This window comes from Oryx dammah, unplaced genomic scaffold (genome assembly GCF_014754425.2).
Source record: "Oryx dammah isolate SB20612 unplaced genomic scaffold, SCBI_Odam_1.1 HiC_scaffold_4, whole genome shotgun sequence".
Classification (NCBI taxonomy): Eukaryota; Metazoa; Chordata; class Mammalia; order Artiodactyla; family Bovidae; genus Oryx; species Oryx dammah.
The window spans coordinates 5,971,258-6,043,346 of NW_024070188.1; the positions used below are offsets into that span (position 1 = coordinate 5,971,258).

The following is a 72,089-nucleotide window of genomic DNA, read 5'->3' on the forward strand; positions in this document are numbered from 1 at the left end:
CTCTCATGGAACTTTAGAAAAAAGAAGATACACCACAAATACTTTTTCAAAAAGTATATGGTACTGTATACACATATAGTATAAATGGTCTAAAAAAATATTACAGAGTAATGGGATAAAGAGTGCAATCTCAGACTTGGAGAGACTAACCTACCCTAGACACAAGGCCAGGGAGTAGCACTGTTTTGACTTCCATTCCATGCCAACTACTTCATCATCTCTTTATATTTTAGTGTTTACTTGCTTCTACATCTCATTTAGCACTGGACAGGATAAGGTAAAGAGGAGAAGGTGCAGAGAACTCCCCAGTGTGGCTCAAACACCAGACCCACAGAGAAGCAACTTAAGACTATATCACCATCTTTGCCTCTACTCCTCATATCTTCTCCCTACTATTCAAACAAATTTGCCTCACTCTGAGCCTCAAACCAGTTTTTCAGAATTCTGGGTGCTGGTAAGGCAGAAAGATAATAATGATATCCAGATCATAACAGAAGTTATGAAGAATAGTGTGATACCACAAAACTATGCATAACTGCCAACAGGAAAAATTAATTAAGAAGAATGTAAAGTGTTAGTCACTCAGTTACATCCAACTCTTTGCAACCCCATGAACTGTGACCCACCAGGCTTCTCTGTACATGAAATTTTCCAGGCAAGAATACTGGAGTAGGTAGCCATTCCCTTCTCCAGGGGATATTCCCAGGACTAGCATTGAACCTGGGTCTCCTGCACTGCAAGCAGATTCTTTACCAACTGAGCCAGAAGGGAAGCCCATCTTTAGAGTCTAAACATGAAGACTCCATTAATTTTCTTTGAAGACTCCAATTTTCTTTGGGATACTGAAGAAAACAGCATATTTGAAATGGATATTTTATCTGACAGACATTTAATATTTTAGGTGATTTTTTTCAAAATAACTATCATTAACTAGGTAGTTCACAGTATACATCATGGCTTCACATAATAGAATACAGTAATTCATTTACACACATGTAAAATAAATATTATAAAACAGAGAATATAAAAAGTAAAGCCTGTAAGTATCAAAATGAGTCTTTTTGAACAAAGAGCAGCCTTTGCACGCAAATTTTTGTTTTGAAATTTCATTCCTCACTATAAAGAATTCAGTGAAGGAAAAACTGACCAAAGGTATAGAGTAGGAAATGTATAAGATGAGTCTGGACATTTTGTCATAACAGATAGAAAGGAAATGATCAAAAACTCTGAAAAGGGGGACTACTAATCAAAAAGGCTCAGAAACCAACCCAAAGAGAGGCACCAACCAGTCAAATATAGAACAATGTAAAGAGTCGGACACTGAACTGAACTGAAGCATCAATAAAGATACTTACTGTAGTAGACTAAGAGACATCACGCATTGTGCTTAGGCACTCAGTCGTGTCTGGCTCTGTGACCCCATGGACTGTTTAGCACTCCAGGTTTCTCTGTCCATGGAATTCTCCAGGCAAGAATACTGGAGTGTGTAGCCACTCCCTTCTCCAGGGGATCTTTGAAATCCAAGGATCAAACCCAGGCCTCCTGCACTGCAGGCATATTCTTTACCATCTGAGCTACCAGGGAAGCCCTAAAAGACATCAAATATATTTAAATCATGACTTCATCATGATTTTTAAAAATACTTGGTCACTACTACAGAAATAAGCATGGATGAAACTATATAATACCTAGCTTTTGCCTCAAAATAATATGACAAAGGAAGCTGGTGAAGGTAAAAACAAAATAACATTGGCATGAGTTGGTAACTGTTGAAACTGAGTAATGGTACATGGATATACACTATGATACACTATCTACTTTGATATATGTCTTAAATTTTCCAAAATAATCAGTTAAAAGAATTCCATTTTTACCTTAAAAGTACTGTAGATAGTAAAGAATGCTTGAAAGCAGAAAAAAAATAGCATGAATGACAAGAATTCTGGTTACGATGCTATAAGACATACTACTACTACTACCACGTTGCTTCAGTCGTGTCCGACTCTATGCGACCCCATAGACGGCAGCCCACCAGGCTCCCCCATCCCTGGGATTCTCCAGGCAAAAATACTGGAGTGGGTTGCCATTTCCTTCTTCATATAAGACATAAACCAGAGTTAAATCTTTAAATAATCAGAAAGGCAAGGTTATTCAAAACATCAAAATAGGCAGATGCAGACTGAACAATGCAGAGACACTGAGCAGAATTCAAAATAATCAAAACTATATTTTAAAATATTCTTTCTGAAAATTCAGAATTTGTAAATCACTTTTTTACCTAATGGTTTAATGGCTGACTCCAACAAAACTAACATTCTAGTATGCTGCTGCTGCTGCTAAGTCACTTCAGTCATGTCTGACTCTTTGCGACCCCATAGACAGCAGCCCACCAGGCTCCCCCATCCCTGGGATTCTCCAGGCAAGAACACTGGAGTGGGTTGCCATTTCCTTCTCCAATTCATGAAAGTGAAAAGTGAAAGTGAAGTCGCTCAGTCATGTCGACTCCCAGCGACCTCATGGACTGCAGCCTACCAGGCTCCTCTGTCCATGGGATTTTCCAGACAAGAGTACTGGAGCGGGTTGCCATTGCCTTCTCCAAACATTCTAGTACAGTGAGTGCTAAGTAAAATTACAAAGCAGATGAAGTTTGTCTTCAGTTCTACCTACCACTTCTACTGCCTTCCATTTACCCTTTAAAGATATCCAGGATCTTCTTCCTCTTTTTTTTAATTAATTAATTTATTTTAATTGGAGGCTAATTACTTTACAATATTGTAGTGGTTCTGCCATACACTGACATGAATCAGCCATGGGTATACATGTGTCCCCCATCCTGAACCCGCTCCCAACTACCTCCCCATCCCATCCCTCAGGGTTGTCCCAGTGCCCTGTTTCATGCATTATAAAAACCTTCTTTGAGAGAAGGATGTAATAAGCACATTCACACCAAACTGTAAAAGACTCAAATGATTTACCACTGACTCCTGAGTGCCTATCTCACTCATACACTTAAGTAGCTAAGCAAGCATATCTCTTACATTCATAAGAACCACAAGATTATCACTAAGACATAAGACAGTAGATTAACCTGAAAAAAGAAAATCAGGAAAAAATTGGGAAAATTTTATTTTACTATAAATTCACCTTTCTTACACAATGCATAATGCATATTTTAACGATTACATATTAAACAATACAACATTGTGACGGAAGAGGCAGTTTTAATAAGAATATATTACAACTCACTTTTTATATAGCAAACAACTTAATGTAAGAAAAAAACTTGATGTAATAACTTTGATTTTGAAGAGCGACACTCCTTCAATCCCCTAAGTAAAATCTAAATTAAAGTACTTAATATTCCTAAGCTAAGCTTCCAGTAAATCAATCAGTGAAAGGTAAATACAATTTACTGATAAATGTCCAATATCTTCCTTCACTCTTTTATTGATATTTTATTGATAAAAGGGAATCAAATGTGACAGCTTAGTTGTACTATGCATACTCTTACTATACAATCCAGTAATGCACTACTTGATATTTACCCAAGGAGCTGAAAACTTAAATCCACACTAAAAACCTGTGCAGAGATGTTTACAGTAACTTTTCTGTAATTGCCCAAACTTGAAAGCAACCAAGATGTACTTCAGTTGGTGAATGGACAGATAAACTGTGGTCTATTCAGACAGAGGAATATAATTAAGCACTAAAATAAAATGAGCTATCAAGCCAAAAAAAAAAAGAACGAAATCTAAATGGGTAATATTAAGTGAAAGAAGCCAATCTGAATAGGTTTTGTATGATCTTAACTTATATGATATTCTGGAAGAGGCAAATGTATGGAGACAGGAAAAAGGTCAGCAATTGAGGGGAGGGAGGGAAGAACAGACAGAACATGAGGATTGTACTAGTTGCTTTATTTTTTAAATGAAATACGTGTATACATATGAAATGAAATAAATGTAATATTTTGGAAAGTATTATTAACCGCTGATACTGGAGTTCCATTTAGAAAACTGTCTTCATTTAGGAAAATGCTTTGATAAGCTTCCATGCGTGTGGAAGGAAGGTGAGGCCTTGAGAGTGAAGTGTTGAATGAGACTGCAGTACAAGGAGAGACTATTATCTCCAACTACTTTAATAAACTTTTCTTTTTTTTATCCTAATGAAAATATCTATATAACTACCAGGAAAGCCACGGTAAAAATCATGTACATTCAAGTGTTATAAAAGATGATCTGGATCATTCAGCATCAGTGTCCCACTCATTGTGGGTGCTCAATAAATGCTGAATTCGGATTTCCCTGGTGGCACAGGGGTAAGAACCCACCTGCTAATGCAGGGAACATGGTTCAATTCCTGGTCTGGGAAGATTCCACATGCAGCAGAGCAACAAAGCCTGTGCACCGCAACTACTGAAGCCTGCATGCTCTAGGGCTCTCGAGCAACAACTAATGAGCACCTGTGCCACAGCTACTGAAGCCCACACACCTAGAGCCTGTGCTCCACAGCAAGAGAAGCCACAGCCATGAGAAGCCCATGCACCACAACCAGAGAGTAGCTCCTGCTCTCCGCAACTAGAGAAAGCCCACGTGCAATAGTGAAGACCCAGCACAGCCAAAAATCCCCAGGTCTCCTGCACTGTAGGCAGATTCTTTACCATCTAACCCACCAGGGAAGTCCCAAAAATAATAAATAAATTATGGCAGTGTATTGTTGTTATTGTTGTTGTTCAGTCGCTAAGTCGCGTCTGACTGTTTGTGATCCCATGAATGGCAGCACACCAGGTTTCCCTGTTCTTCGTTATCTCCCAGAGTTTGCTCAAACTCATGCCCACTGATTTGCTATCTAACCATCTCATCCTCTGCTGCCCCGTTTTCCTCTTGACCTCAATCTTTCCCAGCATCAGGGTCTTTTTCAAAGAGTCAGCTCTTTGCATCAGGTGGTCAAAGTATTGGAGCTTCAGCTTCAGCATCAGTCCTTCCAAAGAATATTCAGGGTTGATTTCCTTTAGGATTGACTGGTTTGATCTTGCTGTCCAAGGGACTCTCAAAAGTCTTCTCCAACACCACAGTTCAAAAGCATCAGTTCTTCAGTGCTCAGCCTGCTTTCTGGTCCAATTCTCACATCTATACATGACTACTGGAAAAACCATAGCTTTGACTATTCAGACCTTTGTCAGCAAAGTTATATTTCTGTTTAATATGCTTTCTAGGTTTCTCATAGTTTTTCTTCCAAGGAGCAACCATCTTTTAATTTCATGGCTACACTCACTGACTACAGTGATTTTGAAGCCCAAGAAAATAAAATCTATCACTGTTTCTACTTTTTCCCCATCTATTTGCCATGAAGTGATGGCACCAGATGCCATGATCTTAGTTTTTTGAATGTTGAGTTTTAAGCCAGCTTTAGCAGTGTGTACATGTCAAAAATTTTTTTCTAATAAATATTTAATTCATGAATAAATTAATTACTGAAGGAACACATAATTTCATTTTCCTTGGGTTTTTTTTTTGGTTTTTGTTAGTCTAGAAGTGGAATTTATATATGTATTGCTTTACGCTTTTTTTTGTTGTGCTTTTCTGAAGACACAAATATCACACTATTTTATCAAGTGTTTGATGGAGTGGGGAGCCTGTCAATCTGAATTGGAATATTTGGAGTAATGGAAATCTTATGGTATGAAACCTTTTGAAGAGTTAATGGACTTTTGCTTCAGGAAGGAAAATAAGCACTTGTCAACTTAGCTCGGATCAAGCATTTCAAGAGTAATGTTCATAGAATGTTTGGTGAGAAAAAAAAAAAAAAGGAAACAACAGAACAGAATAGTTCTTACAAAAACTATCTCCCTACAACAAGAAATAAACACAATAGACTATAAAGTAAGTTAGAGGTGTACATAAGATGCATGCAATGCAATTTTAGTCCTCAACACTGTCTCTTCGCTTTTCATTAATAAAATAAGCTTGATTATTGAAAGTACTCACCCCTTTGATTTTTAAATATTGTGTTCAGAGAGAAGATCATGCTACAGAAGTACCAAAATATGAAGGCATAGAATAAAAGGTAAATGAGGAATTTGAGATGTAAGTAGGGCAGGTGTCTTGGCCAATTTCACAGAGCTAATCAGGAGCAGGGCCAGAAGAAAGAATGCAACAGAACCAAGAATTCCACTCTTTCTTTCCTAGGATCTAAATAATCGAAATAATGTAATACTAACAGGTCAACTTTTAGACTTAACTCAGGAATCTCACGATTTTAGAAACAAGAATTTTAGTTTGGGACTTAACTGGCAGGCCAACAGTTAAGACTCCACACTTTCACTGCAGGGGGCACAGGCTCAATACCTGGTTGGGGACCTAAGATTCCACATGCTTCACGGTGCAGCCAAAAAGTTAAAAAATAAAAATAAAAAAGATTTTACTTTGTTCAAAAAAAAAAGTCTCCTGCATAACACTGCCTAAAATTTCTTGAATAGGAAACAGAGCCTTTAATTAACAAAGAAGAAAAGATTAAAAGGCCAGAACGAATACATCATGTGAATGTTCTCACATGAAAATGAAAAATGAAATCTCTTAATAGAGATAAATGAAATGTACTGGAAGCTGTGTACATGAAGGGTAAGAGTGAGTTCTCTGAAGGAGGAAAGGTTGTTAAAAGGTGACAATGCAGGGACTTCTCAATTTCGCCCTACACTAAAATCTGTATAGAATACTGATTAGAAGTGTAAACTTGAGTGAGAATTTCACACAAATGATACATAGACATATGACCAAGGCCAGTCATTTCCTGAACCTCAGTCTTCTCATTGTTAAAGTAAGGACAGCAATATCTATTTTAAATGGTTGTATGGGGATGAAAAGAGTTGGTACATGGAAAGAATCTGGCACAATGCCTGGCATACAATAAACAATTAATACATGTTTGTCATTAATATCAATTCACATACCTCTTGAGCACATTGACTTGTTGGGAGTAAATATGTTCAAGTCTCATTCATTAGTGTTCAGCAAAAACTATGTTTCAGCAGTGGTATTGTAGGCCTTTCAAATTAGATCATAGTGTATTTTGATTCCAATAAAAAAACATAGTCCCTCAAAGTAAACCTGGACTTCCCTGATGGCTCAGATGGTAAAGAATCCGCCTGCCAATGCAGAAGACACAAGAGACATGGGTTAAATCCCTGGATTGGGAAGATCCCCTAGAGAAGGAAATGGCAAGCCATTCCAGTAGCGGCCACAAAGAGTAGGACACGGCTGAGCGACTAACACATAGAAAGTAAGGCTGCCTTATTCTTCTTAAAAATTTGTTTCAGTATCCCTGGAGAAGGAAATGGCAACCCACTCCAATATTCTTGCCTGGAGAATCCCATGGACAGAGGAGCCTGGCAGGCCACAGTCCACAGAATCACAAGAGTCAGACACGACTTATTGACTAAACCACCACCATGAACCACGTGATGTAATGGATGTGTTAATTAATTGGATTGTGGTCATCATTTCACTATACTACATTACATACCTTTAGAAAACTCATATTGTACAACCTGTATGTGTGTGTGCTAAGTCACTTCAGTCATGTCACTCTTTGCAACCCTATGGACTATAGCCTACCAAGCTCCTCTGTCCGTAGAATTGTCTAGGCAAGAATACTGGAGTGGGTTTTCATGCCCTCCTCTGGGGGATGTTCCTGGCCCAGGGATCAAACCCACATCTCTTTTGTCCCCTGCATTGCCAGGCAGGTTATTTACCACTAGTGCCACCTGGGAAGCCCATGGTACAATCTAAATAAACACAATTTTTATTTGTCAATCATACTTCAGTAAAGTTGAAAAAATACTTTTAGATTAAAACTTTCAATCACTAAAAAAGAATCTGTTTTATGTTGCTAAATTCGACTTTTCTTATCTTTGTACTTCACCCAGATATACTTCTGTTTAACTTTTATGATTACAAAATAAAAAGCATACAAATGAATGCTTTAATTAAATACCTTGGTTTGAGAGCAAATTCAATGTTAAGTCCCTATCAATAATTATTTTAGAGTTCTGTCTGCTGGTCAAATGTACCCATATTTGATGTGATATTGGTTAATAAAAAAATTCTTGAGTGGCAAAATCTCTATGAAGAGAAGTCACAATTTATATTTTAAACACTTTTTAGCATAACAATTATAAGAATATTTCTAGATATCTGGACCAGCAACATCATATCTTAGGGAACTAGTTAGAAATGTACATTTCAGATCCCACCTGAAGCTAATAAATCAGAAATTGAGAAGACCAAGACCAACAATTATGTTTTAATAAGCCCTCCAAGTGATTCTGATGCATGCTGAAATTTGAAAATCACTAGTCTAAACTCTATAGTCAATATGGCTGCATGCTTTAGATACCCCAAGCTGAAGATTCTTAACAGCTCAGAGGCTGCACTTGCAGATGATAGAGAACACAGAATTCTCCCCCTCCCCGCCCACTGGAGTATAATTGCTTTACAATGCTGTGTTAGTTTCTGCTGTACCACAAAGTGAATCAGCTATATGTATACATATATCTCCTCCCTCTTAAATCTCCCTCCCACTGCCCCCATCTCACTCCTCTAGAGAACCTAGAATTCTTGACCCATGCCTTGTGATTACAAGGGGAAGCTCCCTACTCCACCAGCAATTACCAAAAGCCCATGAAGTATAAAAGGGAAGGATGTGGCAAAACTTTAAGTCTTAAAATCTCAGATCAAAATTAGACAGTGGAAAGTCTTGAATTTTAGTCCCTATAGGAAGGATATCCTTGGAAGCATCTTCCCAGGTGGCACAGTGGTAAAGAATCCGCCTACCAACGCAGGAGATGCAAAAGACATGAGCTCGATCCCTGGATCAGGAAGATCTCCCAGGATAGGAAATGGCAACCTGCTCCAGTGTTCTTTCTTGGAAAATCCCACGGACAGAGGAGCGTGGTGGGCTACAGTCCATGGGGTCGAAGAGTCAGATATGACTGAGCAACGAAGCAGGCATGCCAGGTAGCCCTAACCAGGGTCAATCCAGCTACAATTAGAGTAAGGAACTCCTTTGTTTGCACCATGCCCTGCAGTGAAACTGAATAATATTGGCCAGTGAGAGCAACAACACAGTGGCCTGCAGGGGAGACTTGACTTGAAAGATCCTTTCAATATTTCAACTCCCTTTTAAGAGAAAAATCAAAATACTTTAAAGGCTTAAAGCATTTTGATGAATTTAGATTCTGGGCTTCTAAACTATCAGATTGGAAACTGTAGGCCTCAAAGTTATCTCAAAGGATTATCAGTCTGTAAGCACACTAGTGCTTTTCTGGTGGCTCAGTGGTAAAGAATCCACTTGCAAAGAGTTGGAAAGAGCCCCTGGAGAAGGAAATGGCAACCCGCTCCAGTATTTCTGCCTGGGAAATCCCATGGAGAGAGGAGCCAAGTGGGCTACAGTCCATGAGGCCACAGAAGAGCTGGACACAACTTAGCGACTCAACACCAACCACAAGCACAGTAGGCACTATAAGTAGACAATAAATAACAAAGCAGTCAACATCCATTCATCACTCAGCCTGTGCCAGAAACTTACATGTGTTCACTCACTCAAGCTGCCCAACAGCCCAATGTGGTGGGTACTTTAACGGAGACTTAGAAAGTAATTTACCCAAGGTCACATGCCTAGCCGGTAATGCTATTGAGAGCAGTCTGATTAGAGAATAAATACTCTTAACACTACCATTTGGGCTCAGAATGGACAAGCTATATCTGAGAAACTGAGTCGCTACACAAGAGAAATTTTTACATGGGGTACTAAGGAACAACAGAAGACAGGACATATTCTAAGAGGCAGAAGAACCAGGCACAATAAATTTGATCAAGTATCAAAGTCTTAGTTTGACAAATTTTTACACATTCTGCATAGGTGTCATTCTATCTGCCCCAGCCTAGCTATCTGCAATTGTGTCTGTGGCCTTTGAGAAAGAAGACTTTGGTGAAAGCTGAATAGTCATTTTATAAAATCTAGTAAAATTTAGTACTGCTAAGGATACCGCTAATGGAGAGTAACACTAGAAGCAAATGGATGAGGGCATTTTTCTTGGCTTCCCTTTCCCTTCCCTTCCCCCAACCTGACCTACTTGTAAAAGCAGTATATTAAGTATAGCCAGGCTTCTTGGGAACTAGAAACTGGAAAATCCAGAGCATAGATCCAGTGACTTCCCTGGAAGTCCAGTGGTTGACACTCTGTGCTTTCACTGCAGGGAGTGCAGGTTTGATCCCTGGTTGGGAAACTAGGATCCCACATGTAGCACAGAACAGCAGAAAAATAATAATAAAAGAGCATAGATCCTTCTTGCTGTCTCTCAGGAACTGCCTAGCCACGAATCTTTTTTTTTTTTCCCCCTGCCATGGCTGAGTATACTGATTTTGATATCTATTATAAAATTGAGCTTGAACCTTTAACCCTTACTATCTAAAAGACCATAGACAAACAGTTTAACCTCTTCAGGCTTCTGTTCTTTTATTTATAAAAGGGAATAATAATTAGTACCTATTTCAAATGTAATGATATGTTACCCTGTAGACAGAATAAGGATGTACTCATTGTACCAGCAAAGCAGGGTTGTCAAGATTAAATGATAAAACATTTTAATGGGTATGAAAAAGCATCAAAATAGTCATTAAAGAAGTAATTTTTGCAACTAATTGTTATTATTTGAAATTATACTTGCTATGTGCTCACACTAGGAAAGTGATGACAAAGCACCATGATCTTTTCAGTGCTTATTGCAATTGTAAGTCTCAATATGGGCTGTGTTCATAAGCATGGATATGAGGGTCAAAATAGACAGAATGTGCTTGAAGCAGTATGTGCCCAGAGTGAGCTCTCAGTAAATGCTGTTATCATAACTTGCATACTAGCTTTCACTCATACTGCCTGCAGCCTCATAACTTTGACTCATAAAGCCACCTCTAACCTTCCTCTACAAAACCTTTCAACTCAAGTGCACCATAACTGAACACAAAATTCTATGTCTTTTAGTTCAAATTCTCAAGGGGAAAAAAAAAAGTGGATTGGACCCAAGCAATCCAGGCTGAAGTGGAGGTTGATGGAGCAGAGTTGAATTATAGTTATAGACCTCCTAAGCCTCTTCCTTTTTTTCTTTCAACACAGGCTATAATTATAGTTTGAGAAGTCAGTTTTCGCTAGTTTCTGCTGTGGTTAGGAAGCAACCCTCAAATCTTGTTGTTTACAAGAATGATGGTTTATCTCTGGCTAACATCACATCATAAACTGGCTGCAGATTGACTGTGGTTCTGTCCCACACATAGTTCTAGGAGCCAAGCAGAAGGAACAGCCCCATCCATGATGAACACTTCTTGTGAAAAAAGAACGATTGACAGGAAGTAACGGTTCTCCTTAGATAATATATATCTACCAGTCATGTTCACATTAGCTGAAGAAGAGCACAGGGGCAAGCCAGGGCTGAGAAAGCTAGTCCTCCTACAGGAAAAGCCGTGAATAGTTGAGAAAAATAATACAACCTAGCAATATGAAGGATCAAGTCTTTTAAAATGTTATCTGTGAAAATCTTGTGAAAACAGTAATATTTAAGTACAAAACTTACTAAGTAACATACATTTTGGGGAACTGCCACTTTAAAATATTACACTGAGTTCTCTCAAGCCACTGGACAATCTGAAGAAGTTTCTAGTCAGCATGATGGGATAGATACTCATGTTTTTCACACATAAACCAGTTAATATCAAAGTGTTTGAGAGACAACAAAGCTATAAACATATGCATGAGGCTAAATTTTAATAGACTGTACATACCTTTCCATATGTGATGCATACATACCTCCTTAAGAGAGCCATTTTTAATTTTTTTAATAAATGAAGAAATTTCATGAACTATTTCCTGCAGCATTAACTTTAAGCACTTGAAGCTTATTAGGATTTTTGGCTTCATTAAAATGTGAATTTAGGAGATTATTATGGTTAAATTAGTTTTAAATACTATGGGGAGCATCAATACTTAGGTGTCATAAAAATTTAGTAATCATATGTCACATACTTCCAGAACAGTACAAGGATACTGTAGATGATACTATATAATGAAACTATTCTTTTCCAAATTGACCAATTAGCAGCAAAAGGCATGATTGCATATTTCATGCTATATGAATAAACATGTTGACTCTAAATTTAAACTTTCAAGGAAGAGTTCAATCACTGTCTTCTCTATAGAAATCAAAGTTTTTCATTATTCTCCCTACTCTGTCTGTCTCTGACTTGTACAGTCAGCTGCTCCTTGGGTCAAGGGGCCATTATGGCTCTAGCTTCCAAGAGACCTACAGCAAATCCAGGGTAGGAGTCACACAAAGTAGTGACTGAAGTTTTACAGAGACAAATCAGTATTTTTATCCTACTTCAGTCAAGTATTTATTTGATAATGAAAGTAAAAGAAACTATCTCTCTGAGAAGTCATATTGCTTTATTTTCTACACATCTTTATTCTTAAGTTAAAGCCAATGATGTAAGATATAAAAAGATTATTTTATGCTAAAATTTTATTACAAGCATTAAGTTTTTTGAGTATTATGGATCTTCCTTAAAGCCAAGGCAATTTTATCTATCAGGCACAATAACTACAGTGTTTAAGGCCTAAGTTTGTGTGAATGTGTGTGTATTCAGTTGCATCCAACTCTTTGCGACCCCATGCACTGTAGCTCACCAGGCTCCTTTGTCCATTGCATTCTCCAGACAAGAATGCTGGAATGGGCTGCCATTTCCTCCTCCAGGGGATCTTTCCAGCCCAGGGATTGAACTTGCATCTCCTGAGTCTCCTGCATCGCAAGCAGATTATTTTACCGCTGAGCCATTGGAGAAGCCCCAGGCCTAAGTTTACTTAACAAAAAACTTTTTTTTAAACTTTCTTACCCCAAACTTTCTTTTCTCAGCCCCTTCAAACAGACACACACATACACACACAGAGCCAGTTTTGAAAACAAAAAATCCAATTATCTAAAGCAAAAAAGTATAATAATTATAATCAGGGATTTTTTTTAAGGTTAGAATCATCTAATACATACTGTGGCCTTAAAAATGTCATTAGTATACAACAAAAGGATGTTTAATTTTAATGTAAATTTCTTGGTAAATCTTCCAAGAATAAAATACTATAAAATGCAATCTAAGTCACCTAATGAATCAATTACTAAATAGGTTGACAGCTGCATTCAAGTTAAAAGCCAGGGAACATCTCCCCAAACCTATGGCTTTGCTTTTGGATAGCTCATCTAAACTCTCTCTCTCTCCTACCAGAAATAAAACAGCTGAACCCATCCTCTATTTCTAGTTTGTGACTGTGAAGCCATGACTTCTGCATTAACAAATCTAGTCTTCAGTTCTCTATAGCATGGTGGGTAAGGGGTAGCATGGAAATGGCAGTAGAGAAGTGGGATTGCTTGATCAAATAATAGGTCTATTTTTAATTTTTTGAGCAACTCCCCTAATAGTTGTATGCATCTACAGTCCCACCAACAGTGTGTTCTAATTTTAATATACAGTATGTTTAGAAGATAAATGAGTTCTGAGGATGTACTATACAACATGACTACAGCTTTTAAAAACATATAGTTATGTTAAATATGACCTCTTCCCATTATCATTTAACAATCTGTATTTAACTTTATTAATTTTTTCTTTATATCATCTGATTCATATACATTACTTTACCCCTGAAATCCCCCCTAATTTGCCTCATATCTAATCTCCTTTCTATGATAGAAGAGAAAAACAAGGTAACTTTTTTTTTTCTTAAAATCCTATCGTTTCTAACCATCAAATGATATCTCTGGTTTCTCTAACACAGTATATTAAATTCATTTTTGGTGCTTTGAATATCAAAGACATTAGTTCCTTTTCATGAAATGACATCTTAACATAACCATTTTCTTTCAAACTTGCAACATATTATCTCCTTCCTGGGAGTGACTGCCCATCATCTTTAAAGCAACCATATTATTCAAATATTGTTTACTTTGGTAAATTCAATGTTTTTAAATTAAACTCTGTTTTTTGTTTTATACACCAGAAAGTGATTCCTGAGCTTTCATTAAAAAAGGATAGATGGGTATTTCAACATACAGTAGTGGATTTCTAAAGTCTACATTTTATATAAAAAAAAATTAAATTTCCTTTGAAAACTGAGACTAGGAGTAGTTAACTTTTCCTGAGAAAAATTAATATTTTATTTCTAACAGACTTTGAAGATCACTGTGTATCAGGCTCTTGTATGGTTTCCCTTAGCACACAAGCTCAAAATGTTAGTTTTCCTATAAAAGTTATAAATATTTTTATTACAAATTTATGAATGTTGAAAATATAACTGTATGAACATTGAGCATCATGTTGAAGAGCCTGCTAATACATACAAAGTAACACAGAAAGTTGAGCTGCAAAGAAGTTTCCTGACTTGTATCTCCAGAGAAATGACACCCCGTAAGTAAAATGTCCCTCTCCTGAACCTGTTGATGTGAATGTTCGCCCTTCCATGTCTTTTCTCCCAGAACAATAAGAATAATGCTATTCTCCATCTACAAGAAAATGGAGCACATAACTTACATAGTTTTTCCTAAGTGGTGATAGGCCTTTTCATTTGCCCATTCCTGAGCTGTCTAATGTGGTAGCCATTATACAACTGTGGCTATTGCACACTTGCAATCAGGCTAGCCTAAGTCAAAATATGCTGTTAGTGTTAAATACACACTGATTTCAAAGAATCAGCATGAAAAACAGATTCAAAGGATACTGATTACATGTTAAAATGGTAATGTTGGATATATTAGGTTAGATAATTATTAAAATTAATTTCACTTGGGTTCTCTTTATTTTTTTAACTTTGTGATTATTTCAAAATTTATTTTTTTTATTTTATTATTTTTTTAATTTATTTTTTATTTTACTTTACAATTCTGTATTGGTTTTGCCATACATTGACAATGGGTTCTCTTTAAACTTTTTTTAATGTGACTACTAGAAAATTTTAAATTATGTTTGTGGCTTACACTCTATTTCTATGTACACTGTTCAGTACTGGTCTGGTCTCTCTTCCCTGGGTCCTAAATGGTACATAATTATAGGTATAAAGAATGTGACTTAAGTTAGGGGTATCACATGTTACAATGACAGAAAATAAAATGAACAGGCCAACAAAAGGACTAAATATGTGATGTCAAAATCTATAACTGGCTGTTGACTAGACATACCATGGCGACTGTTTCCCAATATGTACAAAGATCGAATCACATTGTATACCTGAAACTAATATAATGTTATATGCCAACTACAACTTAATTTAAAAATCTATAACTAAAAGAATTAATCATTTATACTTCTAAGAAATCTGAGAAGTACCAATCAGTCTAACTGTAAGAAGAGCAGCAAGAAGTCAGTCCTGCCAACTCAGATTCTATTGGTCTGATCATTTGGGAGAATCCTGGTACATGCAGTGCCTGAATTCTCATATGCTTATATCAATACATGTAAATGATGCTGATGACAATGACTATCACTTACTGAACACTTGATTTACATCAGTCACGTAAATAAATATTCCTCATGTAATCTTTATACTAATCCTTAAGGTATATTAGGGGGTAAACTAACTGCTGAAACAAACATCCTCCAAGTGTCAGCAACTTACTAAAATAAATGTTATTTCTTGCTTACATCTCATGGGGTGGCAAAGGAATGGCAGCAGGCTCTGTTCCAAGCTTCTTCTGTCTTAAAGTTCTTGTTTCTCTTTGGTCTCTAGGGTCCTTTCCAATCAGCAGATGAAGAAAATGTAAGAAAAGCACACTTGAGGGATTTTTATAGGTCAAGCAGGAAGTGGTGCATTTTATTTCCAACCAGCATTCCACTGCAAGAATTCAGACCTGGACATACCAGTCTGCAAGAGAGGTCGAAAGTGTTTATTATGCCCAAGAATAAAAGTAAAACATTAGCAGTCTCTGCAGCAGGTACATATTATTATCTCTGTTTTACAGATGAGGCAACTCAGTCTCAGAAACATTCAAATAAATTCCCTAAAGTCACAGATCTAGGAAAAATTCAACCACAGGTCTGTAGGACCACAAAGCCCATGTTCTTTCCAGGTAACACTGCAGAACTCACCAGGAACTGTCACCATCTCAGTATACTTACTTCAGCGGGAGGATTAAGCAAATGGTCAGGAGCTGACAGAGGACTGAACTGTCTATCCTCTCTTACCATTACAAGAGGGTAACATTGAGAAAACCTGTTTAGACAGTCAAGACTTCACTTTGCATCATTAAAGAATACATCTATATGACAAGAATCCTCAACAAATGAAAAATATAGAACCAATGAGGTGGATTATTTTATTGACAAAATACCATAGCCAAATACATAAATACCTGTGAAATCCCATAATGATTATAGTCTGACAGGATGAGTATGAGAAGACCAAAGAATATTTGTATTTTGAAGGCTAGAAAAATCTCCTATTTATCCAGAATCCAAAACCACTCAGAACACCTGAATAATCAGATTTATTTTGCAGTGCTATTGCATAATGATTCTTGCTTGCATTTGTGAGTCTAAGCTACCCCAAGATTTTGAAGTATCTTCTGAATCATCAAAGAGAGATTTTATTATATTGCATGCATGCTAAGTCACTTCAGTCATGTCCGACTCTTTGATACTCTATGAACTGTAGCCTATCAGGTTCCTCTGTCCATAGGACTCTCCAGGCAAGAATACTGGAGTAGGTTGCCATGCCCTCCTCCAGGGGATTTTCCCAGCCCAGGGATAGAACCCACGTCTCCTGTGTCTCCTGCATTGTAGACGGATTCTTTACCACTGAGCCACCAGGGAAGCCCTTTATTATATTAATCTTATCATTAGTATAAAATAATTCATTTGAGGTTGATAATTTATGTAGACTATTTGTAGTAAATCATCCACATTGTTCAAATATTCAGAAACGTTCCATTCCTTCCTATTTCTGAATGAACAAAAACTGACTGCATTTAGGGAAAAGACAGAACATGAAGTGATTAAGAGGAAAGGGGATTATTTTTTTCATAAGCAGATGACTAGTGAGCTGGCTATGAAGTGCAGATAAAAGTGCAAGGTATATACAGATAGCAGTACAATAATTTGGCTATAAATGAGATAGAAATCAAAACACATCAAAAGATTACAGACAAAAAGTGTTAGAACTACATAAGAAACCAGGAGGTTCAAAGATTTGAAACTTGAAGTTTATATGAAAGATCATATTGGGATCTAAATTACTCATACATATGATCAAATTTCTTTTAGTGGCCATTGAATTATGCAATTGGTTTGGGTGGGAAAGTCTAGAAGCAAACAGATAGGAAAGTTATTTAAAAGGATAGCAACTGTGATAGTGAAAAAAAGAGCCAATGATGTTAGTCATTTGCTATTTTGTTTCTTTATTTCTGTATTCATCACATCTTAGGATCACTTCTGTATCATGTTAGTCAGTATTCCTGATTCCACTAAATCTTATGGACATGTTTCTGAGATAATATGTTTTCTTTTTCAGTTCATTTGTCATTTTCAGAAGGTTACTTATCTAACCTTCACCCTCCTTGGGACAATCTTTCACTGTTCTCACAACATACAATATATTCTAAGATTAATGTGATTTTACCATGTTTCTACAAGTCTGGAGCAAAAAAAAAAATTATGTGTCTTAACTCTGTACTTATGCGGACATGACTTGAGTTAAAACTTTTTCTCTTTCTGGGTGAATGGCATTTTCAGATAAGCAATTTTCCCCTGTGCTTTGCTTAGTACCATGTAAGTTTTACTGCATCAGAGTTTTATTCTATTCCTTACTACCTTATTCAGAGGTTATCCTCAAAGCCAAAGCTGTCTCAGCTTGAAAAGTAATGCAGGACTGTACAAGACCATTGGAAGTTGTGTGTCAAGCAGCGTGCAGCACCCTTTCAGATATCCCCATAGTCATCCTGTGAATCCAGTCATCTGATCTGTCAACTGGAACCTTATCCTCTCTTTGAGAAAGGCTCTCACGAGAAATTCCAAAGCTGTACAAGTCTTCTCTGAATTCTCCTCTATTATTCACTATTATCAGTTTAAAGTCTTAGTTTTAGGATAATATAAAACTCAGCCAACCTACTTATGCATTTAAAAAGGCAAGGGAGATCTTATGATAAGGACACAGGAATATTTTATAGAGCTCCAGGGTGTGAATGAAGCCAGGTCTAAAAAAAATTCTATAAACATAAATTGGAACTTCATTTGGAGTCTTAATCTCATCTCTGTCCCTCTCTGAATGCTTTTATTTCCTCTCTCTTTTCCTTTCTTTTCTCTATCCACTGACACATTGATATTGTCTGCTTCTCTACTAGAAACTGCATATGAAAAATGGCAAATCTATCTCTCAAGTACATATATGTCGTGGTTCACCATCTGAGTGGCTGAATTTTAAAAATTTCATGTAAATATAGATTTCTATGAATAAAAAAAAAAAAAAAACTCTAACCAGCCCATCGTGAAACAAGTTCCTGTTCTGGGTCTAATCAAACACAAAGTTAAGAGGTGTGCTATTCAAGATGGTTGCTAGAGGCTCAGCATTGACTCTAGAGAACTAGGTCACTGTGAGCTGAACTTGCCTATTCTGGGTCTAATCAAGTTGTATAAAGTACAAACTCAAGAGATGTGTTATTCAAGATGGTTGCTAGAGGCTCAGCATTGACTCTAAAGGAGAAGTACATCATTGTGAGCTAAACTAATATACATACTCTATCATCCTCATTCATTTTCCCAGTTCTGACTGAAAATCTTTATTAGCTTTGGTTCATCCTCCTATTTACTATATAGTTCTTTTGCCATGAACTATTCCATTTTTCTTTCAAAATTACTCCTTTATCTATCCCAACTCCATTCCTACTGACTTTATCATTTTCCAAAATGACAGTTCAAAAAAAGGATATTTATTGTAAAATTTGGGCTTCTCTGATAGCTCAGTTGGTAAAGAATCCGCCTGCAATGCAGGAGACCCCGGTTCAATTATTGAGTAGGGAAGATCTCCTGGAGAAGGGATAGGTTACCCACTCTAGTATTCTTGGGCTTCCCTGGTGGCTCAGCTGGTAAAGAATCTGCCTGCAATGCGGGAGACCTGGGTTCGATCCCTAGGTTGGGAAGATCCCCTGGAGGAGGGAAAGGCTACTCACTCCAGTATTCTGGCCTGGAAAATTCCATGGACTACTATACATGGGATCACAAATAGCAGCAAGTCTTGTCTGACTCTTTGTGACCCCACAGACTGTAGCCTGTGAGACTCCTCTGTCCATGGAATTCTCCAGGCAAGAATACTGAAGTGGGTTGCCATTCCCTTTTCCAGGGGATTTCAGAACTGGCCTTCTTATAAGAAGAGAAATACCAGGGATCCTTGTGCACATAAGAAAGGTCACATGAGGTCACAGTGAGAAGGTTGTCTGCAAACCAAGGATACACCAAGCCTTCATCTTGGATTTCTTAGCCTCCAGAGAAAACACATTTCTAAGCCACTGACTCCATGGTATTTTATTATGGCAGCTATGAATGATCCAAGGTTTACCTCTGTGAAATTATTCGTTTTTCTTTCATTTTTTTCTGGTAAGAGCTCACTAAACATTAAGATTATTAGGTTTTTATACAAATATTTTTTCCCAATTTATTTGCCCCTCACCTTTTTGTTTCGTTTCACATACTGACATTATTTTAGTGTAATCAAACTTTTCAGACCTTTCCTTATGGTTGCTGCATCTGAAATCATGCCTAGAAAGTCCTTCTCATTCCTATATTTATATTTACCCACTCTCTCTTCTCATTTTTTGTCTCATCTGAGTTTTATTTTTAGTGCATGTTAAGATACAGATCAATACTTTTTTCACATAGCCAACCAACTATCCCTGTACCATTTTCCCAGGTATTTGAAACTTTTATCATGCCCTAAATATTTATATGCACTTAAAATTCCTATTGCTTTTTACCTATGATGTTCAGTCATTCAATGGTTCACCTTGAAGATTATATTTTTCCACATTTATCATTAAACAAAAAGAATTCTCCATAAGATTCAAGAAACATTATTTTTGGTGACAAATTATTTTAAAAACATGGTAGAAAGGTTTTTAAAATTAAAATACTAACATATAACTGCTTTTATCTAACAATAAACATCAAAATAAATATATACAAAACTATCCATGAACCAATGAAGGGGCTGCGGGTACTGCCTGATTTAGTTGAATCATCTTACTCATCAAAAATAAAAGAATAATGATAGAGAAGAAACTACCTGAGGATTGTCGGTTGGCTTTTTCAGGCTCCTTTCAAGAGAATAGTTGTCTTTAAAAAAAAAATTATCGAAAAAAAATATTTTTCCTCTGGGACAGGAGGGCTATTTTTATACATCATTACTTATTGGTAGGAAGAAAATCTACTTAATGTGGGTCACTGGGTTAAAGATTGTGATATTTTTCAAGCAAAGGGTAAAGATAAGAACTAAGTAGTGTAAAGTTTTGCCATGTCGATGTTGAATGTGCTTTGATACCACTTGAGTTTGTCTTGTCCTTATTCAAGGCCAGAACCATTCCAGGAATTTTAGAGAAAATTCGAGAGATTTGAAAAGCATGTCAAAGCTTTAGCTATTATCATTATCCATTATTTTCTGCTTTCCATATGGCAATTACTTTATGATCACATTGCAAACGTGGAATGTATTATCAACACGGCTTTAGAGGCGATGAAACCGAGATTCTAGGAATCATAAACTTCCATTCTCAAACTGGTAAAGGTCAATCCAACACAAATTTCTGGCGCTCTGGGGTGCCGTGGGGTCCACTGCGCAAGAGGAATAGTAAAGTTAGACAAAAGTAAAGACAAAATTGGGATAATCGGAGACCCGCAGCAGATTAAGAATACAAAGAGCCCTTCCGGCCTCTGAGGAAACTTCCGAGGGACGCACGGCGCGTCGCCGGCCGAGGCGGACGGACGGCGTGGAAAGGGGAGCTCACTGAGAGGGTGGCCGCATAGAAACCTCCCTCAGGTTTTCCAAGGCCACAAGGTCGCAAGTTAAAAACCACAGCGCCGCGCTCAGCCAACAACTCGTAAAGGAGACGCAGCAAAATGCCCCGCACAGCGTCGCTCCCGCCCTCCACAGCGGCTCCCGGACCGCCAAGCCCATCCCGAGAGCCTTTGCGCCGCGCCGCGCCAGCCTTGAGGCCTTGGACCCCTTCGGCCGCCGTCGGCTCTGAGTTGCTACGGACAACCAAGCCGCCATCGCTATGTCGTTGCAACAGACCCCCCAGTCGCGGGTGTTCGTGGAACTGCTTCCCTGGGCTGACCGAGGCCGGGAGAACTATCTGCTCTCGGGTGGAGAGACGCTGCCCGGCCTCCGCCGCCCTCTCTCCTCAGCGCCGGCCCAAACTGCCTCCCGCGAGGTGCATGTCAGCGGCACCGCGGAGGTGTCTGCGAGCCCCGACCGGGCGCAGGTGGTCGTGCGGGTGAGCAGCACCAAGGAGGCGGCGGCCGAGGCCAAGAAGAGCGTTTGCCGCCGCCTGGACTACATCACGCAGAGCCTCCGGCAGCAGGGCGTGCAGGTGAGGGCTCCGCCGGCCGGGAGCTTCCAGCCCGACCGCGAAAAGGCGGCGGCGGAGGGTAGGGGCGGGGAGGGTTTTGAGCGTCTAGGACACCTTTGTGTCATCGGCGGCGTGAGGGGCCGCGAGGACCTGGCTGAGTGTATCTCTGGTCCATCCTGCTCAGTTCAATTCAGTCGCTCAGTCGTGTCCGACCCTGCGACCCCATGAACTGCGACGCCAGGCCTCCCCGTCCATCACCAACTCCCGGAGTTGACTCAAACTCGTGTCCATCGAGTCGGTGATGCCATCCAACCATCTCATCCTCTGTCGTCCCCTTCTCCCCCCGCCTTCAATCCTTCCCAGCCTATCCTTCTAGGGGAAAGTAATTATCAGCCGCAGTGACTTGTAAAACAAAAGAATTAAAATGGAGTGGGGTTTTATTTGGTATCACTTGTTGCAGTAATTTGTTTTTAACCTTGAAATGACGAACTGTTCAGCTTGAAACAATAAGATGTAAATGCTTGCCTAAGTAGTGTGCTAGACACGGAATCTTTTTTTGTTTTTATTCTGCACCCCTCCTCCCAGCCTGGGAAAGCTTTACATGAAGTGATTCTTTGGTATTTTTCGCAAAAAGTAATGTGGGGCTGAGGCGAGATAGGGGGAATATTGTACCCATTTTCGTTTTATAAAGACTCAAAATTTTCTCCGAATTGTTTAGTTTTAGCTTAAAGAAGAAAATTAAGCCAGTGTATTGTACATGCCACCTATATGAAATACCTCTTCTTACCAGAGATGTTCCTGAAACAAATCCCTAAATAAATCTTGCCCTAAGCCCACTTAAAAAAAAAAAAAAAGGAATGAGTCTTATTTAATTCGTACAATACCCCTGTTAAGCAGGTTTTAATATCCCCACTTTCCAGATTTAAGGAGGTTAAATAATGCTCTGAACACCCAGGGTTATATTTGAACTCCTGTATTCTCAAAACCAAAATCTAGGTTTCTTTCAACTAGCCTAGGCTCCAGATAATTAGAATGAAAGAAAATAAAAAAGCACAGACTTCATAGGCTGTCTAAGATCCCTCATATTACAGAATAGCCTGAAGGCCTGAGCTGTGATTTGTGTCCCCCCAACACTGAATTCTTAAAAGTGCTCTTGTTAGAAATGACACACCCTGAAAAAGCAAGTCTTTATTTTAAGGAGTTTTATTTGTACTTATAAACATAGATTGCATGTATAAGCATAGATTTATTTTAAAAGTCATATTGAAAAGATGTCTCTAAATGATTTTACAGTTTAGAAGGATCTGCTGCTAACTATAAATTATGTGAATAAAATGAATTTAATATATAGAAACATATTCTCCCCAAAACTGCTGCCAGTGCTGCAGACATATTTGAATAATATAACTAATTCTTAAGTTTTTGCTTAAAATGTATACGGAGCTCACATGGCTGCAACTTCGAATATGTAAAACAGGATCAATCACTACATCCAACTTAAAGTGATTACATTAAAGACTTAATGTTCAAGACATGCAAAAGTCAGTAATCTCCAGATTATCTCTGCTGATGGAGGAAAGCAGTGGTAAATAATTTGTTCAGTAGAAAGTGCAAATAAAATCATTTATATTACATTTCAGGGTGAATTTAATGATTCTTCACAGAATCTTTATTCATTTTAAACTTTAAAATCTGTGTTTATAAACATCACTCCCCTGATTAAAAGGCCCCTCATATTCCAAACTCTTTCACTTAATAGAGCTTAGTTCTGTCATTTCCTGTCATCTCCTCCCCTCATAGACTGACTTCCCTCTTTTTTCCTTTAAAAACCAGCCCAAGTTCACTTCTTGAGCACTTTTTCATACCATACCCCATTCACAACCGTTAATAAAATGTATCACTTTATATTATATTACTACTCTCCTTGTCTCTCCTCCATATTCTAAACCTCTCCAGAGTGGAGACCCTGGTGGTGCAGAGGTTAAAGCGTCTGCCTGCAATGTGGGAGACCTGGGTTCCATCCCTGGGTCAGGAAGATACCCTGGAGAAGGAAATGGCAACCCACTCCAGTATTCTTGCCTGGAGAATCCCACGGACCGAGGAGACTGGTGGGCTAGTCCACGGGTCGCAAAGAGTCGGACACGACTGAGCGACTTCACTTCACTTCTTGCTTTGTATTGATGGGTTATGTTTCATACTCCTCACGTAATGTGTACTTAGAAAATGGTTAATAAACTATTCAGCTATCATATAGATCATATATAATTTTATGGTTATATATAGTTTCACCTGTGAAGGCATGACCTCATTTTGAGTGTTTTCATGGAAAAATGTTTTAAAGTTCCAAGCAGTATTTACTCATTCAACCATAAAATACTTAAACTTTCCTGATTACTGCATTTTAAATAAAACACTTATTAAACATTCCTTATCATTGTTCCTATTTTTCTGTTATTTTTCCTTTTGAAATTTATGAGAACTTTAAAAATTAAGATTATCAATAACTATCTCTCATATATTGCAAAAATTTTCCCAATTTTGTATTTGCCATGTAACCTTGTTTGCAGTATTAAACATTAAAAATTTTAAAGATTTATTTAAATTCTCTTAATAGTACAATTTTTCACGATATTTTTGAGTCTTCTAGTAAATCACTTAAACTCTTCAAAGTTTTATTTTCTCCATAAGGAAAGCTTCTCATAAGGAGATTAAAGCTAAATGATAAGAGTTTTTTAAATCCCCAAATTTGTAATAACTAATGTAATCTGTTTTTATTGTTTTCTTGTTCTGCTTCATATGTTGGTTAAAGTACTACTGTTTTTATTGTTTTTCACTTCAAATAAACATTTCTCCTGCAAAAAAAATGTTTTCTGACTTTGGTGTAATGCTTATTGGGTCCTTCGAAAGCCTGAGGCTACATAACTATTAACTAATATTTCCTGGACTTTTTAGGGACCCTTTATAGTACATTAAACATTTACTACATTTGGAATTTATTTTGGTATAAGGAAAAGGGTTTTGTTTTCTCCTAAATGGGTAAGTTACTGTACTTAAAGCCCTTAAAAATAAAAGTGCCCTTAAAAATAAAAATTACTGCTTTATTTGATCTTATGGTTGATTCAATAATAAAACAAATAACTCAATTAAAAAGCACAAAATACCTGAACATATACTTCACCAAAGAATATATACAGATGGCAAGTAAACACATGAAAAGATCCTCCACATTATTTGTCATTAAAGAAATGCAAATTAAAACCACAATTTGATACCATTATGCATGTATTAGATTGACTAAAATCCAATATCATTGATGATAGCAAATGCTGGCAAAGATGTGGAACAACAGAAATTTTCATTCATTGCTGGTGAGACTGCAAAGTGGTATGGCCACTTTGAAAGACAGTCTTACAGCTTCTTACAAAGTTATACTTATTATAGGAATCATTAACCTGCGTAAGAATCAAAGACTTATGTTCACATATAAATTTGTACAAGAATATTTATAGCAGGTATATTCATAACTCACTGAAACTTTAGAACTTGGAACAGCCAAGATGTTTTCAATAGCGGAATGAGTAACTTACATCCATGCACTGGAAAATTACTCAGCAATAAAGAGGTGCAAGGTAGTCACAGAACAACATGGGCAAAGCTTAAATATTATAAGTGAAAAAAACAGATTCAAAAGGTTTACATTCTATGATCCTTTCATGTGACATTCTGGAAAAGGGAAAACTATCGGGACATAAATTGGTGGACAGGTTGTTTGATGGCAAAGTGGTTAACTATAAAGGAGGTGCACAGAGAAGCTTCTCAAGGGGAAAGATTATTCTGTGTGGTACTGGAGTGGTGAATACATTTGTCAAAACCCATAAAACTAAATCACAAAAAGGGAACACTAATAATGCAAGTTTGAAAAAAAAACCAGAGATCAATTCCAGGACAGAACCCAGACTGTGACAAATGAACCTGTAACTCTGTTGCAAATGAATGACATAATTGCACTGAACATGGGGACAGAAGATGAGCGGAGTATCCTAAGTTTTGGAAAATTATATTTTACTAGAAACTAATGATAAAGATGAAAGATATATAAACTCTGTATTCTAGTTAGTAAATGTTTTTTCCAAGGTTTACAGTTCTGAAACTACTTAATATGTATGCTGCTATTAAGTCGCTTCAGTCGTGTCCGACTCTGTGTGACCCCATAGATGGCAGCCCGCTAGGCTCCCCTGTTCCTGGGATTCTCCAGGCAAGAATACTGGAGTGGGTTGCCATTAGTAGGCTTGAAAAATAGGTGGTTGGTGGCTGAGGGACTGGAGAGGAAATTACAGATAAGAAAGGAAGGTTAGAATGAACTCTGTGGTTCTTAATTAGAAACATCAGTATGAACTCATGTTTAGCTTAGTATATATCAGATGGATAGATGCAGAAACAATTGTGAATATATGTGTATATGTCACAAAGAGTCGGACAAGACTGAGAGACTGAACTTCACTGAAATGTACCATAGTAATAAAAAAATGATAACATCAGAAAAATCTGAAACTGAGGTATATGGAACTCTATACTATCCTGGCAACTTTTCTGTAGATTTTAAATTTTTCTAAAGTAGAAGTTATTAAAAGGTTACAGAACAGCATGTAGAGTACAATTTCATTTATAAAAAATTCTATACATAGATCTACAAATTTTTATGTGCATGGATAGATGATTTAATGTTTACTGAAATATTAACATAAGGGATTTGGACACTGTTCTTTCTCTAGTATTAGATATTCATTAACTAGTGTATATTATTTTTATAAAAACTATAATGTGAAGTGAAACAATAAAAGATACTTTCTTTTCTGCTACCTTTCCTAAAATTATTTCTCTAATTTTTCTGTCAGAAGTCTTATGTATATTTATCAAGTAAAGTGGGGGAAAACTGAAAAAAGACATCTAAGAAAATAGAAGATATGTTTACATGTCATAGAATACTAAATGACAAATGTTTCATGTATCAAGTTTCATGTTTTTAACTTTAAGCAACATATGCAGCATTGGTTTAGTTTATCAATACTGTAATTTTCTACAATGAGTAATTATTACCATAAGATGGTAATAAATATTATCACAAAAATGAATTAATATTTTCATTGAAACTGACATCAGAGCTATAATTGGAACTTAAGTTCAGATTTTCAGGTTAAAGCTTTTTAGAATTTTCTAGGTCTATAAATGGCTTGAAATTAGTGTATATCTTAAAATTCATGTGCATCTAAATCCTTTACCAAATAACAATTAAATGATTGAGCAGCAGCATCTTTATTTAGCATATATTTTTAAAGATACAAACATTTATAAAATATAAGTTCTGCCTATCCCCAAGAGTGGGAGTAAGTCAAGAATTCATTTCACTAAATTTTAAAACCCTTTTGAAACATAAATAAGAAGTTCAACTTTTTTATCAGAATTATATACCCTGTACTTATCCAGAGAGTCAAAAAGCATTAATGTTACTTTTCTAAGAACAGGCTGGCTTAGGTCCAATATTTCTGGAAATGTTTATATCATAATGGTATTGCATCTCTGTTTGCTGAGTACCTTCTGTGTCAAGCATTTTATTCACAGCTTTTCATTAAATCCTCAAATCAGTTCAATGTGATCTTGGAGGGAACAGCAGTGAGTGGCAGCTTGAAGCAAGATCTTCGTTTCCTGCCTGGGAATCAAACCTGTGCTGACTGGGTGAAAACCAGGAATCCTAACCACTAGACCACTAGGGGCTACTGACTAGAAGCAGAGCCCTGGCCCTTGACCTCTTTGAAAAAAGAATTTTAAGAGACCAAGGTTGTAAAACAGGCAAAGATTATTAGAAGCACCATACGTGTGAAAGAGCACCAAGAAAAGCAGTTTATTTAGGACAGAAGTAAAGCAGAGCTACACGCTCGAAGAGTCAGGGCATCTTTGCTAAGGAGGAGCGCTAAAGGTGTGGTTGCTGCTGCTAAGTCGCTTCAGTCGTGTCCGGCTCTGCGACCCCACAGACGGCAGCCCACCAGGCTCCGCCATCCCTGGGATTCTCCAGGCAAGAACACTAGAGTGGGTTGCCATTTCCTTCTCCAAAGCAGGAAAGTGAAAAGTGAAAGGGAAGTCGCTCAGTCGTGTCCGACGCTTAGCGACCCCATGGACTGCAGCCCACCAGACTCCTCCGTCCATGGGATTTTCCAGGCAAGAGTACTGGAGTGGGGTGCCATTGCCTTCTCCGAAGGTGTGGTTTGAATTGCTTAAATAGGGGCCTTCTTCCAGGTCTTTGTTTTCCTCTAGCCAATTACCCTGCTTATTGCCCATATCTGATCTGACTCAGGACCCTGTCCAATGTGCGCACGAATCTTTTGGCTAAGATGGATTCCAGCACAAAGGTCTCTGAGGGGTTGGCAAAACATATTATGGGTTGGCACCCCCTTCTTTTTTGACCCCCTAGGAACTTTTCTGCACATGTACAGCCAGGGAGGTCTCCTTTTCCTGAAGAATGAAAGATGTGGTCATCTTTTTACTCCAGGTGGCTCAGATGGTAAAGCGTCTGTCTGCCGTGTGGGAGACCCAGGTTCGATCCCTGGGCTGGAAAGATCCGCTGGAGAAGGAAATGGCCACCCACTCCAGTAATCTTGCCTGGAAAATTCCATGGACTGAGGAGCCTGGTGGGCTACAGTCCATGGGGTCGCAGAGAGTCGGACACGACTGAGCGACTTCACTTTCACTTTCAGGGCTTAGTTTCTGTCTGCTCCTGCCATTATCTTTTTCCCCGAAATATGGGGGAAGGGGAGACAAGCTCCAGTCGCTCAGCCTGGGGCCCATCTACCTACTACCTCACATGCGGTGTGACACAATTTTATAAGTGTGGAAACTATGTCTCAGAAAGTTGAGTAACTTGCCCAAAGTTGCATACTATATGTGTTCAGTAAATTAGTATTATTTGTAAACAAATTATAACATTAAATTATAATAAATTGTTAATTTAATAACTTAAATTATTAATAAATTATTAAATTATAATATTAAATGTTTAAATTATTAAACATTTTATAAACTCTAACATCCCTACAACATTCAGAATGTTTTATGTACAAATAATGCTTCAGATATATATCACCCTAAGTTCATACTTAACTGAATGTAAAAATTACAACTGGAATGACAATTATGAAATATCAGCAAATATTTGTAGGTTTCTGAATTTATGTTTTTTTAGGAAAATTTTAAAGCATTAGGCAAGCCAGTTCTTTTCACATATTTTGTTATTCTGATTTTCATAAGTACAGGTTTATACTTTATGTTTTAGATTAATTGCATTTAGTAGCCAAACATTCAGTAATCATATTCTTGTACTTTCTGTTTCAGTCAGAAAATGTAACTGTGACAAAGGATTTTAAAAGGCTAGAAAATGCTTATCACATGGAAGCAGAGGTATGTATTATCTTCACAAATAACTGGAAACAGCATGACTTTGTGGGGACAATTTGCATTTAATTTTATTCTTGAAAGTCAAGTACAGGAAAAATACTTCTCATGGTGTTGATAAAAGATCATTTTCCTCAAAATCATTTTTGGTGTTACCATATCTGGGTGAGATTTAAGAGAAATTGTTTTGAAACAGAATAAAAATAGCAAGAGTGAAGTAGCATTTAATTGCCACCTGAACAAAATTTTTGTAATGCTATCATGTAGTCAACAGGAAGAAACACTACAGAGGAAAAATTTCTTCTCCTCAGATAAAGAGCAAATTAATAGTCATAGCATAAAGGATTGAAAGACTTCAACATTCTTTTGTTTCACAAGACAATTTTATTTTGTGTTAAGATTTATTTAAAAATAAAAACGACTCAACCTTTGCACAAATTGAAACAATTGTGTATTTTTTTATACACAATTAATGAAAACCTAGATAGTATATTCAAAAGCAGAGACATTACTTTGCCAACTAAGGTCCGTCTAGTTAGTCAAGGCTATGGTTTTTCCTGTGGTCACGTATGGATGTGAGAGTTGGACTGTGAAGAAGGCTGAGCGCTGAAGAATTGATGCTTTTGTTTTTTTGTTTGTTTGTTTGTTTTTATATTTATTTTTTATTTTACTTTACAATTCTGTATTGGTTTTGTCATACATTGACATGAATCCACCAAGGGTGTACATGCGTTCCCAAACATGAAACCCCTCCCACCCCCCTCCCCACAACATCTCTCTGGGTCATCCCCGTGTACCAGCCCCAAGCATGCCGTATCCTGCATCGGACATAGACTGGCAATTCGATTCTTACATGATATTATACATGTTTCAATGCCATTCTCCCAAATCATCTCACCCTCTCCCTCTGAGTCCAAAAGTACACTATACACATCTGTGTCTTTTTTGCTGTCCTGCATACAGGGTCATCATTGCCATCTTTCTAAATTCCAAATATATGTGTTAGTACAGTGTATTGGTGTTTTTCTTTCTGGCTTACTTCACTCTGTATAATCAGCTCCAGTTTCGTCCATCTTATCAGAACTGATTCAAATGTATTCTTTTTAACGGCTGAGTAATACTCCATTGTGTATATGTACCACAGCTTTCTTATCCATTCATCTGCTGATGGACATCTAGGTTGTTTCCATGTCCTGGCTATTATAAACAGTGCTGCGATGAACATTGGGGTGCACGTGTCTCTTTCAATTCTGGTTTCCTCAGTGTGTATGCCCAGCAGTGGGATTGCTGGGTCATAAGGCAGTTCTATTTGCAATTTTTTAAGGAATCTCCACACTGTTCTCCATAGTGGCTGTACTAGTTTGCATTCCCACCAACAGTGTAGGAGGGTTCCCTTCTCTCCACATCCTCTCCAGCATTTATTGCTTGCAGATTTTTGGATCGCAGACATTCTGACTGGTGTGAAGTGGTACCTCATTGTGGTTTTGATTTGCATTTCTCTGATAATGAGTGATGTTGAGCATCTTTTCATGTGTTTGTTAGCCATCTGTATGTCTTCTTTGGAGAAATGTCTATTTAGTTCTTTGGCCCATTTTTTGATTGGGTCATTTATTTTTCTGGAATTGAGCTGCATAAGTTGCTTGTATATTTTTGAGATTAGTTGTTTGTCAGTTGCTTCATTTGCTATTATTTTCTCCCATTCCGAAGGCTGTCTTTTCACTTTGCTTATATTTTCCTTTGTTGTGCAGAAGCTTTTAATTTTAATTAGGTCCCATTTGTTTATTTTTGCTTTTATTTCCAGAATTCTGGGAGGTGGATCATAGAGGATCCTGCTGTGGTTTATGTCGGAGAGTGTTTTGCCTATGTTCTCCTCTAGGAGTTTTATAGTGTCTCGTCTTACATTTAGATCTTTAATCCATTTTGAGTTTATCTTTGTGTACGGTGTTAGAAAGTGATCTAGTTTCATTCTTTTACAAGTGGTTGACCAGTTTTCCCAGCACCACTTGTTAAAGAGATTATCTTTACTCCATTGTATATTCTTGCCTCCTTTGTCAAAGATAAGGTATCCATATGTGTGTGGATTTATCTCTGGGCTTTCTATTTTGTTCCATTGATCTATATTTCTGTCTTTGTGCCAATACCATACTGTCTTGATGACTGTGGCTTTGTAGTAGAGCCTGAAGTCAGGCAAGTTGATTCCTCCAGTTCCATTCTTCTTTCTCAAGATTGCTTTGGCTATTCAAGGTTTTTTGTATTTCCATACAAATCTTGAAATTATTTGTTCTAGTTCTGTGAAAAATATCGCTGGTATCTTGATAGGGATTGCATTGAATTTGTAAATTGTTTTGGGTAGTATACTGATTTTCACTATATTGATTCTTCCGATCCATGAACATGGTATATTTCTCCATCTATTAGTGTCCTCTTTGATTTCTTTCATCAGTGTTTTATAGTTTTCTATATATAGGTCTTTAGTTTCTTTAGGTAGATATATTCCTAAGTATTTTATTCTTTTTGTTGCAATGGTGAATGGAATTGTTTCCTTAATTTCTTTTTCTACTTTCTCATTATTAGTGTATAGGAATGCAAGGGATTTCTGTGTGTTGATTTTATATCCTGCAACTTTACTATATTCATTAATTAGCTCTAGTAATTTTCTAGTAGAGTCTTTAGGGTTTTCTATGTAGAGGATCATGTCATCTGCAAACAGTGAGAGTTTTACTTCTTCTTTTCCAACTTGGATTCCTTTTATTTCTTTTTCTGCTCTGATTGCTGTGGCTAAAACTTCCAGAACTATGTTGAATAGTAGTGGTGAAAGTGGGCACCCTTGTCTTGTTCCTGACTTTAGGGGAAATGCTTTGAATTTTTCACCATTGAGGATAATGTTTGCTGTGGGTTTGTCATATATAGCTTTTATTATGTTGAGGTATGTTCCTTCTATTCCTGCTTTCTGGAGAGTTTTTATCATAAATGGATGTTGAATCTTGTCAAAGGCCTTCTCTGCATCTATTGAGATAATCATATGGCTTTTATTTTTCAATTTGTTAATGTGGTGAATTACATTGATTGATTTGCGGATATTGAAGAATCCTTGCATCCCTGGGATAAAGCCCACTTAGTCATGGTGTATGATCTTTTTAATGTGTTGTTGAATTCTAATTGCTAGAATTTTGTTGAGGATTTTTGCATCTATGTTCATCAGTGATATTGGCCTATAGTTTTCTTTTTTTGTAGTATATTTGTCAGGTTTTGGTATCAGGGTGATGGTGGCCTCATAGAATGAGTTTGGAAGTTTACCTTCCTCTGCAATTTCTGGAAGAGTTTGAGTAGGATAGGTGTTAGCTCTTCTCGAAATTTTTGGTAGAATTCAGCTGTGAAGCCATCTGGACCTGGGCTTTTGTTTGCTGGAAGATTTCTGATTACAGTTTCAATTTCCGTGCTTTTGATTGGTCTGTTGAATTGATGCTTTTGAACTGTGGTGTTGGAGAAGACTCTTGAGAGTCCCTTGGACTGCAAGGAGATCCAACCAGTCCATTCTGAAGATCAACCCTGGGATTTCTTTGGAAGGAATGATGCTAAAGCTGAAGCTCCAGTACTTTGGCCACTTCATGCAAAGAGTTGACTCATTGGAAAAGACTCTGATGCTGGGAGGGATTGAGGGCAGGAGGAGAAGGGGACGACCCAGGATGAGATGGCTGGATGGCATCACGGACTCGATGGACGTGAGTCTGAGTGAACTCTGGGAGATGGTGATGGACAGCGAGGCCTGGCGTGCTGCGATTCATGGGGTCAGAAAGAGTCGGACACGACTGAGTGACTGAACTGAACTGAATGAAAACATTTAGTTCCTAGATCTGTTGAGCTTTTTACTTATCTTCAAAGATTTTATGATCAGGACTTTATGAAGTCAGAGTATGTTATAAGTAGTTACAGCCAGGTTAGAAGACTGCTGTCTCTTTGATTCCAAACTTGGAGTATGTGCTTAGTCACACCGCTTCCTTGCCACAGGAAACAAACAAGAGTGGATTAGAATGGACTCTTGTTAATCCAATCAGAGAACCTTTGCCTTTCGGTTCAGTTCAGTCGCTCAGTCATGTCCCACTCTTTCCGACCCCATGAATCGCAGCATGCCAGGCCTCCCTGTCCATCACCATCTCCCAGAGTTCACTCAGACTCACGTCCATCCAGTCCGTGATGCCATCCAGCCATCTCATCCTCTGTCATCCCCTTCTCCCCCTGCCCCCAATCCCTCCCAGCATCAGTCTTTTCCAATGAGTCAACTCTTCGCATGAGGTGGCCAAAGTACTGGAGTTTCAGCTTTAGCATCATTCCTTCCAGAGAAACCCCAGAGCTGATCTCCTTCAGAATGGACTGGTTGGATCTCCTTGCAGTCCAAGGGACTCTCAAGAGTCTTCTCCAACACCACAGTTCAAAAGCATCAATTCTTCGCCACTCAGCTTTCTTCACAGTCCAACTCTCACATCCATACATGACCCCTGGAAAAACCATAGCCTTGACTAGACGGACCTTAGTCGGCAAAGTAATGTCTCTGCTTTTGAATATACTATCTAGGTTGGTTATAACTTTTCTTCCAAGGAGTAAGCGTCTTTTAATTTCATGGCTGCAATCACCATCTGCAGTGATTTTGAAGCCCCAAAAAATAAAGTCTGACACTATTTCCACTGTTTCCCCATCTATTTCCCATGAAGTGATGGGATCAGAGGCCATGATCTTTGTTTTCTGAATGTTAAGCTTTAGGCCAACTTTTTCACTCTCCACTTTTACTTTTATCAAGAGGCTTTTTAGTTCCTCTTCACTCTCTGCCATAAGGGTCTTATCATCTGCATATCTGAGGTTATTGATATTTCTCCCGGCAGTCTTGATTCCAGCTTGTGCTTCTTCCAGTCCAGCGTTTCTCATGATGTACTCTGCATATAACTTAAATAAGCAGGGGAACAATATACAGCCTTGATGTACTCCTTTTCCTATTTGGAAACAGTCTGTTGTTCCATGTCCAATTCTAACTGTTGCTTCCTGACCTGCGTACAGATTTCTCAAGAGGCAGGTCAGGTGGTCTGGTATTCCCATCTCTTTCAGAATTTTCTACAGTTTATTGTGATCCACACAGTCAAAGGCTTTGGCATAGTCAATAAAGCAGAAATAGATGTTTTTCTGGAACTCTCTTGCTTTCTCCATGATCCAGTGGATGTTGGCAATTTGATCTCTGGTTCCTCTGCCTTAAGAAATCACCTAGTCCTACCTTCAGGCAGATAATACATTATTTTTCCTAAATTTAACGGTGTGGCTAAGATAGCTTAGGCTCAGACTTTTTAAAGATCATATTACAAGAATTAGAATGGAAATTAGAATCCTGGCTTCTTACCTCTTGAGTTAGTAATTATCATAATACACTGTTGTCCCTATATTTACTTGAATAAATTTGTAATTTTTTCACTTAAAATTTAACTATCTGAAGGAATTTTAAAAATACTTTAATGATTTTGGGCTTCCCTGTTGCTTCAGCAATAAAGAATCCACCTGCAATGCAGGAGATGTCATAGGCACCTCACGTTCAATTCCTGGCTCAGGAAGATCCCCTGGAGAAGGAAATGGTGACCCACTCCAGTATTCTTGCCTGGGAAATCCAGTGGACAGAGGAGCCTGACAGGCTACAGTCCACGGCGTTGCAGAGAGTCCGGACATGACTTAGTGACTAAACAACAATGATGATGATTTTAGGGATCCACCTAGGAAATGTTGAAGTAAAACCTTGGCTTTGCAATTCCTTTATCTGTCTTTCCACTTCTTATGTTGTTTTCTTGTTACAGTTTCAGTGTTGGAGAGATTTTAAAAACCTAGGACACAATAAGCATTCAATAAAGGTCTATTAAAAAGTCTATAGGAAAAGTAATATAAACAGTCCTCCCTCTCCTTGTCCTTCCACGTTTCCATGTGTCATCTGTTTTCCATACATTATCTCATCTAGTCTTTTCTCAACTCTTCATTTTTGTTGTGAAATATTTTATATGTGGTTTGGTTTTAGTGGTTTTAGTTGCTAAGTCATGTCCAACTCTTGTCACCCCGTGGACTGTGGCCTGCGAGGCTCCTCTGTCCATGGGATTTTCCAGGCAAGAATACTGGAGTGGGTTGCCATTTCCTTGTCCAATGTATAAGTCATATTTATACTTGATTTATGCATTTAAATCATATTTTTCCTATCTTATATTTCCCCTATATTCAGCAAAAATATTGTTCAAAATCAAAGGCCAGTTATAGACTTTTTTCAGAAAGCTGAAAGAATTTATTACCATAGACCTTCAATCCAAGGAATGTTAAACAGAGTTGGGTAGGTGGAAGGAAATGGTACTAGAAAGGAATAGGAATCTACAGAGAGGAATGAAGAACACTGAAAATGGTAACTACATAGGTAGATTTGATATTTTTCTTATATCTCTATAACTCTACACCTATATAAAAATAATTGTTTAAACAAAAATGATAATGATGAACTTTAGGGATTATAACATATATAAAACATACAACAGCAATAGCATGAAGGGAGAAATAGAAGTACAATATTTAAAGTTTCTTATGTGTGAAATGATGTATCTCCTGAAGGTAGACTGAGATAAATTAAACATATATATATACTGTAAACTCTAAAGCAGACACTAAAGTAACAGGTTACAGTAAAGAAACCAATGAAAGATATCAAATAGAATAAAAAATATACTCAGTCTCTTCCCCAAAAGGCAGAAAATGGGGAGAGGGGAACAAAGAAAATATGAGACAAATAGAAAATCAATAGCAAGATCAGAAGTTTAAATATAACCATATCAATAATCACATTAAATACAAATAATTTAAGGGGCTTTCCCCATGGCTCAGTAAAGAACCTGCTTGGCAATGCAGGAGACATAAGAGGCACAGGTTCAAGCCCTGGGTCAGGAAGATCCCCCTGGAGGAGAGCATGGCAAGCCACTCCAGTATTCTTGCCTGGAGTATGGACAGAGAAGTCTGGCAGGCTACAGTCCACAGCGTTGCAAAGAGTCGGACACAACTGAAGCAACTTAGCATGCACGCATGCTGATGTATAAGTGAGATAAATGACAGTAATGATACAAGAGATGGGGTGGAATACTTAGGATTATTTTGTTATTATAGTTATACCGCCCATAAAGTGGTATAGTGTTATTTAAAGTGGACTTGGATTCATTGTTAATATGTATTATGTACTTTAGGGAAACCACTAATAAAAGCTTAAAAAATATAACTGATATGCTAAGAAAGGAGAAAAAGAAGAAACCATGAAATGCTCAATTAAAATCACAAAAGGCAGAAGACAGAACTTAGAAAAAAGAACGAAGGAAACAAATAGAAAACAGTAAAGAATATGATAGATATTACTCTAGCTCTATCAGTAATGCTTTGAGCATCAGTGGCCTAAATGCAACAATTAAAAGACAGTTTGTCACAGTGGGTCAAAAACACCATCAAACTATATGTTATCTATGAGAAATCTGTCTTAAATATAAAGACATATATAGATATCCATGGGGAAAAATTAATCATGCTAACACTAATCAAAAGAAAGCAAGCGTCACTATCATAATTTTATACAGAGCAGACTTCATAATAGGGAGTTATCAAGGATACAGAAGGGTATTATGTAATGATACAGGGCAGTTTTCCAAGAAACATAACAATCCATGGGGACTTCCCTGGTGGTCCAGTGGTTAAGACCCTGTGCTTCGAGTGCAGGGTTCAATCCCTGGTCAGGGAACTAAGATCCCACATGCCACACAGTGGCACAGCCAAAAAATAATAACTGTCTTTAATATGCAGTCTCCTGAGTATCAAACTACATCAGGCAAAAACTAATAGAACCTCTAGGAGGAATAGATGCATCCACCATCATAGTTGGAGTCTCCAACTTCCTTTATCAAAAAGGGACAGATTCAGGGACTTTCCTCGTGGTCCAGTGGTTACGAGTCTACCTGGCAGTGCAGGGGACATGGGTTCAGTCCCTGGTCAGGGAACTAAGATCCCACAGGCCATGGAGCAACTAAGCCTGTGGGCCGCAAGTAGACAGACTATACACCACACAAAAAATCCCACATGATGCAGTGAAGACCCTATGATGCAACTGAGACCTGATGCAGCCAAATAAATAATGTTTTTTTTTTAAAAAAGGAAAGTCACTTTAAAAAGAAGGGGCAGATTCCACAGGCATAAAATCAGTAAGGACCTAGTTAAATTCAATAATACCATCAATTGACTGGATATAATGGACATCTACGCGGCTTCTCAGGTGGTTCAGTGGTAAAGATCCACCTGCCAAGCAGGTGACATGGGTTCCATCAACCCCTGGGTCAAGAAGATCTCCTGGAGAAGGAAATGGCAACCCACTCCGATGTTCTTGTCTAGAAAATCCCATGGACAGAGGAGCCATGGGTTCACAAAGAGTCGGACACAACGACTAAAAACAACAACAAAATGGAAATCTATAAATTACTTCCCCCAAAACAGAATTCTTCTCAAGCTCTAATGGAATATTCACCAAGATAGCACACGTTTGGAATTTGGGTCTTTCAAGAACAAGCCACCCATTCTTAATACTTGGCTCTGCAGTAAACCTTTCTCTGCTCCCCTTACCCCTAAAATACATTCTAGGCCAAAACTTATACCTTAACAAATTTAAAAGGATAGATAATATAATGTTTGCTCTCTGATCACAGTGGAATTAAACTAGAAATCAGTAATGGAAACATTATTGGAAAATCCCGATATGTGGAGATTAAACAACATACTTCTAAATGACATGTGGATCAATGAAGAAATCCCAAGAGAAATTTTAAAATGTTTAGAACTAAATGAAAATGAAAATACAATCTATCAAAAACTATGAGATGCAGCGAAAGCAGGGCTTAGAGAGAAATTTTAGCATTGAATGCATATAGTAAAAAGAAGAAAAATCTGAAATAAATAATCTAAGCTTCTGCCTTAAGAAACTAGAAAAAAGAGCAAATTAATCCAAAGTAAGTATTGAAACCAGACAGAACATCAGTCTTCCGTGGATAACATTTATGATGAAAGGCAACTGTTCTATATTGTATAAGATGACTGTGCTACTCCAGCCTGTACTTAAGTATCTGTACATTATTGTTTTACATATTTTACATAAAGTATTATATATTTTACATAAAGTACTTCAGTACCTGTACTTCATTGTTTTACATATTGAGCTTGTGTAGTTTCCTTAGGAAAAAGGTTTAGTTTGCTTCCGTAGAATGTTTAAAGACTACAGTTTTCAAGTATTGCTGAACGTATAAGAACTGCTTCCACATAGTTAAAGGCAGATGGCATAATGAAATAGATGAGCTTCTGCATATAGATCTGAAAATAATTATCGGATGAAGAAGCATACCTCACTGACAGCAGTGAAGCATGAAGTAATTACCGCTAATCAGGAAGCTGGCTAATGTCTAAAGAGTCATGAAACATTTATCAGGCTAAGAATTTAGCCAAATAATAAAATTGAAGGGGAAGCCCCCCAATTCTGTTTCATAAAAAAGTCCCTGACTGATTTAAAATGAATTTTAAAATGTTCAAGTCAACAATAAACAAATTAAAAAATTCATAAGCAAAGATAAATTCAATAACAAAATTTGGTTATAAGTACCAAGTAGGCCTTTCTTATCTGTTACATACTATAAAATGACCTCACTGTAATCTGTCTTTACTTTTTCTTAACTCACATGTAGAAAAAAATTTGAAATCAGAAATGAAAATAATTTCAACTGTTATCTCATTTACAGGTCTGCATTACATTTACTGAATTTGGAAAAATGCAAAATATCTGTAACTTTCTTGTTGAAAAGCTAGATAGCTCTGTTGTCATCAGCCAACCCCAGTTCTATCACATGCCAGGTTCTGTTGATAACCTTCGGTAAGTTAAGCACATCTTTCAATGAATTAACTAATTAAACAAAACTGTTCCATCCTACAGTTTGTTGAATGTCTTACTAATCATTTCTGCATTTAATTCCTAAGACGACAAGCCTGTCTTGCTGCTGTAGAAAACGCATGGCGCAAAGCTCAAGAAGTCTGTAACCTTGTCGGCCAAACTCTAGGAAAACCTTTAATAATCAAAGAAGAAGAAACGAAAGAATGGGAAGGCCAAAGAGATGATCCCCAGCCATCCAGACTTTCCAGTTCATTAACCGTACAACAAAAAATCAAAAGTGCAACAATACATGCTGCTTCCAAAGTATTCATAACTTTTGAAGTAAAGGGGAGAGAGAAGAAAAAAAAACACATCTGAAATTCTGACCAAAATATACTGTGTTTGTATCTTTTTTTGTCTACTTTTATACTTTTTATAATGTTTGCTTTTGTCCTAAATATATATATATATATTGTATAGTATATAATAAAGTGTTTTACCCCCAAGCCTGTCAATCCTTGAATATAGTTCCACAGAATACTTACGTTTACTTTCTGTTTTCGCAAACATATTACAGGAAATACTCTGGAAACAAATGTGTTATATACACTTGTATACAGACAGTTCATATAAGTGCATGTGTAAATAATTTTATATTTCTACTCTGGAAAGAAATGGTGACACAGTTATTAACATGATTCTTAACATGCATTCTTAGAAAGTACAATGGGCTTCTCTGGTAGCTCAGTAAAGAATCCACCTACAATTTGGGAGACCTGGGTTCAATATCTGGGTTGGGAAGATCCCCTGGAGAAGGGTATGGCAACCCGCTCCAGTATTCTTGCCTGGAGAATCCCATGGACAGAGGAGCCTGGTGGGCTACAGTCCATGGGGTCACAAAGAGTCAGACACAACTGAGTGACTAACACTTTCACTTTCACACTTGCACAACATTCATTCTTAGAATAATGAGCAATACATAACTTTTGATAAAAGGATACTGATGTATACTAAGAAAATATTCTGATGCCAGAAATAAAAGGTAATATATGGACCAGACTGTCTTCACCAGGACTCCTTTGATTATACCAGCTTTCTCCAGTACAAATATAATGTAATTCATGTATATAATTTAAGATTTCTTAGTAGGTATATTTTTTAAAAAGTAAAAAACAGTTGAAACTAATACTTTATTTAACCTAGCATATCCAAAATATCATTTCAGCATGTAACTATTTTCTAAATAATTAATGGGTATTTTATATTCTTTTTTCATCATGTTTTCAAAATCCAGTGTGTATTTTATATTACAGCACATCTCAATTCATATGCTAAATTTTCATCACAAATACTTGATCTGTATATAATTTTCTTAAAATATAGGCAGAAAAAAATAGGTTCACATACCCATGTTGTTCCAGACATGCTTAAAGATCTAGTAACTGAATCAAGTGTCAGTTTTTAAATTTAAAAAAAAAAAAACTTTTTTAATTTTAACATTCAGTTCCTTAGTTTCACTAGCCACATTTCAGGCACTTGAAAGCCATAAGTAGGTAATGGCTACCATGTTGGACAGCGCAGAGCCGTACACTGAGATGATCCTTTCAGGCTATCACCAAGTACATCACTGCTATTGCAATATACACTGTCTAAAGTGTATCCACAGAAAACAAGGCTGTCATGTTGCACAGGCTTACCATTCCCCACCACACAGCTAGGCCCTTGGGTTTTTTTTTTTTTTTCCTGATATTTCTTGACACTCATATGCCAATATTTCTCTCATAACATATTCCAGTATGCAGTTTCCATCCCCACACACTTTCTTAAGTGGCACTAAAAACCACTTCTCCATCTCTTCTGTGGTATCCTTGAAGTGAAATGAAGTCGCTCAGTCGTGTCCGACTCTTTGCGATCCGGTGGACTGTAGCCACCAGGCTCCTCCGTCCATGGGATTCTCCAGGCAAGAGTACTGGAGTGGGGTGCCATTTCCTTCTCCAGGGGATCTTCCTGACCCAGGGATCGAACCCAGGTCTCCCTCATCGTAGGCAGACGCTTTAACCTCTGAGCCACCAGGGAGGTGGGAGGGAATATGGAAGCTAAGAAGAAGAACTTTAGACTCTGACGCTGCTATTTTAAAATCCTGATTTTACCACTTGAGTGTAAGCTTCTTTAGAGTGGAGATCTTCTCTTTCTCGTTCACAACTGCATTCTCAGTCTCAGCATAGTGACAGGGCCAACACCAAGCAGATTCTCAAATATCTGCTGAGCATATAAACCGGTTATGAAAACTAGGCAAGTCACTTTAATTAAGCTTCTCTTTCTTCACCAGTGAAACGAGGCTAATATCTATCCTGCAGTGTTACTATAAGAATTAAAGTTGGTAAATGTAAGATAATAAAGAATAATGCCTAGTACATAACAGTCATTTGGTAAATGGTAGCCACTCTATCAACTGCATTCTTTGATTATTGTCAACCCAAGTAAAATCTGCCTTCTCCAAGTCTTCCATTAAGATGAATTTTTAAATAGTCATATTAAAAATAAATATCAGAAAATCAGTTAAATGTATGTTGAATTATTTCCAAAAAAAGTTAAGATTATATCTTAGCATTCATTTATCCACTTGAGTAAAAAAGTACAATTGAGCCTATATCAAGAAAAAAAATTGTTCATACTCAGTAAAATTTAATCACAGGGAGTGATTTTTCTTAGCCATCGCTGCATGATATTTTTGGTTCCATCATATTTGGTAAAGAAGGTTTTCAACTTAGCAAGAAATATCAATACCTAAAAACAAATTTTAAGTTAGCATGCACTTTTTAGGATTCACAGGCATTTTTACAGACATTGCTTAAAAAAAAAATCCTATAAAATGGGCAGTCTTACAATTGTATAGAGTATGTAAGAGCAGAAATCCTTCAATGATTGGACTGGTTTATGTATGACCTGTACACTTTAAAAGTATCAAGTTTAGTTGTCAGTTAATAGCAATTTTATTAAGGTGGCAGATACTGGAGTCTCACAATGAATTACTTAGGGTATCTATGCCACAAAGCCTGCTAGAATAACCTATACTGAACTTAATTCTTTAGTTCCTTTTAAAGAAAATCTTTCAAGAAAGCAAAAACTTATAATTGCTATTTTCTGAAAGAAAATTTCTAATTAGAATATTTGAAACAGACCTGATGCTGAAGCTGAAACTCCAATACTTTGGCCACCTGATGCGAAGAGCTGACTCATTTGAAAAGACCCTGATGCTGGGGAAGATTGAGGGCAGGAGGAGAAGGGGATGACACAGGATGAGAAGGATGGCATCACTGACTCGATGGACATGAGTTTGAGTAAGCTCCGGAAGTTGGTGATGGACAGGGAAGCCCAGTGTGCTGCAGTCCATGGGGTCGAAAAGAGTCGGACACGACTGAGTGACTGAACTGAAGTGAAACAGACCCACCCACTATGTTCCAAGCTCCTTTTTAGAAGGAAATACTATTAAAATAAGGTTTCTGAATATGACTGATAAATAGGATTCCATTCAGCTGCATACTAAAAATTACATTTTTAAAAATTTAATTGAAAGATAATCGCTTTACAGTACTGCGTTGGTTTCTGCCATACATCAACATGAATCAGCCATAGGTATATATATGTCCCCTCCTCCTGACTCTCCCTCCTTCCTCCCTCCCCACCCCACCCCTCAAAGTTGTTACAGAGCCCTGGTTGTAGTTCCCCAAGTCATACAGCAAATTCCCAGTGACTAAGATTACATTTTTTGGTGGTAGCAATTCACCTTACTTTTATCAGTATTCTTATTTGACAATTCTTATTGAACTTGAGTTCAATGTAAATAACTAAGACCTGCAAAAATATTTTTAACCTAAGATTCTGTACCTCATATTCCATAAGTATTGCTATGTCCTCTTTGGAAGTGTAGGTTTAGGATATCACAATTATGTCACACTTGATAAGAATTTGATAGTGAGGAATTCTCACTAGCCTATAAAAAATGAATTATTAGGTCAAAAGTGGGAGTTAACACATTATCTACGGTACAGAATTATTTGGGAGACAAATGCTTCATTATTCATTCCATAAAACTACATAAATTAGTTTAATCAAAATAATAACAACCATTTATTATTTTTTCATATTATATTTGCAGCCAAATAGTTTCTGATAGCTGTAATCTGTTGTAACCTAAATCTCTTAATCATATTTGGTTATGTTAAAAGACTAGAACTCACAGTGGCTAATGCAAGTCCCAAAGAAAGGCAATGCCAAAGAATGCTCAAACTACCGCACAATTGCACTCATCTCACACGCTAGTAAAGATATGCTCAAAATTCTCCAAGCCAGGCTTCAGCAGTACATGAACCATGAACTTCCAGATGTTCAAGCTGGTTTTAGAAAAGGCAGAGGAACCAGAGATCAAATTGCCAACATCCGCTGGATCATGGAAAAAGCAAGAGAGTTCCAGAAAAACATCTATTTCTGCTTTATTGACTATGCCAAAGCCTTTGACTGTGTGGATCACAAGAAACTGTGGAAAATTCTGAAAGAGATGGGAATACCAGACCACCTAACCTGCCTCTTGAGAAACCTATATGCAGGTCAGGAAGCAACAGTTAGAAGTGGACATGGAACAACAGACTGGTTCCAAATAGGAAAAGGAGTGCATCAAGGCTGTATCTTGTCACCCTGCTTATTTAACTTGTATGCAGAGTATATCATGAGAAATGCTGGGCTGGAAGAAGCACAAGCTGGAATCAAGACTGCCGGGAGAAATGTCAATAACCTCAGATATGCGGATGACCACCCTTATGGCAGAAAGTGAAGAGGGACTAAAAAGCCTCTTGATGAAAGTGAAAGAGGAGAGTGAAAAAGTTGGCTTAAAGCTCAACATTCAGAAAACGAAGATCATGGCATCCGGTCCCATCACTTCATGGGAAATAGATGGGGAAACAGTGGAAATAGTGTCAGACTTTATTTTGGGGGGCTCCAAAATCACTGCAGATGGTGACTGCAGCCATGAAATTAAAAGACGCTTACTCCTTGGAAGAAAAGTTATGACCAACCTAGATAGCATATTCAAAAGCAGAGACATTACTTTGCCAACAAAAATATATATATTAGTTGCTCAGTCATGTCCGACTTTTTGCAACCCCATGGACTGTAGCCCGCCAGGCTCCTCTGTCCATGGGATTCTCTAGGCAAAAATACTGGAGTGGGTTGCCATTTCCTCCTCCAGGGGACCTTCTCAACTGTACATAAAGGAGACTTCATTAATTGCATTAGAGGATACCCCAGGTTAACTGTCATAGAAAACTGACAAAGGTCCGTCTAGTCAAGGCTATGGTTTTTCCAGTGGTCATGTATGGATGTGAGAAATGGACTGTGAAGAAGGCTGAGTGCCAAAGAATTGATGCTTTTGAACTGTGGTGTTTGAGAAGACTCTTGAGAGTCCCTTGGACTACAAGGAGATCCAACCAGTCCATTCTAAAGGAGATCAGCCCTGGGATTTCTTTGGAAGGAATGATGCTAAAGCTGAAACTCAAGTACTTTGGCCACCTCATGCGAAGAGTTGACTCATTGGAAAAGACTCTGATGCTGGGAGGGATTGGGGGCAGGAGGAAAGGGGGACGACAGAGGATGAGATGGCTGGATGGCATCACAGACTCGATGGACGTGAGTTTGAGTGAACTCTGGGAGATGGTGATGGACAGGAGGCCTGGCATGCTGCGATTCATGGGGTCGGAAAGAGTCGGACACGACTAAGCGACTGAACTGAACTGAATGCAAGTCAAACATTTTTCTCAGGGTGAGATAATAGACACTTTTCAAGAGGGATTATTTGTAGTATTTTATTAAAAGAAAAATATTGTTTTATAACCTGTTAAGGAATTCCCTGGTAGCTCAGCTGGTAAAGAATCTTCTGCAATGCAAGAAGACCCCGGTTTGATTCCTGGGTCAGGAAGATCCCCTGGAGAAGGAATAGGCTACCCACTCCAGTATATCCTGGCTTCTCTGGTGGCTCAGACAGTAAAGAATCCACATGCAGTGTGGGAGACCTGAGTTCGATCCCTGAGTTGGGAAGATCCCCTGGAGCGGGGCATGGTGACCCACTGCAGTATTCTGGCCTGGAAATTTCCCATGGACAGAGGAGCCTGGTAGACTGCAGTCCATGAAGTCCCGAAGAGTCAGACAGGACCGAGCACAGCACAGCACATAACCTACTAAGCAGGAGGGCATTGTGTTTGAGTCACTCTCTGGAGCTCTGGCTTCAACCTCCCAACCAACAAGTAGCCCCAGATAGCCAGGTCACTTGTGGATGATCACCAGTCCCACCTCAACATGAACAGATGCTAGTTCTGGACTTCAAATGTAAGGTGGTTCTGTTATAACAGTGAAAAGGCAGAAAAGATGAATCAAAAACATATTTGCTACACAGAGTTTAAGACCTATCAGGGCTTCATAATGCTTGGTGCAATTAATAAGACAAATTAGTGAACCAAAAGCTAACATTAGTTTCCACACTAAGAGATTAAAAGCCTAGGTGGCAGAAGAAAGTACAAATCTACCTGAAACAAGGTAGTGATCCCCAAATTAAAAATAAATCCTCCAAATATCATATTACGATCTGGTGGTGGGGCAGGGGTATGCATATATGTGTGTCCCCATTTTTTTTAACTATAGAGATTCTGTGCTCCTTCCCTTCTACAAATGATTTTGAACCGAAGAGTCAAAAACAAGTAAATAGTTCCAATACTTCACAACATAAAAATTTACACTGATCACATTGAAAGTGAAAGTGAAGTCTCTCAGTCATGTCCGACTCTTTGTCTCTCTGTCCATGGGATTTTCCAGCTAAGAGTACTGGAGAGGGTTGCCATTTCCTTCTCCAGGGGATCTTCCCAACCCAGGGATCGAACCCAGGTTTCCCGCATTGCAGACAGGCACATCTGAGCCACCAGGGAAGCCCAATTAATTACATCCTAATTTTTCATCTGTCTCCACTCAAGACTATGAACTCCTCAGAAGTAGGGTTATGTCTTAAACATCTCTTTTCCTAGTACCTGGCTAATAAAAGGCTGAGAGGAGGAAAAGCTGTCCGTTATTCTGCTTTATCCCCAAATGAGAAAGATAGTGTTTATAGCAGAGTACCTGAATGTTGGTACATGTGGAAGTGGGGACGGGAAGTGCAGGGCACTGATTCCAGAATCAAATACAAATACGATCTTCTGTAATAGGCTTTGAACGTTAGATTAACAGTAATGGGAACAAATTCAATTTAAACATGTTTATTAAAAGTTGTAAGTTAACTGAATTTCTTACATGCAGTTTTACAGTGGCTGCAGTCAGAATTTCAAAAGCAACTTCCCCTGGCCTTGTCTTATGGCCTGTTTTTTGGTTTTGTTTTGTTTTGTTTTGTTTTTTTCTGTTGTTTTTTGTGGGCTTTTTTTGTGTGGCTTTAGTTCACTGTTTTTATTTACCTAACCACCCCCCCAGACAAGCAACACTAGCAGAAATGTAAAGCAAAGATGCCTGTCGGTGACCATCCTGTTCAATTTTCCTCTGTGGAGGGCCTTCTCAGTGAGCAGTGAACACATGGAGTTCCTTCTGTGTTTGCACATTTTCCCTCTAATAGTCATGCTTTATTTCTCTAAAGTTTAGCTTTCTCAGGAAAGAGGTCTATGGCTACATTTTGTCATTAAACTGGTCTCCTAAATTGTTCCAGAAACTATATTCATTGTAAGCTTACTGGGTCACCTCTAAGTGGGGACCTTGGCCCTACCCAACTGTCACCACCAAGAGTAATGATAGCAATACTTGGCCACACATTGCTCACACACAAGCCATGACAAACTCTCAGGGAAAGTTGCTTTGAAATTCTGACTGCACCCAATATAAAACTGCATCTAAGAAATTCAGTTAATTTACAACTTCTGATAAACAGATTTATCTTAAATTGAATGTTTCCTTATTATTAATTTTACTTTCAAAACTTCTTCTAGAAGTTTGTATTTGTACTTGATAGCAATAATGAATTTGTACCTCATACAAAAACAATTTTATGCTTTTTTCTTTTACTGAATCAGTCATATTTATTACAATTCCACTTAACATTATTGTAATGATCCAGATAAATCAAGTTTAGCCCGAAGTAAGAAAATAGCATCAAAAGAAAATTTTTCTTAGTTTATGCTAAACTAATTATAAAAGGTCTAAAATATTACATTTTGTATTAGAGTAGGAGATGAGGTATAATTAACTTAAAGTTGAAAGTCAGTCAATAAACTACAAAATTATTTTAATACACCAAATATTTCCCTAGCTCAATACCTGCAAGGAAAGCACAGATTTTTTTCTTCATTGTATCTGTTCCTAAAATGATAAAAATGCAGTAATACAGATTGATGTGTTCTACAGAGACTCTAATTATGAATATATAGCTGAAACCTTTGAAATTTTTATTTGCAAACCACAGAGGTCAGCATATATTTGAGAAATAACTATATTTGTTTCATTCTGTAGGAATGTTGAGAATTCATAGTATCCCCAAATATTACTACTGTTAAACGTTACATTCATTTAAAATATTCAATTGTTTAGTACTTCGTTAGAGTAAGAAATAGAAAATTGATGATCTCACTAACATTAAACCCAACACTTTAGAAATGTTTCATCCCAGATGAAACATTTCATTGTCCAATATGAACTAATGATTTTTCATATTATTTGGTGACAATCCTGGAAACATAACCCTGCAATAACCACACGAATGAATAACTATGAGAACACCTACAGCTCTGAGATTGAAGAGAGAGTCTAGCTCTTAGCCCTCCTACAACAGCCCTGATGGCAGGAAAATGAGAAGCCGTAGCAGCATCCATAGGCCCCCCCAGCTACTGCTTCACGTGTTCATTAAGGGAACATGGGAGTTCCCTTATCCTTTGTTATTCTTGGAAAGCAACAGGCATGATCAGGGCTGTGACATCACTCCCTCCCAGAAGTATATATGGAGGCAGTTCTTTCAGTGTTTACTTTGCAGTTTGCTGTTGGCTACCTGCCAGAGCTTCAAAAGAAAAATTTAAAGTCTGAACATAAGGAATTTTTTCAAGTCATAATCAGGAAAGTACATAGTTGTAATGCTACACTTGCAAGCAATATCATTTAAGAAGAAGGGGTAAAAGCTAAAATTAAAAGCCTTGGCATTAATAAAACATATAAGAAATCAAGTTCAGGCAATATTTGGGGCTTCCCAGGTGAAAGTAAAAGTGTAAGTTGCATCCAACTGTTTGCGACCCCATGAACTGTATCCCTTCAAGGCCCCTCTGTCCATGGAATTCTCCAGGCAAGAATACTGGAGAGGGTTGCTATTTCCTTCTCCAGGAGATCGTCAATACATAAGGATTAAACCTAGGTCTCCTGCACTACAGGCAAATCCTTTACCATCTGAACCACCAAGGGGCAGTCTCGTAATCGAAATTTTGCTTGGATTTTTTTCTTTAAAAAAAAAGAATTCTGAATACTCCCCTTCCTACCTTGTCTCACATACAAATTGATATTTCCTATGAATGCTCTCTCTGTCTAGTCATATATGATCAAAACAAACAGCCCAAAATTGTGCACATAAGTGCCTTTGACTAAGTTCACGATATTGCAAATAAGGCCAAGACATCTTTTAATTTCTGCCACTGAGAAGATGAATTATCATGGTTGCTTTGGGAAAAAAGTAGATAATTGTTTTAAAAACTGTTTATTATCAAGTCTTAATAACAGTTATATTAGGGTATTTTTTTGCTACCTGCACCGTGATTCTTTTTTCATACTCTGTCCTAAATATATCCTCCTTTTCAACCACGCCTAAACTAACCTGGGACAAATGTTGAAATAAATGTCAAGTTGCTTAATTATCTTTTAAAGATTTTTAAATTTCTTTTTCATTAAAAAAAAAGTCAGCATGAAAATGTCAAAAATAAACTATTTTTATTTTCAAAGTTTTAAATGAATACTGGATAATCTTCTTACATTTGTAGAATCCCTTAAGCCATCTGTTTACTAGATGTCTATTGTTAGTTATATCCCTATGCCAATAATTATTTTTAGAACACTTTTGATCCTTAAGAGGTCTTGATACTTTTAAATTTCTCGAAGTACACTATTATCTGAAAAATCATATAGTGGTTTAGTCACTAAGTCATATTCAACTCTTATGACCCCATGGACTGTAGCCCACCAGGCCCCTCTGTCCATTGGATTCTCCAGGCAAGAATACTGGAGTGGGTTGCCATTTTTTTCTACAGGGGATCTTCCTGACCTATGGATCAAACTCAGGTCCCCTGCATTGCAGGCAGATTCTTTACTGACTGAGCCACTGGGGAAGCCATATAAACGTTTGTATATATAGATCTAGATACATAGACACATAAATTATCAAAATAAAAGGGATGACTCCTTTGCCACTTTCCCACTATGACTAACACTATAGTTTAAAGAAAATGAATCTGCCTCTTCTTTTTAAACAGGAAGTAATTATCCCTGTTCTTAGCTCCCTGGCCTTGAAAATATTTATGCAGGAATAACAGCAGATGGTAAACAGTCTGCCTGTGATGCAGGAGACCCAGGTTTAATCCCTGGGTCGGGAAGATCCTCTGGAGAAGGAAATGGCTACTCACTACAGAATTTTTGCCTGGAGAATTCCATGGACAGAGGAGCCTGGTAGGCTACAGTCTGTAGGGTCACAAAGAGTAGGACAAGACTGAGTAACTAACACTTTGACTTTACTTTTTTGACATGAAATTAATAAGTTTTAAATAGATTACTAGAAGCTGGAGAATCTTCTAGATGGTCAGAAAAGACCATTCCTATCTTCCTTTATTTTCTACACCGTATCTTAGTTCAAAATATATTTTGGAAAGTGTATGTACAAACCAAGAATCAGATTAAGCAAAATTTGAAAGATTTATAAATGCTCCCACCTGTCTTCAATAGCTAGTGCTTCCTGTGAGCCATCCATTTTTCACTCTCTGGGATTACCATCTAAAATACCATTCCAGGACTTCCCTGGGGACAAAGTAGATAGGAATCAACCAGACATTGCAGAGGAAACAGGTTTAATCCCTGGTCCTGGAAGATTCCACATGCCACAAAGCAGCTAAACCTGGGAGCCACAACTACTGCGTCTGCATGCTGCAACTTCTGAAGCCTGTGTGCCTAAAGCCCGTGCTCCTGAACAAGAGAAGCCCCGCTCACCACAACTAGAGAAGCCTACACGAGCAATGAAGACCCTGTGCTACCAAAAAATAAAATGAAATAAAAACAAAACTATTCTGACAGTCAGAAAGCCTTGAAAAGAAATAAAATGGTTTTAAAACAACAAATGGCATTATGCACATTCAGTTCAGTTCAGTTCAGTTCAGTTCAGTTCAGTCGCTCAGTCGTGTCCGACTCTCTGCAACCCCATGAATCGCAGCACGCCAGGCCTCCCTGTCCATCACCAACTCCCGGAGTTCACTCAGGCTCATGTCCATCGAGTTGGTGATGCCATCCAGCCATCTCATCCTCGGTTGTCCCTTTTCCTCCTGCCCCCAATCACTCCCAGCATCAGAGTCTTTTCCAATGAGTCAACTCTTCACATGAGGTGGCCAAAGTACTGGAGTTTCAGCTTCAGCATCATTTCTTCCAAAGAAATCCCAGGGCTGATCTCCTTTAGAATGGACAGGTTGGATCTCCTTGCAGTCCAAGGGACTCTCAAGAGTCTTCTCCAACACCAGAGCTCAAAAGCATCAATTCTTCAGCGCTCAGCTTTCTTCACAGTCCAACTCTTACATCCATAAATGACCACTGGAAAAACCATAGTCTTGACCAGATGGATCTTTGTTGCAAAATAATGTCTCTGCTTTTCAATATGCTATCTAGGTTGGTCATAACTTTTTCTCCAAGGAGTAAGAGTCTTTTAATTTCATGGCTGCAATCACCATATGCAGTGATTTTGGAGCCCCCAAAAATAAGGTCTGACACTGTTTCCACTGTTTCCCCATCTATTTCCCATGAAGTAATGGGACCAGATGCCATGATCTTCGTTTTCTGAATGTTGAGTTTTCAGCAATATGTGAACCGTGAACTTCCAGATGTTCAAGCTGGTTTTAGAAAAGGCAGAGGAACCAGAGATCAAATTGCCAACATCCGCTGGATCATGGAAAAAACAAGAGAGTTCCAGAAAAACATCTATTTCTGCTTTATTGACTATGCCAAAGCCTTTGACTGTGTGGATCACAATAAAGTGTGGAAAATTTTGAAAGAGATGGGAATACCAGACCACCTGACCTGCCTCTTGAGAAACCTATATGCAGGTCAGGAAACAACAGTTAGAACTGGACATGGACAACAGACTGGTTCCAAATAGGAAAAGGAGTATGTCAAGGCTATATATTGTCACCCTGCTTATTTAACTTCTATGCAGAGTACATCATGAGAAATGCTGGGCTGAAAGAAGCATAAGCTGGAATCAAGATTGGCGGGAAAAATATCAATCACCTCAGATATGCAGATGACACCACCCTTATGGCAGAAAGTGAAGAACTAAAGAGCCTCTTGATGAAAGTGAAAGAGGAGAGTGAAAAAGTTGGCTTAAAGCTCAACATTCAGAAACCGAAGATATGCAGCAAATGATGCTGCTAGTTACCTATGTCTAGCTATCATCTCTGAGAAAGGAACTTGACTTTTATCCAACCATGTTGAGTTTATCAGTATAAAAGTAAGAGAAAATAGACCTCTTCCATGAAACAAGAGTATTAAAATACATAAACACTCACACACACACACTCCAAATGATGACCAGTAAATTTTCTGTTGTATGAGAAGTAAACGGTCAGAACTTCACATTATTTTATCTTAAGAATGTAATTTTTTAATCAGAAAAGTATAATCTAGCTACATACAATTTTTCTGCATTTTTATTACAGTTTTATTATTGATTAGATCCAATTTCTCTTTTCCACAAAGGATCTTTTTCTCATTTTTTTAAATGTTTAAAAGGAATATACTTCAGGTAAAATTTATCGGTTAAGAAGAACTTTTATGAGCACGCTATTTTTAAAAAAGTGACATATACTTTATGAGGCAATTAATCACTGCTGGAATACTATGGAGTTTTTCACCCTGTAGGTTCAAAATTGACCTAATAGTAAAAAAGAATTCTGAAGTCTCATATACCAATATTCAGCATCGATATGTGATTTTATAATAATATTTTACTATAGTTCTCTGATGTCCCAATAGTTCACAAAACTGCAAAAAAAAAAAAAGAAAAAGAAAGAAACAAACAAAAAAAAAATCTTCATGATAAAAATCCAGATTTAGCAAGCCCAAAAAACTGTTATACAGGGTCTATCTGAAAGAATAACTCAGTAATTTCCTTTTCCCAAAGGATAAGGAGAGTATACACCAATAAAAAGGTGAAAGTAAACTACCCTGGAATATAGGGAATGCTGAATATTCTTTTTTTTCCTGAATAACCTGGTTTCTTTTCCGTATATATACAGAAATGATACATGAAAGAAAGTGAAAAAAAAACAGACTAAGATCATGTTTCCATTACCCTCATAGTCTTGCTTCATTTTCCTTAAGGTAAAGCTGAAAAGTAAATACTTTTCAGAAATTACATTTTGTCTTCTAAGGTCCCCTTGATGGCTCATCAGGTAAAGAATCTGCCTCCAATACAGGAGACGCAGGTGATGCTGGTTCAATCCCTGGGTTGGGAAGATCCCCTGGAGGAGGAAATGGCAACCCACTCCAGTATTTTTGCCTGGAGAATTCCATGGACAGAGGAACCTGGCGGGCCACAGTCCATGGGGTTGCAAAGAGTTGGACATGACTGAAGCGACTGATGCTTCATTGGAAGGACTTATGCTGAAGCTTAAACTCCAATACTTGGCCACCTCATGCAAAGAGTTGACTCACTGGAAAAGACCCTGATGCTGGGAGGGATTGGGGGCAGGAGGAGAAGGGGACGACAGAGGATGAGATGGCTGGATGGCATCACCGACTCTATGCACATGAGTTTGAGTGAACTCTGGGAGTTGGTGATGGACAGGGAGGCCTGGCGTGCTGCCATTCATGGGGTCACAAAGAGTCGGACACGATTGAGCGACTGGACTGAATGGAAGTGACTGAGCATACACATTTGCTTCTTCAGTCTGATCCTGATTAGTTTCTGTCTTGGGCTTCCCTGGTAGCTCAGACAGTAGACTCTGCCTGTAATTCAGGAGATCTTGGTTCGATCCCTGGGTCAGGAAGATCCCCTGGAAGAGGGAATGGCTACCCACTCCAGTACTCTTACCTGAGGAATTCCACAGACAGAAGAGCCTAGGGGGCTACAGTCCATGGGATCGCAAAGAGTCGGACACAACTAAGCGACTAACACTTTTACTTCAAGTGACTTTATTTTTTTCTAAAATTGTTTCAAGCCCCCATTTGCCCATCATTGCTCTAGCTAGTTTTTAAAAAGATTTTAAGAAGAGTGCTCGCTTATTCTTAAAGTTAATTGCAATTTTAAAGTATCTGAATCTATCAAATATTATTGAAAAATATTGTGCTAATCTCAATAAGTTGATATAGTATTATAATTTATTAAGCCACCCTCTTCTGTCCTCCCAAGAAAAAGATAAGGGGAGATTTTATTTCAGAATTTCCACTACAAAAGGAGGTGAATACTGATCTTATATAAGTTTTTTTTTCAAATATTTATAGAAGGATGACTATTTCATTGTGCTGTTGTTTAGTCATTAAGTTGTGTCATACTCTTTTGCAATCCCATGGACTGTAGCCCACCAAGCTCCTCTGTTCGTGGGACTTCCCAGGCAAGAATACTAGAGTGGGCTGCCATTTCCTTCTCCAAGGTATCTTTTGGACCCAGGGATCAAACCTGTGTCTCCTGCATTGGCAGGTGGATTCTTTACCACTGAGCCACCAAGGAAGCCTATATCACTGTATTAGGGGATTTCTATTCCTGGAGTTTACTTTTTAATATAAATGGTAAAATGTGCACATGCTGTTTAATAGCTTTTATTTGTCAAAATCTTCTAAATTGATTGGGCTAACCATCTTCTGCCTCCACAATCCCAAAATATTATTTTAAATAACGTGTAAAGTTCTCCTCAGAAGGATGGTAACTACTTTTTTTAGGGATGAAAGAAAATAAAAGAATTATAATACAGTACAACCCTTTGATTCCTCGAAGACTCTAAGCAGAACCACTGCCATACCTGAGTCAGTGGTTTCTAGTGGAGGTCAGCCTACAGTACACTATCTTCAGGAATCTGCAGAGTGAGAAGTCTTCCAAGCTGCCTCTCTATGCAGTATATCAGGCAATATGTTCATTCATCTTCAATGTGCAACTGCTTTAGCAAGATTTATATACGAAACAGGGACTCCCAGGTGGCTCAGTGGGTAAAGAATCCGCCTGCAATGCAGGAGACCAGGGTTTTGATCCCTGGGTCAAGAAGATTCCCTGGAGGAGGACATGGGAATCCACTCCAGTATTCTTGCCTGGAGAATCTCATAGACAGAAGGGCCGGGCGGGCTACAGTCCATGGGGTCTCAGAGTCCAACAGGACTGAGCAACTTTCACTTTCTCTTCTGGGTTAAAACAATAACAGGTTTGAAGTTGGCACTGAGAATGTTTATTTTGTATGTGTGTCCAACGCACATATTAATAAAATAAAATACTGAGACAGCCTAATTAAATTGGATCTTAAATTGGACCTAATTAAATTGCTGAATTGGGCTATTCTCGGTCTGGTATAAAGGGGATCTTTCTGGTATAAAGAAAGCTGGGCGCTGAAGAATCGATGCTTTTGAACTGTGGTGTTGGATAAGACTCTTGAGAGTCCCTTGGACTGCAAGGAGATCCAACCAGTCCATCCTAAAGGAGATCAGTCCTGAATATTCACTGGAAGGACTGATGCTGAAGCTGAAACTCCAAAACTTTGGCCACCTGATGCGAAGAGCAGCCTCATTTGAAAAGACCCTGATGCTGGGAAAGATTGAAGGCGGAAGGAGAAGGGGACGACAGAGGATGAGATGGTTGGACGGCATCACTGACTCAATGGACATGAGTTTGAATAAACTCTGGGAGTTGGTGATGGACAGGGAGGTCTGGTGTACTGCAGTCCATGGGGTCGCAAAGAGTCGGACATGACTGAGCAATTGAACTGAACTGAACAGTCTGGTGTAGCACTTGCCGTTGGTTAGTGTAACGTAGGTGCCTGCATAACCACTGCAGGGTGTGTGTGTGTGTGTATGCTCAGCTGTGTCTCACTGGAATTTTCCAGGCAAGGTTGCCACTTCCTCCTCCAAGGGATCTTCCGGACCGGGGATCAAACCTCTGCCTCTTGCATTTCCTGTAATGGCAGGCAGATTCTTTACCATTAGCAACCACCAGGGAAGCCCCCAGCTGCAGTGTGTACATCTACCAAAAGAACGCTGGCTTTAGACTCGGAGTGGGGCAGAATCCACGTGCGCTAATTTTTTAAGCCGTCATCTGCTGACTCTGCATCAACAGTGGTCTGACTGATCTCTCCTCTTCCTTTCAGCTTCTTTGCAGCATCAGGTTTCTTGATTTACATGCATTGTAGAGCTCAAGGACCATAGAAGGCAACACTGAGCCTGCTTTCTACCTAAAACCAAACTCCTTCTACAATACCTTTGATGAGTAGTCAGGCCAGTCTTTGGCATTAGAGCATTGGAGGAAAGTTACAAAGGATGATAGAACAAAGGCCAGTTTGGGGATGAGAAAGAAAATGTGAAATGAGAAGAGGGAAAAGTGTACATTGAAGAGAGGGAAAATTACTGACTGAAAAAGTGAAATTAGTCAAATGACACACTGGCCTGAAGAGCTGCACATCCCAGCAATGTAGACTTTAAACTAGCTTCTCTCAGCAAATCCACTGTGTGTATGTGTGTATGTTTAGAAAGTACATCAAGGATGCCCTTGAATGAGACTTACCTCTTTTTCACTTTCTGATTCCAAACTAAAATGCTGGGCTTTGAAGGCATTTAAAAAAAAAAAAAAGGCAAAGGAATTCCACAACTCTAAATCTGAACATCACTAGTGAGTCTATTTCGCTATCCAGGAAAAGGCCCTTAAAAATTAATAATTTACTCCAGTAACAACAGAAAGTGGTCCAGGGGCTGAGATGAAGTCCAGATGGAAGTGGGGAGCTTACCATTACTTAATTAAGATACAGTAATCAATTATTTGGAGCTTATTTGGATCCTGATTCAAACGAACTATACAAAAATATAGCAGGAGACATTTGGAAATTCAAATACTGACCAGATGCTTGATGTTATTTCTAAGTGTTTGCTCTTTTTCTTAATAGGGTTGTTTAAAATGACATCTTCCTATTACTGCATGCTGTTTCCAATAAGAACACAAGAAAAGGGAAGGAAAAGAATGGGAAGACTTGGGTGAGTCACAAAGGATGGACATGCAGAGTCTGAAATGCAGGCTGAAAAGCCAGGTGCCCAAACTTTGACAATTATCAGGAGTTTTTCCAAAGAAGGGGTTGCTAAAGAGTCATGAGAGAGAGCTGCTAGTTAGGAGGCAGGGCAGGATCTCTAAGAAGGGATGAGGGCGTGCTGTGGGGAGCGGGACGGGGGCGCGGAGGGGGCGGGAGTATGTGGGGGAGGACGCGGGGCGAGGCAGGATTTGTCTGCTCAGGTCAGGTCACAAGAGGAGTGAGGGGAGAAGACCGCTTTCTCTCTGCGTAAAAACGTAACTGATCATCAAGAATACACTGAAAGTCTGCCACGTACCTACCACACTTCCCGGGGACTATGGGATATTCTAGAAAAAAACACAACCCCCAGAATTTAGCTCAGGAATCAGCTTCAGAATATAATCGCCCGAGTCAGCTATTCACGGAGTGAGCGTGGTAATAACACTTGTCCGGAAAAAAGAAAAAAAAAAAATCCAGTTCTGATCAAGTCAATAGTTACCGTGTGAAGAATCATAAATATACAGACATAAACTGGGGTTGTGCAACAGCTCTCAGATCCCTAAATAAAGTGGAAAATAGAGCAAAGGCGGAAACGACAGCAACCAAAAGAGAGAAAAGAGCAGACGACAAAGGACAAACCAAAACTAACCTTAACAAACACTTGCCCTCTCCCAGGCTCATAACAGAGCCATAACATAGACACAAAGCCCCTGCCTTGCCCCAGAATACTAAACTGACGCGAGGCGAAGGCGAAGGAAGCCGCCCTCGCCCGGATTCCCCATCAATCGTGTTACCCGCGAGCCGTCCAGGAGCGGAGGCCGCGTCCCGGGCTCTCCATCCACGCGCGGCGGCGCGGCCGCTCCCCCGGGATGCCGGGACCCGGGCCGGCGCACCGGGCGGGCTTCTCCCGGGGACGCCGGGGTCCGGGCCAGCGCACCGGGCGGGCTTCTCTCAGGGACGCCGGGGTCCGGCCTCGCGCACCGGGCGGGCTTCTCCCGGGGACGCCGGGGTCCGGGCCAGCGCACCCCGCGGGCTTCTCCCGGGGACACCGGGGTCCAGGCTCGCGCACCGGGCGGGCTTCTCGCGGGCTGACATCCGCCCGGCGTCGAGCCACGACCCCCATCCCTAGGCCCTGCTTTGTTGGATGCAAAGGTCAGGATGGCCTTCGTGTCCCCCGTCCGCATCCTTCACCCTCCTAATGCTGACAAAGGCTGAAGATTTTAACCTCTTTTTCGACCTTTTTCTCAGGCCTTTTATTCCGTTCCTTTTGCAGCTGCCTGAGACCAGGCCGTGGTCCCCGGTCCTCCCGGTCTCAGAATCGGAGCACCGCAAATTCACGCCGGGATGCAGCGACCCGAGGTCCACGCGACTCTGATCGCCTTCTTCCTAGTGTAGAATCTTTGGGTGGCTCCTGATGGCCGGCAGAGAGGCCATCCCCTTGCGTGGTTTCAAGGCCCCTCAAATTCTGACCCCAGTGCTCTCCCTAATCTCATCCCGCCTCTCCTGGCACGCTCCAAGAGAATTCCACGGACTCCCTTCTCAGCGATGTTCCTCACTCCCACGGCCTGCCAGGACTTGTCTGGCTAATTTACTCATCTGTGAGTTTAAAAGTCGCCTCTGATTCATGTTGATGTATGGCAAAACCAATACAATATTGTAAAGTAATTAGCCTCCAATTAAAATAAATAAATTTCAATTAAAAAAAAAATAAGTCGCCTCTGACATCACACCCTCCAGGACGGCCATCCCCGGAGTGGGGTGACCCTCAGGGGCCCTGCGTGTTTCTCTGGGTTGTAGCAAACGTCACTAACTCCAGCTACGCAGTTAATGGATTTCCCCGACCTCACTCCCAACAATTTATCACCCAGGACTTTGTACCCCGTAGAGGACTAAGCAAGTGTTGTGAATTACTTAATACTTACAACCTCCCTGCGAAGCAGCTTCTGTTATCGCCATCTTACACGTGCAGCATAGACTAAGAGTTTAAGAAATGTGTCTAGTCTCGCAAGGCCAGAATGCAGGGCTCTCATCCATACTTTTTGAACTTGCACTCTGGGTGAGTTCCATGTGCAGCTTTGGCTGAGAACCTGTTTAACCTGTGAGGTCTCTTAGGACAAGGGGCGACCTGTGCTTCTGGAGCTGGCCCAGTGACCGAGAAACAGTGGGTGTTTGTGGAGGTTTTATTTGATCCTCTACATCAGTCTGGAAGGCAGGCCATTCAGACATCACAGCTACCTTGTTTTCAGATGTGCAAAAGGATCCAGAAAGTTGAGTGACTTTATGGTTCAGAAATGGCAGTGCACGCTGGAAACCAGGAACAACTGACTCCCCAGGCTCTTTTCACCATCGTAGCTTTTTTCTGGGACAGCCTCCAAAAGAAAGATTTCCTTCTGATTCTTCCTGGAAAAGTTTGGTGAAAAGAGATTCATTTTTCACCTCTGATCAGACTGAGGGTATCTGTAATGCTAGAGTGCATACTTGCATGCTAAGTTGCTTCAGTCATGGCGGGCCCTTTGAGAACCCCTGGACTGTAGCCCACCCGGCTCCTCTCTTCATAGGCTTCTCCAGGCAAGAACACTGGAGTGGGTTGCCATGCCCTCCGCCAGGAGATCTTCCCAACCCGGAAATCGAAACCATCTTTTGTCTCCTGCATTTTCAGGTGAATTCTTTACCACTAGCACCACGTGGGAAGCCCTAATGCGGACATAGAGTAGGAAAAGGCAGGGCAGGTTCTGATATCAAAACAAAACAGGAGTATCCATCCTCCTGAGCAACACTGCCCTTTGGATATGTATCCTTAAAAGGAAATGCTTCAGTTACTGGGGTTCTCTCAAGATCATTCCAGGTCATATGGAATGTTATCCTAGGTGGTTCTGCTAAGCTACCTAGTTGAAAGGTTTTTAAGCAAAAGAGTGACATCATTGAAATTGAATTTATTGCACACACATACACAAAAACACATACTCATCACCGGCAATAGTGCAGGGGATGGATTGTCAAGGGACAAAAGCAAACGCAGGAAATGGTGTCCATTAGCAGGTTGCTAATAATAGCAAAGCCTTTGACTGTGTGGATCACAATAAACTGTGGAAAATTCTGAAAGAGATGGGAATACCAGACCACCTGACCTGCCTCTTGAGAAACCTATATGCAGGTCAGGAAGCAACAGTTAGAACTGGACATGGAACAACAGACTGGTTCCAAATAGGAAAACAGGAGTACGTCAAGGCTGTATATTGTCACCCTGCTTATTTAACTTCTATTCAGAGTACATGATGAGAAACACTGGGCTGGAAGAAGCACAAACTGGAATCAAGATTGCTAGGAGAAATATCAATACCTCAGATATGCAGATGACACCACCCTTATGGCAGAAAGTGAAGAATAAAGAGCCTCTTGATGAAAGTGAAAGACGAGAGTGAAAAAGTTGGCTTAAAGCTCAACATTCAGAAAACGAAGATCTGGTCCCATCATTTCATGGGAGATAGATGGGGAAACTGTGGAAACAGTGTCAGACTTTATTTTGGGGGGCTCCAAAATCACTGCAGATGGTGACTGCAGCCATGAAATTAAAAGATGCTTACTCCTTGGAAGGAAAGTATGACCAACCTAGATAGCATATTAAAAAGCAGAGACATTATCTTGCCAACAAAGTCCATCTAGTCAAGGCTATGGTTTTTCCAGGGGGTCATGTATGAATGTGAGAGTTGGACTGTGAAGAAAGCTGAGCGCCGAAGAATTGATGCTTTTGAACTGTGGTGTTGGAGAAGACTCTTGAGAGTCCCTTGGACTGCAAGGAGATCCAACCAGTCCATCCTAAAGGAGATCAGTCCTGGGTGTTCATTGGAAGGACTGATGCTAAAGCTGAAACTCCAATACTTTAGCCACCTCATGCGAAGAGTTGACTCATTTGAAAAGACCCTGATGCTGGGAGGGACTGGGAGCAGGAGGAGAAGGGGATGACAGAGAATGAGATGGCTGGATGGCATCCCCGACTCGATGCAGACGAGTTCGAGTGAACTCCGGGAGTTGGTGATGGACAGGGAGGCCTGGCGTGCTGCGATTCATGGGGTTGCAAAGAGTTGGACACAACTGAGCGATGAACTGAACTGAATATAGCAAAAGGCTGGAAACATCCTCTAGGTCTACTGATAAACAGAATGGTTCAGTTGTAATGTTAACACAAGAAATACTATATAGCGGTGAAAATGAATGAATTATACCTTGTATAAAATATGAATAAATCTTAGAAATATTATAAAATTATCATTGTATGCAGGGGAAAAAATGTAGTACTGTAGGAAAAAAAAGATACTAGAGCGTACCCAGGCTCATTTGTTAAAGAAAAATGTGATATCCATGTATACACTTGTATACAATATATGGAATTTATTTCACAAACATTTGGATGTTTATAACTCACAAGGCCTCTACTAGCACATATGTATGCATGTTATATAAGCACATTATACAACTGGTATACAATGGACTGTGAAAGCATGTTGATGGCACAGATGTGATTATTGAGGAGATGACTGCATGTCTAAAATAGAATTTAGCAGTATGGAGCTTCCTCAAGAAATTAAAGACAGAACCACCATACGATCCAGAAATCCCTCTTTAGGGTATATATACAAAGGAAATTAAATTATTACCTCAAAGAGATATCTTCACCTCCATGTTAATTGCAATGCTCCGTTGCTCAGTTGTGTCCAACTCTTTACGACCCCATGGACTATATAGCCCACCAGCTTCCTCTGTCCATGGGATTTCCCAGGCAAGAATAGTGGAGTGGGTTGACACTTCCTACTCCACGGGCTTAAAACTGAAGAATTATTCTCAATAGCCAAGACATGGAAGCCACCTAACTGCCCATCAACAAATGAATGGATAAAGTTAATATGGTACCATGTATGCAAAGGGGTATTATTCAGCCACCAAAAAGAAGGAAGTCCTGCTATTTTGGACAACATGGATGAACCGGGAGGCCATTATGCTAAATGAAATAAACCAGACAAAAAAACAAACAAACAAATACTGTATGATCTCCCTCATTGTGTGTGTGTGTTAGTTGCTCTGTTGTGTCTGACTCTTTCGTGACCCCATGAACTATATAACCCACCAGGCTCTTCTGTCCATGGAATTTCTCAGGCAAGAATACTAGAGAGGGTAGCCATTTCCTTCTCCAGGGGATCTTACCAACCCAGGGATCAAACGTGTATCTCCTGTGTCTCCTGGATTGGCAGGCAGATTCTTGACTGCTGAGCTACCAGGGAAGCTCCAATAAGTCTCAGAAAAAGTAAAATAGAGTTAAAAATAAAAAATAAAATAGAGTTCAAAGATAAAAATTTTGATCTTTATTTTATAAAGATCAAAAAGTGATGAGAATGACTAACATATTTAAAATGAGATTTCTACTTCTTTAAGCAATTTTTCAACAATTTCTATCAAATGAGTAAAAGAATGGCATTTCTTAGATTTTTGAAAGAAATACTGACATTAGGTAAAACAGTCAAAAAGGGAAGAATAAATAGGAAATGAGCAGAAGAAATAACCTTATATCTTCTGACATCATCTAGATGCTCCTCAGTAACCACGCAGTGACAAAATTTTAAATCTATATTTGTAATTACAATAGCATTACTATGCCAGAAAGCCTGAGTCATACTAAATGTTCCCCAATAAAATGTCATTTGTAATATAAGCCATCTTAACCATTCTTCTAAATGAAAAGAAACTTTATTTAATTAGAGGTCAACTAATGAATATATTTGTTGACTAACTCCTAGCTAATTTGAATAACATGTAATAAGAAAATAACATTTTCTTCTCAAAATTCAAGGCAAATTGTATCTTTCTTGACTTTCCTCTCAAGTACCAAGAATTATGAATATGGTAACCCAGAGGGGAGCTTCTTTTACAGTCTTGACTGAAATGAATGTTCATTTTATAGATAAGCTGTCATCTGAGAACTGGTATCACAATATTCAGTGCATTAAAGTCATTTATTTTAACACTTTGTGTTTCCAAAACAAAACATCTGGCTTTTGCACACCAGGACTATTGGTGGACAGGTATCCAAATTGTGAGAAACAAAAAGAATGTTTCTCAGGCTAAAAAGTTCTATTTATGAAGTTGGAATCTGACATTTCTGTATTATGTTCATGGAGCCATTTTGCCTACATTGCCTCTTTACAGTCTTCTGACCTTCTTTCAGGTAAAACATTAATTCAAAGCAACATTTCTACACAATTTCAAAGTTGTGTTTATTTTCTGTAAAATATGACATATATAGAACTGCTTTCAAGATTTTCAATGAATCACCCATTACCTATGTGATCACAGAAGTCTCCTTCGTCAGGTGATTATGCTAGTTGGTTTAATAAGCTGAATATATTTTATTGGTACCAATTAACACTAAAAACTAAGTTAAAGCTTTTATAGCTTAGGTATTACTGGCAGAATTGTTACCATGATTCACATGTATACTTCTGACCACATCTTATGGATCCTGGTAGACTAGATTTCATATCACACACTAAATTATAAATAACTGAGATTAGGTTGGGAAATACATGGGGAAACAGTAGAAACAGTGTCAGACTTTATTTTGGGGGGGCTCCAAAATCACTGCAGATGATGACTGCAGCCATGAAATTAAAAGACTTATGACCAACCTAGATAGCATATTGAAAAGCAGAGACATTACTTTGCCAGCAAAGGTCCATCTAGTCAAGGCTGTGGTTTTTCCAGCAGTCACGTATGGATGTGAGAGTTGGACTGAAGAAAGCTGAGTGCTGAAGAATTGATGCTTTTGAACTGTGGTGTTGGAGAAGACTCTTGAGAGTCCCTTGGACTGCAAGGAGATCCAACCAGTCCATTCTGAAGATCAGCCCTGGGATTTCTTTGGAAGGAATGAGGCTGAAGCTGAAACTCCAGTACTTTGGCCACCTCATGCAAAGAGTTGACTCATTGGAAAAGACTGTGATGCTGGGAGGGATTGGGGGCAGGAGGAGAAGGGGACGACAGAGGATGAGATGGCTGGATGGCATCACTGACTCGATGGACGTGAGTCTGAGTGAACTCCGGGAGTTGGTGATGGACAGGGAGGCCTGGCGTGCTGCGATTCACGGGGTCACAAAGAGTCGGACATGACTGAGCGACTGAACTGAACTGAGATTAGGTAGAGAAAATTATTCAAGGACTGTGAGTCAGCTTTCCTAACAATGTAATTCCTCAAGAAGTTTGAAGCAATGGCAATCATGTAAGCAGAAATGTTACATTGACCTCAAGTCTAAAATAAAGCCCCGAACTCTTAAGCACATCACAGCAGCCATAGAGAATGGGGCTGGAAGAACTGTATCTACGGGGAGCCTAGACTAGGGGCCCCAGTAACTGCACTCAGAACTCCAGCACTGCATTTGTGCTGTGAATTCATGCCTCCCTAGTCAGCTTTGACTCAAGGGCTCCCCACTTGTCCTGCTGACCTTTCTTAGACTACACGGCAATTGGGATGCTTTCACCCAACTTTACTTCACTTTCTCCTTCACTGGGGTCAGACTTACACTGCAGTCTGATGGATCTCCCAGCCTTTCCTGGCTCCTTCCCAATGTCTTCCATTGTTCAGTTGCTAAGTTGCATCTGACTCGTGTGACCTCATGGACTGCAACACTCCAGGCTCCTCCATCCTCCACTATCTTGCAGAGATTGCTCAAATTCATGTCCATGGAGTCAGTGATGGTATCTAACCATCTCATCCTCCACTGCCCCCTACTCCTTTTGCCTTTAATCTTTCCCAGTGGGTCTTTGGCAATGAGTTGACTCTTTCATGGCACTTCCTTTATTAAAATCATTTTATGTTTAATCCCATATTCTCACCTACTTCTTGGACGATCTGGATTAATACATATGTCTAGAAATATCTGTTGGGTATTCAATAAAAAGTGTTATAAGGAAGAACCTTTGTATTCCATTACAATTAATCACTAAAGGTATGTTGCCTGTATGCTAAAATCACACATAATGGCCCATCTCTGGGAACCCTGCTCCCAGGTAAGCATTTGTTGTCATTCAGTCGCTCAGTCATGTCTGACTCTTTGTGACCCCATGAACTGCAGCATGCCAGACCTCCCTGTCCTTCACTATCTCCTTGAGTTTGCTCAAACTCATGTCTATTGAGTCAGTGATGCCATCCAACCAACACATCTTCTGTTGCCCTCTTCTTCTCCTGCCCTCAATCTTCCCCATCATCAGGGGCTTTTCCAGTGAGTCGGCTCTTTACATCAGGTGGTCAAAGTATTGGACCTTCAGCTTCAATATCACTCCTTCCAATGAATATTCAGCATTGATTTCCTTTAGGATTGACACGTTTGATCTCCTTGCTCTCCAAAGGACTCTCAATGGTCTTCTCCAGCACCACAGTTCAAAAGCATCAATTCTTTGTCGCTTAGCGTTCTTTATGGTCCAACTCTCACAGCCATACATGCTGCTGCTGCTAAGTTGCTTCAGTCGTGTCCGACTCTGTGAGACCCCATAGACGGCAGCCCACCAGGCTCCCCCATCCCTGGGATTCCCCAGGCAAGAACACTAGAGTGGGTTGCCATTTCCTTCTCCAATGCATGAAAATGAAAAGTGAGCGTGAAGTCGCTCAGTCGTGTCCGACTCCTAGCAATCCCATGGACTTCAGCCTTCCAGGCTCCTCCATCCATGGGATTTTCCAGGCAAGAGTACTGGAGTGGGGTGCCATTTCTTTCTCCCACAGCCATACATGACTACTAGAAAAACCATAGCTTTGACTAGATGGACCTTTGTCAGCGAAGTTATATCTCAGCTTCTTAATATGCTGTGTATGTTTATCATAGCTTTTCTTCCAAGGAGCAAGTATCTTTTAATTTTGTGGCTGCAGTCACTATCCTCAGTGATTTTGGAGACCAAGAAAATAAAATATGACACTGTTTCTACTTTTTCCCCATCTATTTGCCATGAAGTGATGGGACCAGATGCCATGATCTTCCGTTTTTGAATGTTGAGTTTTAAGCCAACTTTTTCACTCTCCTTTTTCACTTTCGTCAAGAGGCTCTTTAGGTCCTCTTTGCTCTCTGCCATAAGGGTGGTGTCATCTGCATTTCTGGGGTTGTCGATACTTCTCCCGGCAATCTTGTTTCCAGTTTGTGATTCATCCAGCCTGGCATTGGGCACGATGTACTCTGTATAGAAGTTAAATAAACAGGGTGACACTATACAGCCTTGACATACTCCTAATCTGGAACCAGTCTATTGTTCTATGTTCTGTTCTAACTGTTGCTTCCTGACCTGCATACAGGTTTCTCAGGAGACAGGTAAGATAATGTGGTTCTCCCATTTCTTTAAGAATTTTGCATGGTTTGTTGTGATCCACACAGAGGCAGCAGCGGCAAAAGAGGCTTTGCTGATATCACGATAGAGGCAGAGGTGGGAGCAGGGTAGTGACCAGCACCCCAAGTTCCTAGTGCCATGGGGCAGGAGGCTGAGAAGCACTGCATGTCCACCTCAGGGTGGCAGGGCTTGCTGGGCCTGGACAATAATGCCTAGGAGCCAGAGAAGAGGAAAGGTGGGCCATGGGGGTGGCAGATCAGCCCCAGGGTGGCCAGTAGCAGCAGGGAGCCCTCCGCTCCAGGGGGTCCTCCAACCTTGGCTCCAGTTTTCCCCAGACCCCCTTCCTGGGGACTCCAGCAGGGCCTTTGCTCGGGGCCTGGGTGGCACCTTGACAGGTGAAGGTTTACAGGCTCAGTGAGGACCAGCTGTGGGACAACCAGGGCACTGGGCATGTCTTCTATCTATGTGGATCTGAAGGGCATGTCCCTGCTGATTAGGGCCTGACAAAATGTGGTCCACTGGAGAAGGAAATGGCAAACCACTTCAGTATTCTTGCCTTGAGAACCCCACAGACAAAATGAAAAGGCAAAAAGTGTGACACTGGAAGATGAGCCCCCAGGTCAGTAGGTGTTCCAGTGTTCCTGAGGAAGAGCAGAGAAACAGCTCCATAAAGAATGAAGAGGCTGGGCTAAAGCAGAAAACTCACTCAGCTGTGGATGTGTCTGGTGGTGAAAGTCTGATACTGTACAGAGCAATACTGAGTAGGAACCTGGAATGTTAGGTCTATGAATCAAGGTAAATTGGATGGGGTCAGACAGAATATGAAAAGAGTAAACATTGACATTTTAGGAATTAGTGAACTGAAATGGACCAGAATGGGTGAATTTAATTCAGATGACCATTATATCTACTACTGTTGGGCAAGAATCCCTTAGAAGAAATGGAGCAGCCTTCATAGTCAACAAAAGAGTTTGAAATGCAGTACTTGGGTACAACCTCAAAAACAACAGAATGATCTCTTGTTTCCAAGGCAAACCATTCAACATCACAGTAATCCAAGTCTATGCCCCAACTACTAATGCCAAAGAAGCTGAAGTTGAACGATTCTATGAAGACCTACAAGACCTTCTAGAACTAACACCAATCAGCATTAAGCTGTGTTTAGCTCACAGGTAACATCCTGACCAGGCCTATCTGTGAATGACTACAGAAGGAAGAACTAAATACGTCATATCCAGAGGCTGACTGGAAACAGGAAATATTTGAATTTATGCCCTCCCCTTTTAGTGTAAAAGAAGCGTGAATTTTAATTTACACAAGAAGATTCTTAGGGACATGAGTCCACCATCTTGAGTCTGCTGGCTTTCAAAATAAAGTTGCCATTCCTTGCCCCAACAATTCATCTCTTGATATAGGCTGTCCTGCAGCAAGCAGTACTGGCTTGAACTTGGTAACAAATGTTGGTGAAGCCAGCCAGAAGCCTTGGTGTTCAGGGCCAGCCAGCCCCAGTTGGGGAATTTTTGAGTAAGGCCCCAGCAACTGCCAAGACCACTTGTCCTGTGGATCTTCCCTTCAAAATTACCCTGTTCCAGCATTTGGCAGTCTGGGAGCTGATGAGTTCCATACAGTAGGGTAAGTTGCTCCCATGAGTAAGGCCAAAATTTTGTTTCCTCTCTGTTTGGGTTTTTTCTGTCCAGAATAAAGCCACTTATTTCCCCCTAATTTCAGCAAGGTAAACTGTTACAGAGGAAATAGTTGCTGGACTTTTACCCAATTTTTATACCAGTTTGTTTCTTTGGATGCTAGCGCTTGTGTGTGCCTTTTTTATTTTGTTCATCTTGTATTTCTGTCTTTAAAACCTGCGGAATGTTTCACAATCCCTGAAGAAAGTCCTCTGAGGCCCATTTTGGATAAGTGATCTGATTACAGCTATGAACTCATGAGTGATAGGGGTTTAGGCAGGGTTATCTCGGGAGCCCCTGCACCGTATACTGTCAGCCTTGCTGTGTGAATTATGTTGCCTGTGGTCTCCTGTGTCATTGGCATATATAAAACTACCAAGAAAAACTTGAGGGTTTATTTAGGGTTTTCAGTTTTTCCTTTGGGGATTTTGTTTCATTTTGTTTTGTGCCCTTTCTCCATTTATAGCCAAGTCAGTTTGATGATATTTAAAACTTCTGCTGATGTCAAATGGAGGAAAGAAACATGAAAAAAAAAAAAAAAACCACACACACACACACACACACACACACAAACTGTCCTTGTCTGTTTCTTTTCCCAAGGGAGAAAAGAAAGATCCCCCTTGGCTCCTAAAATTACCAAAAGCCCCATTCCAGAATTTAGCCTGGTTGGTTGATTCCAGGGCAAAAAGGCACCCTCTTAATGGTTCAGTGAAGTTCAGCTCAGTTCAGTCGCTCAGTCGTGTCCGACTCTTTGCGACCCCATGAATCACAGCACGCCAGGCCTCCCTGTCCATCACCAACTCCTGGAGTTCACTCAGACTCATGTGCATTGAGTCAGTGATGTCGTCCAGCCATCTCATCCTCTGTCGTCCCCTTTTCCTCCTGCCCCCAATGCCTCCCAGTATCATGGTCTTTTCCAATGAGTCAACTCTTTGCATGAGGTGGCCGAAGTACTGGAGTTTCAGCCTCAGCATCAGTCCTTCCAATGAACACCCAGGACTGATCTCCTTTAGGATGAACTGGTTGGATCTCCTTGTAGTTCAAGGGACTCTCAAGAGTCTTCTCCAACACCACAGTTCAAAAGCATCAATTCTTTGACACTCAGCTTTCCTCAGTCCAGCTCTCACATTCGTACATGACCACTGGAAAAACCATAGCCTTGACTAGACAGACCTTTGTTGGCAAAGCAATATCTCTGCTTTTGAATATGCTGTCTAGGTTGGTCATAACTTTCCTTCGAAAGAGTAAGCATCTTTTAATTTCATGGCTGCAATCACCATCTGCAGTGATTTTGGAGCCCCCAAAAATAAAGTCTGACACTGTTTCCCCATCTATTTCCCATGATGTGATGGGACCAGATGCCATGATCTTCGTTTTCTGAATGGTGCGCTTTAAGCCTTTTACGCTGACCTCTTTCACTTTCATCAAGAGGCTTTTTAGTTCCTCTTCACTTTTTGCCATAAGGGTGGTGTCATCTGCATATCTGAGGTATTGATATTTCTCCCGGCAATCTTGATTCCAGCTTGTGCTTCTTCCAGCCCAGGGTTTCACATGATGTACTCTGCTAGAGATTTTCAATGGCTACTTACAGTTTTATGGTGGCTTTTGAATGGCTCTGTAGCTATTCTGACAAGAGGCAGGGAAGAATGATGAAATCTTTTACGTACAAGCATTTGTGCTATTACTTCAACAAAAATAAGAAGACAGTGAGGATATGTTGCTTCAGATATTAACTCCTCCAGAGATCTGGATGTCTCAGCTTCTCTGGCCGCTGTGCCACTATATCCACCCCTTCCACCACTTCCCCTTCCTATCCAAGCCCTATTCCTGATACTGGGGCTCAGAACTCCACCTTCTTTCTAGGAAGCAAGTAGAAAGCCTGTGTTAGTTTCTGGGGCACAGGGACCTGATCTGGCATTGCCATCTAAGACCCAACCGGACTGGGCACCCAATTTGGATCGGAGCCACTCCCAAGGTGGACCAGTTTCCCTTACACTGTTACCTCGTAGGGACCCTAAATGTAAACAGCCAGTGGACTGGGTTTCTTAGGCTTTTTTAATTGGAAAATTTTCAACCTCCTTTTAGAGAGGATGCTCTACATCTGAAGCCCACTTGGAAGTACCCATAGCTGAACCAAACTGGGGCCCCAAGGAGGGAAGAAGTCCCTTATTAGAGTTCTACTTGTTAGAACATCTTGGCAGATGTACGTCTTCCCCTTGAAAAGGGGAACCAAAGAAAAGTGTTTGAAAAAAATCCAAGAAACACAGAAAATTTAAAAAAAAAAAAAAATGAAGACCCCTCTGAATTTATGGAAAGGATTTATCAGGCCTACAGACATATGAGTGCAGATTCCGAGGCCCCTGAATATACTAGAATGGTAAATTTGACCTTTTTTGGGGGGGGGAGGGGGGAGTGCCTCAGATTATCAGTGGAAAGTTGCAACAATTAGATGGTGCGTTTGGAATGAACACTATCAGTTGGTAGGTGTTGCTTTTAAAGTGTTCAAGAGGGAACAGCAACAGAATAAAGATGCTAAACAAAAAAGATACTTTTCTAGAAGCATCATTGACTTCTCAGAAGCAAATAACCCAAAAGACAGGTTAGTCACCATTGGGGAGGGGAGGAAAGTCATCAGAAAAAATATTTCCCTAGGCTAAAACATGGAGGAGGCAATGGCAACCCACTCCAGTACTCTTGCCTGGAAAATCCCATGGATGGAGGAGCCTGGTAGGCTGCAGTACATGGGGTCACGAGGTCGGACACCACTGAGCGACTTCACTTTCACTTTTCACGATCATGCATTGGAGAAGGAAATGGCAACCCACTCCAGTGTTCTTGCCTGGAGAATCCCAGGGACGGGAGAGCCTGGTGGGCTGCCATCTGTGGGGTCGCACAGAGTTGGATACCACTGAAGTGACTTAGCAGCACCAGCAGCAGGCTAAAACATAAGAAGAAACAGAAAAAGCCAAGAGCCGCTCACAGGGAAGAACAAGAGGAAGACTCTGATGAATGAACAGGCCCAGGGCCTCCTGGGATTTGAGGTTCAGTTCAGTTCAGTCACTCAGTCGTGTCTGACTCTCTGCGACCCCATGAACCGTAGCACACCAGGCCTCCCTGTCCATCACCATCTCCCAGAGTTCACTCAGACTCATGTCCATCGAGTCAGTGATGCCATCCAGCCATCTCATCCTCGGTCGTCCCCTTCTCCTCCTGCCCCCAATCCCTCCCAGCATCAGAGTCTTTTCCAATGAGTCAACTCTTTGCATGAGGTGGCCAAAGTACTGGAGTTTCAGCTTTAGCATCATTCCTTCCAAAGAAATCCCAGGGCTGATCTCCTTCAGAATGGACTGGTTGGATCTCCTTGCAGTCCAAGGGACTCTCAAGAGTCTTCTCCAACACCACAGTTCAAAAGCATCAATTCTTCAGTGCTCAAGCTTTCTTCACAGTCCAACTCTCACATCCATACATGACCACTGGAAAAACCATAGCCTTGATTAGACGGACCTTTGTTGGCAAAGTAATGTCTCTGCTTTTGGATATACTATCTAGGTTGGTCATAACTTTCCTTCCAAGGAGTAAGCATCTTTTAATTTCATGGCTGCAGTCACCACCTGCAGTGATTTTGGAGCCCCTAAGAATAAAGTCTGACACTGTTTCTACTGTTTCCCCATCTATTTCCCATGAAGTGATGGGACCAGATGCCATGATCTTCATTTTCTGAATGTTGAGCCTTAAGCCAACTTTTTCACTCTCCACTTTCACTTTCATCAAGAGGCTTTTTGAGGTACCCAATTCTAATTTCCCCATAGGAGCCCTGGGTACGACTGACAGTCGGGAATGAGCTGATTAACTTTCTGAATAGACCTCACTCTGAAATATAGTTTCTCATACATGCCAGAACGTCCAATTACTCTTTCTGGCCAAGACCTCCTTTGTATACTAAATGCTCAAGTGATAGAATACACAGGTTCTTCGTTATTACAATTCCCCACTGTCAGTGATCCATCCACAATCCTGTGGAAAGAGGGATGAAGACCCCTCCTGGCTGCTTCTGCTTCCTTGCCTTTCACTATTGTTTTGTTGCTTGCACGGTTCACTGAACCTGGGGTAGATAAGGCACGACCAGGGAAGCTGGAAGAAGACTCGAAGAGCCGTGGGGACTGCAGACGTGTTTATTCTCTCTGGGCAGCAGCTTCTGGGAGTCCTCAAGTACTACGGATACACTAAGACAGAGCAAAAGTAGCCCATGGCCAAGAGGGCACACAGTGCAGTGCCAGAGCTGTTGCATAGCCACGCAAGGTCAGCAATCTTGTTGTTTACTGAACACAAGGTAAGGGGGGCTGAGGGAGTGGGGAGAGCCTGGCTGATGTCATGTTGTCTAGGTATTTTCCCCACAACTATCTCCCGGATTTGCTCAAACTCATGTCCATTGAGTCAGTGATGCTGCCATACAACCATCTCATTCTCTGTCGCCCCCTTTTCCTGCCCTTTTCAGTCTATGTCCCAGCCACTAATACTGAAGA

General features: G+C 39.6%; 1 protein-coding gene across 1 annotated transcript; it reads left to right on the forward strand.

Annotated features, from left to right (window-relative positions):
- The first annotated feature begins 21,254 nt into the window (after positions 1 to 21,254).
- On the forward strand, positions 21,255 to 41,587 carry IRAK1BP1 (interleukin 1 receptor associated kinase 1 binding protein 1). The gene is made up of 4 exons (XM_040239071.1): positions 21,255 to 21,661; positions 29,024 to 29,089; positions 38,902 to 39,032; positions 39,137 to 41,587. The coding sequence occupies exons 1-4, from the start codon at positions 21,347 to 21,349 to the stop codon at positions 39,405 to 39,407; spliced, it is 783 nt and encodes a 260-aa protein (XP_040095005.1). The 5' UTR covers positions 21,255 to 21,346; the 3' UTR covers positions 39,408 to 41,587.
- The last annotated feature ends 30,502 nt before the right edge of the window (positions 41,588 to 72,089 follow it).

What these genes read in the sequence shown, in the direction of transcription:
- IRAK1BP1 (XM_040239071.1), top strand. Translation starts at nt 21,347, where the DNA reads ATGTCGTTGCAACAGACCCCCCAGTCGCGGGTGTTCGTGGAACTGCTT. An exon ending in TCCGGCAGCAGGGCGTGCAG is followed by an intron (nt 21,662 to 29,023) that starts GTGAGGGCTCCG and finishes TTTCTGTTTCAG; the next exon opens with TCAGAAAATGTAACTGTGAC. An exon ending in GGTTCTGTTGATAACCTTCG is followed by an intron (nt 39,033 to 39,136) that starts GTAAGTTAAGCA and finishes TTAATTCCTAAG; the next exon opens with ACGACAAGCCTGTCTTGCTG.